Raw genomic sequence first — 72,089 nt, forward strand, 5'->3', positions numbered from 1 at the left:
ATGGTGGTCAAAAGCTGAGCACTCAAGTAGTGTGTGGTACTCACTCTCTCGCACTTGACGAGGGCATAAGGTGCAAAGTCGATGACACTCCTCGCCAGTGCCCCAACATCCTGTTTCGCAGCGTAGAGAATGGGAGCTAAGACGAATGGAGGCAATGGTGCGGATCGCACTCAACGGGATGGGCTCAAGGATGTAGGGATAGGTTCGGTTACCTCGTTCAGAGAAGAAGAGAGATTTGTAGTTTGGGGGAACGTGTGTGGTGTAATGGCTGAAGCGAGAACCTTCGGATTCCTCCCAAGCCGTGATACATTGGTGTTGCAAGAAGGCCTCATTAACTTGGGATTCGATCGACGCATCCTTGACCAAGTGACATGCATCCCATCTTCCAAACCATTTCTTGATGTCAAGCATCCACCCCGAACTTAGTATTTTGCTCTTGCATGTATTTTGAACCTTTTGACTTGCTTCATATGCAATTCTAGGAGGTCAATGCAAAGGCCTACGTTGTGTCTTACGCATGTACTCCACAACCCTTTGCATTCCCAAGACCTCAATGGGAAGTGATCCCGACTCACGAAGTAAGATCATGTAGGGTGTTTGTGTCTTGACTTGGAGAAAGTTGGTGAGAAAACGCTTTTGGACATTCTCAAACTCTTTACAAGTAGACTTCCACACACACACAGAGAGAGAGAGAGAGAGAGAGAGAGAGAGAGAGAGAGAGAGAGAGAATGCATTGAGAGTTTGAAAATCCGCTTTTGTAGGAGGGGGAGGATTGAAAAGTTCTTCCTTTAATAACCTCAAAGAGAGAGAGAGAGAGAGAGAGAGAGAGAGAGAGAGAGAGAGAGAGTGGTTTCAATGTAAGAGAGAAAGGAGAGGGGTGGAAAAGAGAAATTTTAAAATTTTAAAATATTTATTCTAAAATTCAATTATCCACCTCTCTTTTTGGTGAAAATTGTTTATTTTCAAGCCTTAAGCCAAAAACACTTTAATTATTTATGCACAGCATGTTGAAAAGCAATAGCAAATAGCAAAGAAAAAACAATAATGTTGTTGTCATTAAAAATCCAGCATTGTTGGAAAACAATTAAAGCAAACAGCATTGAAAAGAGCCATAAGCATGTTCCTTTATAATCATCAAATCAACCAACTAAGAATTGATCTATACCTATTTTTGTCAAGCCGTCAAGTTGTCATCCTCACTACATGCTCCGCAAACCAACATATTTGTCTACAAACATGTTGTTTCACCTCGCTTTAGCTTCTCAACAAGCACCATGCAATAGCTCTCTCTCTCTCTCTCTCTCTCTCTCTCTCTCTCTCTCTCTCTCTCTCTCTCTCTCTCTCTCTCTCTCTCTCTCTCTCTCTCTCTCTCCCCGCATGGCTACTATCTCTTCTATATTCATCTTGAACTCATCGTCTCTTGTTTTTTGGCTCTCCTTGCTCTAGCTATTAGTACTGCTTGTACTGTGGCTATACTCGTCCATTTTCTCCTTCTTGCTCTTAGTTGTTGCAGGACAGTGTTGGTCCTAAATATTACTACTCTTGATGCATTGGCCCAATTCTAGGTGATCTTCTATAGCCTTTGCAAGGAATGCAAATCCTTATGTAGCTTAGTTGTGATTGCATGTAGGTTTGCTGACATCTTGGCTCCACCCTTCCAAAAAATCTATTGTTTGTGCAAACAGTCCCAATGCCCTCGTAGGCCCCTCCAGAAACACCATCATCTACCACCTCATATATCCAACACACCAAGGAAATAATTTCAACCCTTGGTGATAGAACTTGACGGCTTGCACTCAATGAAGGGGGAGGAATGAGAATGTTGTTGATGCCAATTGCAGTGTTGTTGTTGAAACCTTCCCTACATACATCCCTCCGGCCACATCAAATTGGTTTCTTTTTGTCCCTAATTATTAATTATGATACTTCAAGTATTTTTATCTAACATAAGTACTGACATTCATTTCCTAATTATCTCCAAAAGGAAAGGCCACTTCCTCAACAACAAAAAAAGATTTGCCCTTTTTTCCTTGTTGAAGCTGAGGGTACTTAAATGATCAAGGCTATAATTGTAATCACCCACAAGACAATATAACCTTCATATGCACCATCCATAGCATGGTCTAGATATTATGTCTCCACTCAAAGCTGACCATCACCAAAACTACCATGCTTAGTGTATTGTACAATTTTGCTTTGGTGTCAATTACACCTTTTCCATTGTGCTAATGATGGTGTCGTTGTAGGATAGTGTGGGTAGCACCACAACTAACGTGGGAAAGAACCAAGACTTTGTATCATAGCACAATAACAAACATCATGTTAGATAGCATAAGAGCACAATAACACCTATAAAAGAACTCGTATCATGCCATCAACAAATGTATTGTGGGTTGTGAAGGTAATGCAACTTGCACGAGGGAGTGTCAATACTTGAAGCTATCACCGGTGGCCATAGTAGCACACGATAACCATCTCACACCTAAGGATGTTTTGGTTGTACCTGGTAATGTTCTTTCCACTTTACTTTTTCTCAGCTGCATGCCATAAGGTTGCCAAACCCACTGTCAAACTCACTTGAGCTCCTGTATGTCTAGCATTGCCAATTGGCCTTGCTATCGGTTCCCTCTAGTACACCCATGGCATGCCTAATTTAGACAAGCCCAATAGTAGCGATCACCTCCTTGATAGTAGCTATGTTTTTAAAAGAAGATAGTTGCTAATGATCGAGATACATAAACTTTGCAATTTATCATGATTCATGGCAGTGACGTTTTGCTCTTTTTCTCTTGCCAAATCTAAGGGCACTTAATTAATCAAGGCTATAACCGTAATCACCCACAAGACAATACAACCTTCAAGTGCACCATCCATAGCATGGTCTAGATATTATGTCTTCAATCAAAGATAACCATCACCGAAAACTACTATGCCCAATGGATTGGGGAATTTTTATTTTGTTTTGACTACACCTTTGCAATTGTGCTAATGATGGTGTCACCGCAAGATATTGTGGGTAGCACACAACCAATGTGAGATAGCAGCAAGACTTTGTACCACAAAATCAAGAACAAACATCAGGGTAGGTAGCATAAGAGCACAATAACACCTATAAAATAGCCCTTAATAGGCCATCAACAAACGTCTTGTGGATTTTGAAGGTAATGCAAACCAACAACAAGGGATGCCAACGCTTGCAACTATCATCGGTGGCCATAGCAGTGAGAGATAACCATCTCACACCAAAGGGTGGGGTAGTTGTACCTGGCAGTGTTCTTGCCACTTGGCTTTTTCTTGGCTACACACCATAAGGTTTCCAACCCCACCGTCAAACTCACTTAAACTCCTCTACAGCTGGCATTGTCTAGTTGGTGTTGCTATTGGCTCCCTCCGTTGCACCCATGGCCCACCTAATTTACACAAGCATAACACCCATCACCTCCTTCATAGTAGCTATGTTTTCAATAGAAGATAGTTGCTAATGATCGAGATATTTGAATTTTGCATTTTATAACATGTTTCATTGCACTGATGTGCTTCATTAGGTTCCAGTGGGGCTTTCAAACTAAAAACTCATCACTCCGATAAAATCTACACCATTTATAAGTAGAACATAAAGTTACTTCTACTTCTCTTTAAGGTTAATCTATCTTTTGTATTTGTGTTAAGTCTTGTTTTGTGTGTCAAAGAAAGGAAATATATTCAAAATAGTGGACGTTTCAACTACACAACCACAACTTTAGCTCAAAAACACTACAAGGTCGTTATCTACATACAATTCCCCATGCCTATGCATTTTCTTGGTCCACACAAAACATAAAGCCTACAAGATAGGCATTTGTTTCTTATTATTTTGGATAGACCACAGTACCAACTTTCCACCATACTTTTGTATGGCACTTCTGCATGACGAGCACTGTATATCTAGCGGTTTCACTTTGCGTCTAGCTGCAAGACAAAATGTTTTGACTATTCATGTTGTTTTTTAATAGCTTGACATAAATATTGGCATGTAGTTGGACAATCAAAAATAACCTATATAAGATTTCCAGGTCAGTAAAGCGCTTCATTTCTTATTAGAGTCCATTAGTATTTTCTTGTTTCAGAATCTCAGAGTGCTTCCTTTAGTTTACTTTACCTGCATGTTATTTCACTAGTATACACTCAATGTCGATTAATGACTATACATATATATTAGACACATACTTCTTTGCACATGGTTAATAGCCAATGCATGTTATGTATTATAGTATTCAATGCACCTTGTGCACGTTTACTTTATTGCTAAATACTTGATGCCATTATATATATGCCATTATATATATATATATATATATATATCCTTTTTTGTCCCATACTAGGTCTAAGTATGAGGATCTCAAGATCTACAAGACTACAGTCCAAGCATCAAAATGCTAGGGAGCAAGTTGCAACCAAATTGAAACTATCTCACCATCCATATGCTAAGTCATGGTTTTCAATTACTGCACCGTATAGAGATTGGACCATGCTTTGTGACATTATTTCTCACAATCTAGAAATATGTCTCTCTTGCGCGATGACAGACTTCACATATAACGATAAATATAATTATCAGACATGAAATAGATAGTCATGTTGCCCTCATTTTAGTGTCATTGCTTCGATCTTTGTAACATGCAAAAGTCAAATAATCATAGACGTCTTGCACTTCTTATAAAACATCTATTTCCCATCCAAGATATGTTGTCATCCATGCCCCTGACTACATAGACCAAATTCTCTTTGCACATCAACTACATACACAATTGCTCAACATTATAACATCTTACTTAGTGTGACAAAAACTACAACACAAAAACTAATCTGGTTTGGTAAGCCCCGTACAATGTAATGAACAATGTCCATATGGAATTAAGAAGTGAAAAACAATCAACTCTATTGTGATGTTGTGTCTTTCATGTACAATGGCAACACAGAGAAGGACAAGCAACGACGCGGAGGCTTCTTCTTCTTTGCGTGCACACGGAGTCCCTCGACGGAAACACTGTAGGAGGTGAGTGACACATTGCCCTGTAGACGTAGAGCATGTTTGCATCTGTTAGGTTGTGTGTTTGTAGACCTACGGCTCGCACACGGTGCATAGCAAGTCCCTAGTAGTAGACATTTTTGGCGCCGTTGCCGGGGAAATTCTATTCCCCAAGCTCCACCTATAGCCTGCATACTGCATTACTGAGGTTAATATTTCCTTTGTTTACAGAGAAAGGTTGGGAAGATTGTATGTGTGTGTGTGTGTGTGTGTTTGTTTGTTTTTGCAAATCTATGTTTTGCAATTTCCTTGTTAATTTTCTGTCAAAACAGTTTTTTGCTTTAGATCTAAGTGTCTAGAAAATTTATTTTTGCAAATTTGAATTTCGATTGCATTTGTGTGAATTTGCATCTTTGCAATTCTGAAATTCCATAATTCTTGCAATCTTTGAATAAAAGAACCAAATTAAAAAATGAAAAAAAAAACACCGAGAGAGTTTTTGAAGTTATAAAAAAATCGTTCACTAAAAGAATGATCAGGATCGGGATCATACCCCCAACCCTAACCCCAGCTCCGACCCCGGTCTTCGATATAGATATATAGGAAGAGGAGACCCCTAAATCTTCCTTTCAAGTGAAGGAATAGAGTACCTCATTCTATATATATACCCCAAGTCTAAAGGTCAAAAGGAAGTAAGTGGGATTTAGGCTTCACCCTTTCCTTCCACTAACTTCCTCAGACTTTTCCCTTTTCTCCACGCCCAACTAGAATTCGATCATTTTGGGGGGTCACAAGAGTTTTTGGTAGTAGCCGAATTGTGCGATGTAAAGCATGCCAAATTTCTCTAAAAGGTACACTTGTTTCGAGCTATCATAGGACCTATTCCATCTCACGCACATAAAAAGGGGTTTAAAATGAAAAAATTTACAAAACAAACAAAACAAAGTAAAACAACCAAAATCTCTAGTGGCAAGACCTCTTAGAGTACTCATCACTCAACACTTTTGGGATACGCGCATCACATGTATTTGCGCTTTGGACAAGTGATAGAGTCCGATCCTCTAGAGAGTTCCTTGAATTGCACGGTAACCCATTATCCACCACATTAGGTTTCGGGCCTTCGACTAGAACCAAAGGTTGTGCAACTCAAGACCCCCATATCACATCTAGTGACTCTTCCTTTGACTACGACATCATGGAGGGATATCCTACACAAAACCCTAAAATGTCAAGTCAAGACATGCATGCCTTTGTCCCATGGCACGAGTCTAGCATGTTTAGCCTCTTAAAAGAGACCTTTAGTCGAGCCACCCCTTCGGAGCCCACAACTAGCGTACAGGGACTACATGAAGAGCAAGAAGCGTATTCGTTTTTTCTATGGTTAAGCTGAGCGAAACAGGCATTTCTCGCTTGGGAACCAATACTAGCTCCGGATCCGGTGTATAATATTTTTGGATTTTGTCTTTCCCACGATCTTCCATCGGCCTTGTCGTCACAGGATGTTGGAGCCCCATTGGTCCAACTGTTGTAATGAGCCCATCTTGTAAAGCATATCAAATTCCCATTTTATGTCAAAGACGTCTTATCATTTTGATCCATTCGTTTGGGTTATGTAAAGATTAATCAGTTAGTCAGGACTCAGATTTGTTCCCACTTTGTAATAATGAGTAAGAGAACCCCATGTACATTTTTGAGCTAAGGTGACTAAAGTATAAAAGTCACCTTAGAACCATTTTTGAATAACATTTGAATATTAATCCTGTGTCGTACGAGTCTGAGAGGGAGGGAGAGAGAGAGAGAGAGAGTGTGTCTTATCCTCTTTGCTATGCGCTTCTCGCTCACCGGATTCACGACGTGACCACACCATCGCGGTAGTCTCTCGGAGAGCTACGCGCCCACGCTACGCATTCACCGTTTCGAGTTGATCGCGATCGATCCTTCCTCGAGCTTGTTTTGCTTGTAAGTAGCACAAACGGTGTCTGTTTTCAATAATCAAGTGCTTTATGGAATGAAAAAGAGATTAGCTACACATAGATACTCATAAACTTAAGTTTCGCCCACTTTTGGATTACGACCTATTAGTCTATCGCGACTGTATTCGAGATAACTAGGGTTCAAATCTGGTGAGATTAGACTTATAGGTAAGTATATCCTAGTGAGAGGATGGTCCCTAGTAAGTTTGATGGGATTCCGAGTTCATTGGACGTGTAAACTGTGTTGTGAGCGTTTAGGGATAGAGTGGGTTGCATTCTACTAGGGTTAGTGATTGATGCATCATAAAAGTGCGTATGTGTAGATTGGTCTCAGCCTGACAAGCTAACGAGATTGCCTACGTGCACCTACGGGTTAGTCATGTCATCGGATGAAAAGTATGTTGTCTGTGTCATGCTCGTGAGTATGAACAGGGGAGTAGTTTTGCCCTAAAACATTGGCGCCGCTGCCCGCGACACAAGACCTTAAGTAGGGAGATCTACGTCACTCGTATGATGGTTAGCTTACTTTAGTTTTGACTAGAGAGAGCTTAAACTTTTAGAACAAGATCCAGGATAGAGTATCCTGAGGTCTAGTGGATAGCCAGGAAGCCTGTGTCTTGCCGAGGGTCTGCGACTAGTTAGATTTAGTTAAGTAGGATAATGTGGAGTTATGGTTTTTGGTTTTGAGTGCTTGTTATACTTGTGAACAAATAGAGTAGAAAAACGTTGTAAAACCGTAAAAAAACAAACAAAAAGAAGAAACAATAAGGTAGTTGCTTGCCTTGAAAGCAAAACCCACCCCATATAGCCTTGAAAGGGGTGAAAAGAGTCGACATTGAAATTTATGATCCAACACTCGAGAAAACATAAAAACTGCGACCAAAACCAACAAAAAAAAAACAGGTGATTGTCATAAGGAAACACTAAGTGAACCTAAAGAGGCCAAGAAGAGATATAACCATTAGCCAAGGGTAAACTGACTGTGTCATGGGGTATGACTGATGTTCACAAGTTTAAGATGAAGTGTCATCAAATTTGCATCACTTCAAGTGCAATGGAGTTGTGAATTGTCAGAGAAAAGTGAAATTTGTGAAGTGCTTGAGTTTGAGGTCAAAATAAGTCCAAACTTCATAAAACTTGGGGAATAGACTTATATGGGCACAGGGAACAAGACTATGCAAAAACAGACAAAAAATTAAGTCCCCATTGCTCTCTGCCTGGTCTATCGCGATAGACTGATGAAGGTGGTGATTGACTAGCAACAAGCAAAAAACCTTTACACCACAGGTTTAACACATCAATACAAGGGTACTCACAAAAATTGAGTGAATTTGAACACCATTTTGACCACAAAACTTCAAAACTGGTGTTTAGAGTCTGAATTCAGAGACAAGGGCAAGAAGTCTTTGACCAAATGTACAAACAGTGCCAAAATTGGTCAATGCACTACAAGGGGAGGCTGAACCAACTGTGGTGAAAACTTGAGAAAAATGCTAAAATTGGAGAAAGTGCCTAGTCTATCGCGATAGACCAAGGAAATTGTTGCTGGGGAACTTTTCTTTCAAATTTTCCCTAGGGAGAGTTTTATCAGGGCCTAAATGGTAGACACACCAAAATTCAAGGCATTTAGAACACTGAAGGTCAATCTGAGGGTCAGATAGAGAATCAAGCTCTGACTGAAATACTAAAATGGGACCAAAACCCAACCCAAGTGTCCAAACTTCATAAAACTTGAGGGATAGGCTATAGAGGGTAACTAGAACTCAAGGGTAAAGTCACAATTTTGAATTGACTTGTGCTGAGCAAATTGTCAGTCTATCGCGATAGACTAAGAAAGTAGTGAATCAGACACTTTTTGCAATTTGTGACTATACTGCTAGGATATACTCTCTATATAGATCCCAGCCATCATTTCATATTTGAAATTGGGCCACCAGAAGACTGACTAAGGGGTTGTTGTATATACTTGAAAGATTTTTGGTAATTCAGGGAAAACCCTTGTGAACAGACTAACCATCCTTGTGTAGATCCCAGAAGGAGATCAACACAAAGCCATACAGGAAGAAGGAGTCCAGGTAAGCTTTAAGTTTGCAACCAAACTTTCATTCTTATGTATTTAAGGTTAGGAGCCTTTGTTAAGTCGGGAGCTAAAAGTGTCAAAAGTCAAATTAACGCCACGTCCACCGAAGAGAGTGTAACTCAGACGAGGCTAGACCCATTAGCACCAATCATTGAAGAGGATAGTGATACTGACACTTCGTCGGAAAAGTCCTTCTTCATGACGGGGAGTCAACAGCTAGAAGGTTTCAACGGTGAAGGACCAATGCCAGGGGGGAGCACCTCCTTACATCCTTTAAACGAAACCCAGTTCACTATAATCTTCTTGGAAGGAACTAACTCGAGGGGAGCCTTAGTTTATTCTGACTATCGAGGATGCAAGTGTATTTGTATTGAAGAAAGAGCGGCTCAGAGACTAGAGATAATTCGAGTCTATGATGATGGTGACAGATTCCGAGACGAAAAGGGGAACCACTATCTGATAGTGAGTAACCCTGAGGATTACAACAGATATGGGGATAACGTGGCAAAAGGGAAAATGGTTTCACAAACCCAAGAACCGCCTTCTAACATCGATCGACCTGGAGCGCTTTTTATGTATGATAAGACAACAACCAGGGTCCCAACCTATAATGGGAATGTAGGGACTTACAAGCATGAAAGCGAGAGAATAGTCCCTTACTTTCGATGCAAGGAACCCTACCCAAATGAATTAAGCAAAGACAAGGTTCTTTACTTATTTTCTTATGAAACTGCTATGGGGAAGGATATTGTTTTTGTTGACAGATACAGGCGAGAATACAAACGTATTCTCCTTGAAGAGGTTGAAAGGGCAACAGTTCCGGGAGCATCGACCTATGGCCCCGACGAAGTACCAAGAGCCACCTACACCCCTAGCAAGTTGACTAATCCCTTTTCAGAAGAGTATGACACTACCTCACATTCTACCCGACCACCGACGTCCAACTACCAGGACCAACCAGCTACTCAGCCATCATTGCAGGCATGGCTTCGACAGAGTGCTACATTAGAACAAGACCGAACCCGAGAGGGTTATCAAACCGCATGAGGATTAAGGGATCTACAAGAACCACCACTCTATGCACAGTATCAAGGAGAGAGTAAGCCAAAGACTCAGGGGTCAACTGAGCTTGGAAGAACACCCCGAGAACGAGTTCGAAGAGATGAACCATCTCTCACAAGAACTGTTAGAAATTATGGATTAGGAGCACCATTGGGAGAGGAACCTGGCCACTAAAGAAGACCAGAGGAGGTATATCGGCTAGGACGGGGAGATCCCATGATGAGATTTGTAGACCATCGTAGAATTAGACCTTCTCAAGTGCAAAAATGGGTAAACAAGAAATATACGAGAAGCAGGGATCCGAGAGATCATGTAGCAGCCTTTGTGCGTGTAATTAGAGCTGAAGAGGTGTTAGACTTTCCTACCCAATTTGCAGGATTCGGTTTAACCTTAAAGGATGATGCTGCTACATGGTTTGACTCGGTGGAGCGAAGAGACTTTGAGTCTATGGAGGAAGTGTTTGATGAGTTTATCGAGGAATTCTCACAAAGGGGGATAGCTCATAATACAGTCTCGCAAATCCATAAATTCAAACAAAAAGATGGAGAGTCTGTGCGAAAGGCGGCCCTCCGATTAAAAAGATATGTTAAGTTCTGCCCTGTGGAAGACTGCCGACTCAGTCCAGACTTATGCTTATATTTATCCAAGGACTAAGGAATGCAGATCTTCAAAAGGACTTACATATGAAAAGGAGCACTACGTTGAATGATTTAACCAAGGAAGCTCTATACCTTGTGGACAATTGTGCGGTCTAAAAAGAGGATGAGTTCAAGGATCTTGACGATGATTCTTCCTCACAACAAAGCGGAAGCAAGTCTGTTAAGACAACACTGAAAGGAGAAGTAGCAGTAAGCCAAGAGTAGCTTGTAGAGGAGGTGCTTAAAAAGATTAACTTGTATTCCAAACCACAAGCTAAACAACCAAAATGGTGTGCGATTGAACAAAAATGGACAAACCATGGGACGGAGGAGTGTTATTATAACAAGGGATATGTGAGAGAACGACCATATGCTCTGCAAGCTCAGGCGACATCTCCTCAAATCCCACCGATGCCTAGATATCAGACTGGCAATCTACCAGGACCTGGAGGTGCAGAAAGACCACAACCAGTGTTGGGACAACAACCACCCCTACCAGGATTAAGACCAGTTAGCATAAGATACACACCCACAGTAACTGAGTCGGATGAGAAGGCTTTGGTACCTATGCATGCATACTACGACGAGCCCAATGGATATGCGGAGAACTCTGTCTATTATCCACCGGACGAACCCTCTACACCAAAACCATGGAGCATGATAGGAAATACAGGACCACCAACTGCTGCACAGGCAGCGGGGGAAGGACGATATAGCCTGGATGAAAGAACATTGTTGTTCATAGCCAACGGAGGCATGAGCGGGCAAAGAATTGCACACCAACAAAGAGGAGCTCTAGGAGCACCTCAACAGCCTAAAGAACCATACTACAAGTGTGGTGGAGACCATTGGCTGAGGGACTGCCCTCATGACGAAATCATTAGGGTCAACGCATATTGCACGGAGTGTGGAATTACTCACTTGATCCCTGATTTCCCTAAAAACCCAAGCAAAGGAGCAAAAACTACCTTGAATATGCTAGGAGCGCTACCTTCCAGTGGAGGGTCAGAAAACGAAACTCCGATTCCTGTTAAGGTCTTGACGAGAGCCCAAGCAAGGAAAAATGACAATCATCCCAAGAGTAACGATGAAAATCAAGAAGAAATCAAGACTGACAAGTCTAGCGTTAGTCGTGATAATCCTTGGAAAGAACGAAGAGCAAAAATGAAAGCTAGACGTGAGCAAAAACAAAAATATGTAGAAGCTGAGCTAACGATAGCTCGAGAGCAACTTAAACAGTAAAGAGAGTCCGGCTCTCTAAAATCAACGGAAGGACCAAGAAGTGCAAGCTCAGGAGGGTCGGTATTGGTAGATAAGATCAATGAACCCTTAGATGCAATCTTGCAAGCATCTGAAGCAAGATTGAAGAACAAACAGACTCTAGAGCAAAGATGGATGAAATATCCATATCCAGAGATAGAAAAATAGAGACTAGAGATGTGCAAACAGCTGATTGAAACTGCACAAGCTTTACTGGAGCCTCCACCTATTGAAGCAGGAGATAGAGTAATCAAACCACCAAACAATGAAACACCTCACAAAATCGAACAAAGGATATCTGACAAGATAGAAAACATTAAATCCTTACCGGATGTAGAGGATGCAAAAGACGTACCTAATAGCACTGATGAATCACTGAAAGATTTTCCACCATATTCCCCTATTGTGGAAGAAAATTGGCCCGAAGAGCTATGGGAAACGGTGCGAAAAGCTCAAGAAAAATATGAGACAAAAACAGTCGAGTCAGCGCCTTTCTCGGAGCTGAACTTGAATAAGCCTCCATGGGATTTAGACGTTAAATCATTTCAAGGGGATAATGGTTCAGTTGCATCCGAAGATAGCAGACCACAATCACTCAGAACTTTGCCATCATAAATGGGGGACTATGAGGCAAGGTCAGAAATTCGAAGAGTACCTTCTCACAGAATAGGCGGGTCAAATCAATTGGACACTAAAATCCTGACAGACTTGTTGACCACTCCGGTCAAGTGTACAATTACATTGGCAGAATTGTTAAAAATTAGGCCAATCATGTGGACGGAAGTGGGCAAATGTCTTGAAAATTTTGGCATAAGGACGCCTCTTAAGTTCTTCGAAACCGAGCTTAATGGCACAGAATCGAAGAAAGTCAACACTAGACCAGTGCCACTCAACAAGGTAGGAGAGTATTGTGAAGGTGAAGACGGCAACACAACCCCACCAGTTGAGTATAACGGCATAGAGACTAAGGCAATACTTGATAGTGGAGCTGGCATTGCCATTGCGACCAAAATGCTATGGGAAAAATGGAGAAAACCAGCAATACGAACAACTAGAATGAAATTGCAACTAGCGGATGGGCACATAGAAAGGCCTATAGGATTGCTTGAGGCAATTGTGGTATCTTCCTGTGGCATAGAGTACGAACATACCTTTGCCATAGTAGATTTCGGCAAGAAGAACAACTATGAAATTATCCTTGGTAGGCCGTTCATGAGGCAACTCAAAATGGTGCAGGACTGGGGGTATGATTATTTGTATCTAAGACATGCTGAAACTACTACACGCGTAAACATGAAAAATCATAGCTACCATGATGTCACGAGAACCCCTGTGGAAGAATTTGACTCAGCCACCATTAGTGGATCAGAAGTCCCAGCGTGGCTTTGTAAGAAAAAGGAGATATGGATGTGTAGGGCATCTCAATGTAGTGAATTTGACAACAATGAAAGGACACTGAAGAGGGTCTTGGAAGACGATGCCTATATACGAGAACCTTTTCCTGAAGAGAAGCTCGAACCCCTAGAATGGTCTCAAATTTTGCCTACATTGGATGTATGAGTCAATGAAGTCACTCCCACCAAATTTTGTGATGAGAATGGCTACGATATCATACCATACTACATGTTGAGCAAAATGGTGGAGGAGGACGAGAACAATGGAGATACTGAGAATATGAGGATCCATAAAACAGAAACAAAACTTGAGATTAAGATAGGGGGCTATGTGGACATCCCCACTACAGAAATCAAGCAAGAAGGAGAAGAATTTTATGATTCTTTTGATCAAAGTGAAAACAAGGATAACACGGATGACGAGAAGTCGGAAAATACGAAGGGAGACGACAATCAAGATCAAGACAATGACGTCTTCTACAATTTCCCAAACCAAAGTGAGAGATGCCAAAAAAGATACAAGAGTAAACGACACCATATCAATCCACCAACCAGGTTGAGACCCATGCCAGAGTTTAAGGGTAAGACACATTTCCTTATGAACATTCATGCTGTTGATTGTGCTAAGGATAAAGTGTCAGGAAGATTTCTTAAGGTTGTTGACTCAGGATTTAAATCCAGACTGTTGAAACCTAAGAAAACCAGCAAACCAAAAAGAAAAGTTGCAACAGAAAAACTGAATGTTTGTGGTAGCCCAATTATGACGAAAATTGAAAGGAAAACGAGATACAATGAGTTGAAACAAAAAATTAAAAATGTATGGACAACTGAAATGGAAAGTAGCGATGGAACGAACGAGAGTGATGGGAGTAAAAAGATAGATGTACCTCCTCACTATTGTAAGTACACCATTCAGGAAAGAAGATTGGTGGTTCAGCAACCAATGAGGGAGCCTAAATCAAACTAGTCCTACGATGGCCAGATAAAGCCAAGAAAATAGACTTAGTAGAGCCAGGAGAAAATCCGCGACCTGCTTACATTGCCACAGATCTAAGTTGAGAAGAAGAGGACTTACTGATCAAAACACTTAAGGAATTTCGATATGTATTTGCATGGTCGTACAAAGATTTGAAGGGAGTGGATCCTAACATTTGTGAACATTCAATCCCTCTGAAGTCTGATGCAAAGCCAAGCAAACAACGTCCATACACGTATAATGAGACATTACCCAAAAGGATAAAAGAGGAGATAGACAAACTTATGGAGGCTGAATTTATTTATGAGATAGAGCACACGGACTGGGTGTCCCCGATAGTGGTGGTACCCAAGAAAAATGGGAAATTACGAGTGTGTGTAAATCTCAAGAAGGTAAACGCAGCCACGATAAGGGACAACTACCCTCTTCCTATCACTGAACATGTCTTGGAACGAGTGGCAGGCAAGCAAGCCTATAGCTTTATGGACGGATTCTCTGGTTATAACCAATTGGGGGTCAAACTAGAAGATCAATACAAAATAGCATTTGCAACAGAATGGGGCATATATGCGTTTAGGGTACTGCCATTTGGCTTGACCAATGCTCCAGCCACATTTCAGAGATTAATGACACACGCTTTTAAAGAATACTTGCAAAAATTCTTGGATATTTACATGGACGACTTGTGTGTCTATTCTCTATTGAGAGAAGACCATATAGATCATCTGAGAAAGGTATTCAAAAAATGCAGAACGTATAGGATTTGCCTCAACCCAGAAAAATGTGTATTCATGGTACGACAAGGTAAAATCTTAGGCCACATAGTGTCGGCTAATGGAATTACCACTGATGAAGACAAGGTAAAGGTGATCATAGAATTGCCAAGACCAAACACTATACGAGAGGTACAATCATTTATGGGACATTGTGGATACTACTGACGTTTTATCTACATGTATGTTGTAATAGCAAAACCCTTGTATAGTTTAATCACGCTCTTCATTTGGACAAATGAATGTGAGGAGTCATTCCAGAAACTGAAAGATGCACTGGTATCTGCACCAATTCTAAAAGCACCAAATTGGTCAAAGATCTTCCATGTACATGTAGATGCTTCGGCATTTGCAATAGGCTGTATATTAGCACAACCAGATGAGGGTAAGACAGACTTTCCAATCAGTTATGCTAGTAGACAACTCAACAGTGCAGAAAAGAATTGTACTACCACTGAAAGAGAAGGATTGGGTATGATATATGCGGTAAAGAAATTTCGGCATTACTTACTCGCGAATAAATTCACATTCTTTGTGGATCATCAGGCACTCTTGTACTTAGTAAACAAACCTTGTAACACGGGACGAATTGTAAGATGGTTCATTGTGTTACTGGAGTTTGATTTTACGGTAGTAGTTAAGAAAGGAAAAACGCATCAAAGAGCAGACCACCTTTCTCGACTACTACATGGCGAAAAAGCTACCGGGGTAGATGATGATCTCCCAAACGCATACATGTTTAATATAGAGATGATACCGAAATGGTCAGATCAAATTATTCCGTTGCTGAAATATGGAATGAATCTTGACGACAAACACACGGTGGAAGACATTAGACAAGTACGAAATTACACAATGCTTGCGGGAAGAATGTACCATCATGGAAACGATATGATTCTAAGGTTGTGTATAGGCCCAGAGGAGTACGAAGCGTATCTAGAGGAAGCCCACACACAAACAGGGGGATTCCATAGAGGAAATCAAATGATGTATGAACAATTAAGAAGACTTGGAGTGTATTGGCCAGGAATGGTAGGCGATGTAGCAAATTACATCAAGAAATGCGCCTATTGCACATCCAATACCACTATGGATTATGCCACATTATACCAAGTGACAGTAGCACTCGCATGGAGTCATGCTATTGTGGAATATTTGACTAATAAGGAGCTGCCAGGAGATTGGTCTAAAGCCAGACAAAAGGCTCTACAAATCGAAGCGAATAGGTATACCCTCATTAGTGACCAATTGTATAAAAGAGGAACTGATGACCAGCTGAGGTTAGTTCCTCATGAAAATGACTACTTTCCATTATTTGAGTGCTCGAGCATTCGCTAAATGGGGATTGGACTTTGTTGGTCCTATCACTCCACCAGCGTATTGTTCACAAGCACAATATATCATAGTAGCCACGAACTACATGACCAAATGGGTGGAAGCAAAAGCCACAACGAAAGCAGACAGTAGAACCACGGCACAATTCTTATATGAATATGTGTTTACACGTTATGGCCTTCCAATCGAGCTGGTGAGTGATAGAGGGACACACTTTGTAAATGAAGTTATCCAACATCTCTTAAATGAGTTTATGGTAATTCATCGCAAATCGGCACCCTATCATCCACAAGCCAATGGCCAAGCGGAAGAGACCAACAAAATATTGTGCACGGTTCTTACGAAACTGGTTAGTGAAACAAGAACAGATTGGGATCAAATGCTCTATTCGGCATTGTGGGCTTATCGAGTTGCATATAAAACAAAACTCGATGCTACACCATTTAATATGGTATATGGGTTAAATGCAATATTTCCTATTGACTTTTTGATCCCCACACTAAGGGTAGCCAAAAAATTGGACTGTACGGGACATGAACTTTCAGAACGGTTAGAGGACCTTGAAAAATTAGATGAGTTACGACTCAATGCTGTAGCGGCCATATATGCAAAAAAAAGACAACAGAAAGAGTTTTTTGACAAACATGTCAAGAACAAGGACTTTAAAACGGGAGACTATGTCTTGGTATACACCCTTAAACAGCATGCCAAAAAGCTAAAGAAAAGGGGAATGGGGCCTTATTTGATCCAAGAAATATCGTCCAGCGGAGCAGTAAAACTGTCGACACTAGATGGAAAAGAAATGCCAAACTGGATTAGTGGGTGTCGTTTAAAAAAAATATCATCTACCTTTAACACCGGAAATGTTGTTTCAACTGCATTATGGAAAAACCTATAGACAGGAACAACAAAGAATTCAGGACCAGGCACAACAAAAAGCAAAAGAACGGATTGCTAAACGAAAGCAGTTTCTCAAGACAATAAACATGGTCACCCCAATGATGAATGACGAATATCCTCTTTCAACATCCCAAACGATCGAAGCGGATATACAAAGAGACGAATTAGAAAAGACCATGACAGACCTTAGGGCTCAGGACGATAGCATCCTGGACGACTTGGAAGATACATGGTGTAGTCCTTACATAAAAGCTTATGCAGGCACAAAACAAGTTGAAATCTATGCATTGCTTGACACTGGAGCAAAAATGAGTGTCATCAGCTTTGAGCTCTTTCAGAAACTTGGACCAATGAAGACGATCCCAGAGACACACCATTTGAAATTAGCATCGGGTGATGAGGTGACCACGTTGTGGTCTATTATAATACCAATCACAGTGCAGGCACACCCGTACACTACAAAATTCCATGTACTGCCACCAAGTAGATCAGCAACGCCGTGTATCTTAGCAGTGTCATGGATGAAAGCTAACAGGGTATTCATTGATTTGGATACTAATGAGGCACTGTTCAGAAAGGAAAACTTTTCAGAACCCTTCTTATCATATAACCAATTCATGTCAAGGAGGAAACAAAAGTCAATAAGACCGCAAAGATCTGCCCAACAACAAACAAAGTTTACAAGTCCAGCAACGTCTTATCAAAAATCAGCAACCATGCATGGAACCAGGCAAGTTTGGGTACGGCGTACAGAGATGATCGAGGCACAATTACATCAAAAGCGAAAATACAAAGTTTGGAAAAGGCACGATAGCCCAATTCCTATAAAAAAGGAGTCATAAGAACAGACAAAACACCGAAAGCCAGCAAAACTTCAAAGAAACATAATCAATCTGTCAAATACGCAACGGACTATATTGGTATGGCGGCCAAAATTGCCAATTCAAAACAAGCCAACAACACAAGAAGGGCGGCCAAAGATGACAAACGAGCAGTTATCTACAACTGTCAAGGTCATGCAACATCATGCAAACAGCATGAGGAAACAAACAGAATCAACAACAAAAACTACAAGGATTTCTAAGACCCAAGTCATCAAGGCAGAAAGAAAGAATGTTCCACCAGATACGACAATATCGACTTCAAAGGAACCACATATGCCAATTCAAAACCAGTCGAAAACAATCAAACAAAGAGCGGCAAATCTACAACTACTCCTTGCAAAGAAAATCTTCCAGCCAACTCAAGCTACCACAGGAAGCCTCAACGACAAATGCCAATAAGCGAATCGCTTATACCTTCCTCCTGCACCGCATAAATTCTTTTACATGCATTGACTGCACATGCATATAGGGCTATATTACAAGGCCTACATTAGCACGAGTTCAAACCCATGCATAGCACATACCCTTGACGATACCCTGTCGTCCGGGAGGACTCCAACTAGGAGGGGGGGAGGCATTCCAAATGCGGACTCATGTCATATATTAGAGGGCAATGTTTGTGAGCAATTTTTCAACCATTTTTGCGTTTTATTGTGTGATTTTTGGAAAAAGAATATGCCCTCGTAATTAATCAGAATTGGGGGACCAAATCATCATTCATGAGCCCCTAGGGATGCGTACAGACTATAAAGAGAGTCAAATCTGGCCAGAAAATGTTTAAAAAAAACAGCAAAAAATAGGCCAAGGATGACGATAATGAGCGAGTTTGTACATAGACGAGAGAAAAGTGAGCTACAAAGTGTTTTGCTTTTCATTGGTATTTTTCTAGGTTAGAATTGCTATTTTCGGGTTATTTTGGGATTTATTGCTTTATTTTAGCCATTTTCTAGCAAAAAATATTGAAAAAAATCTGTAATCCAGATGGAAACACAAAATAAGAGACACCTAATCAGAGCAAGGTAAAGAAGACACAGAAAAAATAGGGACTGCAAAGGTGACAGGGCAAAATGACCACCGTCATGAAGGGACCTCCAACAGGGGAAATCTACAAAACTGGCAAAACTAGAGCAACCGAAGTCCAAATCAGGAAATTTGTGAGCCTAAACCGCATCTCGCAAAAAGTTATAACCACAGGTAAAAGATTGGAAAATTTGGTGTCGGAGTCTCGATTACATATAGAGAGGCTAGGCTAGAAATCCCTCATTTGAGTCATTTTCCATAGTGAGAGAGAGAGAGCTCCCTACAGCAGTTGAGACTTCCAAGAGCTCATCCATTGCACACGGTCACCAGATAGACATCAGATATGAGAGGTATGCTCGTCAACACTGACTCTAAGTGTTGTTTACTTCAGTTAGTCGCAACACCTCGCCGGCATCACAATCACAACCTGTGCACACATACGGTAGACCGGTTGTTAGGGAGACCTAGAGGCCACCAAATGGAACCAAAATTGAAAGGCACAATGCCTATAGCTTAGGGATTGAGCCTATGACCTCGGAAAGCGTGAAGGAAGCCGCTCAGAAAACCCTAATTTCACAGGACCTACAAAAGGGCAACTAAACCAAGGTGATCAGAAATGAGTCAAAATTCATAGACAGCAAGCCAATAACCTCGACAAACCGACTGAAGGGTTAGACTATGAAAAAGTTCGTCAAAACAAAGCCTAAAGTCCCTATCTGACGAAAACCGCACAAAGCGTCACGATACTCTAAAGGGCCGACCAAGTGACAAAATGACACCAAATTCAACAAGGTACATCCAAAAGAGTTCAACTACAAGATGGAATGTGTCTACTCGGGAAAAAAGCTCTTCCACTAGGGAAAATGCCGGCAACAAACCAGAAGGATGTCCAAATGGTCGTTCTTGGTGTTGTAAACACCAAAACAACTGACTGCTTGGATGGAAGGTCAAAAGGAAATAAAAGACAGCTGGAATCATACAATGACCAAAAGGAACAGCGACCATCACCTAAGTGGTCTACTTCGACTCCAGGACCAGCTAAGTGCTGCAAACAGGGAGTACACTCTGCTAAATTGATTAAAACTTGATGTGTGTGTCTAGGAGGGCCTATTAAAACCATGGTGGTCAACTAACATCAAGAAAAAACTAGAAAAAATGACCAAGTGCTAGTCTATCGCGATAGACTTGAATTTACACTTAGACAAGTCAAATTTTGACTTTAGCTTCATGAGGGGTGCTAACAAGGATTATTAACCACCAATATCAAGTCAAAGTGCAAGAAGAATCTTTTCTGGCCAAAAAACTTAGTCTATCGCGATAGACTTGCTACACCAATTATTGGGGGAAAGACTTTTCAAAATTTTTACAAGCTAGACTTGGGGAAGCACATGAAGGCAGTACACCAAATTTGGTGACAAGATAGACTCATATGGCAAGCTGAGAAAGACATGCAGACAACTCAGAGTCAGAATAGGACATCTCAAGGGCAGACAGGTAAAATTCTCATGTGAGGGGTCAAGAAACCTTGCATCAACTGGGAGAAGGCAGATAGATGGTCACAGAGCCAAAAAATGACAAATTGGTACTAAGTACCAGTCTATCGTGATAGACTAAGCAGAGGAATACTGGACCATCTTATCAAAAATTTGAATTATCAGTTGTCTTCAACATGATGCAAGAGGACCACCCAGTAAGTTTGAGCCCAAAACAACACAAAATGAAGGAGATAGACCAACATCTCCTTGGCAGGAATCTGGAAAAGTGGGAGTTGATCTAAAAAGGGGTCACTTGACATTCATTTGAGGTGAAAATGAGATCAGATCATGTGCAAGGTATGGGAAACCAATTGGTGGAGGCACAACTACAAAATAGGACCTTGGTCAAAAAAAGGTTAGTCTATTGTGATAGACTGAGCAAAAGCTACAAATGAACAGATTTTGAGCCTGGGCTTATAGAGTGACCTTACATGCCTTGTGAGCATACACCACACCAAATTTCAAGGCATTTGGACTTGTTCTCCTTCACCAACAACATCAATTTGAAGCCGCCAAAGTCGCATAATGGAAGAGCTTGTCTATCTGCTAACATTTTACCTTAACTAATCTTGGGAAAAGAAGGCTCATCTAGATGCATGATTAAGTAATAATCAATTTAGGAGAGTAGTACTATGTTTGTGCATTAACTGTTAATTGTGAATACAGGATCTATGGAGGCTTCTCCGGGAAAAAGAAAAGGCAAGAACCTAGCAACGGAAGGTGCAGTACCCTATGCACTTCTACCCAATTCCTTAAAGCCAGCAGCCACCTGGATACCTGCAGATGTGCAATAGGCAACAGCCTTTCAGATCTATCAAGGTTCATATGTGGATGACAAAAGAAACTTAGTGGATACAGTGATGATTCCCAAGGAGGCAAAGAATTACTTGAAAAGATCACCGCAAAGGTCATGGTTCAAAAAAGTTGGCTTGTGGAACTTTGTATCACTACCACCAGTAGGGATAGATTTCAAGAGGATACAACATCTAATAGAGACTATCCAAGAAGATGGAACTTGCAGAGTGGCAAGCATGGATAACGAAGTGATGGAGATCCAGATCACCAAAGAGATCATCAAAGAGGCATTGAAATTGTCAGATCAAGGAGCCAACATGAGAGAAAGAAGGAAAAACCTCACAGTCTACTTGCAAAAGTCCAAACTACCTTCTTTCGAACTCATAGCAAACCCGGAAGTAAGAGAACTGACACAGATCTATAGTCAATGTTTGTTGAGCTACAGCAAAAGACCGCCAAGATACACTACACCACACGGGAGCATCTCAACCACACTGACATGGGCTATGGGAATGACCCATGAGTTCTATATAGATCATGCGTCATATCTGTTTGAAGAAATGACAAAGCTAAGGCAGGACAAACCAAATTACATTGCAGGAGGAGAAGTCCTAACCAGAGTAATATACCATGCCATAGGCGCGGCAGATCAGTTGCCACCTACCCCTCATCAGAACGGCTGACTGGTATTAAGGGAGAATATTGAAGACAGATCACAAACAAAAGTACCGGCCTCTATTAACACCATTGGAGGATGCAAGCTGGAAAGAGTAACAAGAAGTACACAAGAAAATATGGAAGAAGAAAGAAGAACCCAAGAGGAAGATGCCCGACTAAAGAAGCGGAAAGCGGAAATGGAAAACAACACCAGGTTGCAGAAGATAGCAAAAATGGAAAGGATGCTAGAAGGATTTTCTCTAGAAAGATCTCTACGAGGCGATGTAGGCGCCACTTGGAAACCTTCTAGTAGCACTTACACACTGAGAACGAAGAATAGAAACAACCCAGCTTTTGAGTTGGACTGGTTCGAGAGGTACATCCAAGAAAGAAATGCTAGGGACGAACCAGAATTTCTACTAGAAGAGGAGGATCTCCAAACTTTGAGAGATTAGTTGAGGCCAACTTCACGTGATCAGGAAACACCGCCGCCATCTCCAAGGCCAAATACAAGTGAGAGGCAATCTAGCCCACCTGCTGACTCTACTTCGCATTCAGAAAGTTCACATCGTGATGACAGAGTTCACACACCTCCAAGTGAAGAAGAAGAGGAAGAAGAATAAGAAAGAACAGATGGACACCCAAACACTGGAACCATATCACAAAGTGATAAGGAGGTGGATCAGACTAAAGATAAAGCTTCCTCCTCTCAAGAAATTGAGCTGGAAGCTACTATAGATGAAGATTTGCAGTCAATGGCGACAATACTAAACAGAACAAGACTGCACAGTCAATGGTTAGCTGATCAGAACTGGTCCAACAAGATGAAGTTACAAAAAACCCATGAGGAAGTTCTGAGACTGCAAGAGCAAAGGGAGGACACTCTAAAGCTGATCAGCATCAGAGATGCTAAGATCTTGGGGCTCAAAGGCACAGTAAATCTCCTCAAAGACAATTTACAGGAGTCGGAAGACTTCAATGCTATATGTGAGGATACAATAAACGTATTCCTTGAAGATGTCAGTGACAAAGATGAACACATCCAAAAGTTGAAAAAAGAAAAGCAAGATGCGCTGGAGACCATCAAAAGTTTGCAAGTCGTCATCGAGGACTTACAAATTGAAGTCAAATATTTGAGAGCAGTAACAGATATACAAGCAAGAGAAATCGAACGAGCTAAGAAGCAAAAAACGTCGCTACCAACACCATCGGTAGTCCACCCAGAAGAAGAAGTGGCTGCACTGAAAAGGGAGCTGGAGTTGGAAAGAAAACAGCGTTTAATGATTGTTGAAAGTGCGCTTAGAGCAGAAGATCAACTACAAAGACAAATTTCAGACTTACAAAGTGAACAACAACAAGGACCAGCTCCTGACAGTGAAATGGAAAGCATTGTTTCCAAATCACTCAGGGAAGAAAATGAAAACTTGCACATCATGTTAAAACAGTTAGAGGAGTCTGCCGCTCAAAAAGAAATGGAATTTCAAGCTCTACAAATCAATAGTAGAACAATGGCCGCGCAAATCGCAAGTCTACAAACTGCAGGGCAACACCAAGGACAGGTACGAGTGCACCTGGAGCAAGAAACAACGAATTTGGTTGGACTCGCCGAAGTATATGGGGGTCAAGATGAGTACGAGGAAGATTCAGATGAACAAGAGGCACCAGATACACAGACTGATCAAACCGGCTCCAAAGACCAAGAGATAGAAGAAGATTCAGTCATGAAATTGGAAGAGCAGAGGCTGGCCGAGCAGATGGAAAAACAAACAGAAATGATATGGTACAAGGCAATGCAACTCGAAAAGGAGTTGCTACAAGGGCTTTCCATATCGGGCAAAACAGCAGCAGAGCTACGAAAGGAATGAAATGCACCTATGTTACCCTATGCTCTGCTGAAGTACGAAACTCTAACACATCAACGGCAGCTCGAAAAAGAAGAACAAGTGCCAGTGTTTGAAGGAGAAGTACAGGATCGGGAACAGCAAAACAGAATAGTAGACAGCCAGCCAAAGTGGAGGCGTCAATGGCTCTTGGATCATCCTAATAACCTGATCCACTTAGTCAACGCACCGCCTGAGCTGAGGAATGACAGAACTTTTTGCCCAACTCCCCGAACATACACCTACAGCCAACATAAAGCACTACAGAGCAGAAATCCGACATAGCTAAATTATCCAGTAATGCCACGGCTAGCAGAGGGAGAGAGAATATCCGGTTCTTACATGGTGAAAACCCTACAGGGCGCCATCGAAGAATTCGGAGGCTCTCCCGACCTATCCTGCAAGATGCTATGTAAAATAGCTCGAACATTTTTGGCCTGTCTCACAGTCTTCTCAGAAAGCTGGACATCAGAGTATATGACTACTGAAAGAAGCATCTCAGAGTTGTCATACGATCTAAGTGGGCCACCGACAGAACCAGTATTGTATGCTTACTTCAAACGGCTAATATTTCTGCCAAGCTACCATCTCCAAACCTTTGAAGAAGCATTTTACACAGGCTTCTTCATGTACAAGTAAAAAAAATTTGGCCCATTAATGGCAAGCGAGTCTATACGATATGATGCGTTTCTACATCAAATCAACCAAGAAAGACGACAACGACAATGAAGACAAAGACAATCATGTCGTGGTAGACATGAATTAGGAGGGGGGGAGTGTTGGAGCCCCATTGGTCCAACTATTGTAATGAGCCCATCTTGTAAAGCATATCAAATTCCCATTTTATGTCAAAGACGTCTTATCATTTTGATCCATTCGTCTAGGTTATGTAAAGATTAATCAGTTAGTCAGGACTCAGATTTGTTCCCACTTTGTAATAATGAGTAAGAGAACCCCATGTACATTTTTGAGCTAAGGTGACTAAAGTATAAAAGTCACCTTAGAACCATTTTTGAATAACATTTGAATATTAATCCTGTGTCGTACGAGTCTGAGAGGGAGGGAGAGAGAGAGAGAGAGTGTGTGTGTCTTATCCTCTTCGCTGCGCGCTTCTCCCTCACCGGATTCACGACGTGACCACACCATCGCGGTAGTCTCTCCGAGAGCTACGCGCCCACGCTACGCATTCACCGTTTCGAGTTGATCGCGATCGATCCTTCCTCGAGCTTGTTTTGCTTGTAAGTAGCACAAACGGTGTCTGTTTTCAATAATCAAGTGCTTTATGGAATGAGAAAGATATTAGCTACACATAGATACTCATAAACTTAAGTTTTGCCCACTTTTGGATTATGACCTGTTAGTCTATCGCGACTGTATTCGAGATAACTAGGGTTCAAATCTTGTGAGATTAGACTTATAGGTAAGTATATCCTAGTGAGAGGATGGTGCCTAGTAATTTTAATGCGATTCCGAGTTCATTGGACGTGTAAACTGTGTTGTGAGCGTTTAGGGATAGAGTGGGTTGCATTCTACCAGGGTTAGTGATTGATGCATCATAAAAGTGCGTATGTGTAGATTGGTCTCAGCCTGACAAGCTAACGAGATTGCCTACGTGCACCTACGGGTTAGTCGTGTCATCGGATGATAAGTATGTTGTCTGTGTCGTGCTCGTGAGTATGAACAGGGGAGTAGTTTTCCCCTAAAACACAGGATTTGACTCACATGGATCAGGTGACAGGTAAGGTAAGAACTCAAATCACGTTTTGGCACCCAGATTTGATCATTTTCTTGATAGTAGCTTTGAGTTTCCAATAGTCGTTTAGGAATCCAACACCACGTTTTCTTACATGTTTGGGAGCGAGTGGGGCATTTCTTAAAAGGCTCCTGTTTTTTAGCATGAGCCATGTTCGCTAAAGAAGCTTTAGGGACCCACTTGTATGTTTTCTTTGTTATATTAGGATGCGTCTTGTGTGTCTCAAGCTTTGTTTAAACTACAGAAGTTGAATCTTTAGAGAGTTGGGCCATAGGGACATGTAGTTCAACCTCCTGGACATGCATTGTTTTGGGTTTTATTTCCTCGGGGGGTAATATTTCAAGGACTATGGCTTGAGTGATAGGGCTAAGAGTTGGTTTCTATGTTGTAACCCTCTCTGCTCCTCAATCAATAGTGCATTTGGTCGCTATCATCCACGTACGTCCTAAGTTTATATTATCTTCTATAGTTCCAACAGGCATGACCAAAAAGTATTGAGCTACAACCCCGTTGTCATAACTGATAGAAGTGTGCCAAATACCAAAAATTGTAGTTTTCTTCTTGTTAACACCCTTGACTTGGATAGTACTCTTAGATAGGGATAGATTTCCCAAGTGACACCACACTTCGTATGAAAAAAGATTATATTTAGCACCTGTGTCTAACAAGGCATATATAGCACTTTCCCATAGGTGCTATTTAGTTCAACGGGGTATCTTAGAGGTGTGTCAGATTCCAACCAATCATCCTCTGTTTCAACGTAGAATACATGTGTAACTCCAAGGTTGGCCTCTCGTTGGCGTCTTATGCATTGTTTTTGCTCCTTATCCTCATCTTAAGCTTATATCTTCTTCAACTTTGTCTGTGTCTTGGCTGTCTTTTGTTTATGGATGCACGTAGCTCCTCTTGGCTTAAAGAATCATAGTATCTTTTAAATTTTCTCCCATTGAGGAATCCAATGGTTTCAACTCCATCAAGAGTCTCCACACGAATGGTATCTTGTGGAGTGATTTCACATACTCTATATAGTCCTTTTCTTGCATATTTCAACTTTTTCTTGTCGTTTCGTACTCCATGCATGAGGACTTTATCACCAACATTGATATCTTTGTTCTTTAGATGACGGTCAAACCATTTCTTCCTCCCATCTTTCTCCACAAGTGCATTTTACACAACCAATTTTCTTCCTTATCTAATCTCTCAAAGATATATAAGCGCTCAACTAAAGGGTTACCATCCCAACCTTCTTGTGAAGCTATACGCAGACTAGGAATTACAAACTCCCAGGGCATAACTGCTTCTTGGTCATATACCATTTTGAATGGTGTACAATTAATAGCAACTTTGTAAGAAGTACGGTAAGCCCATAGAGCTAATATCAACTTCAAATCCCAATCCATGCGATGAGCTTCGACTGTTTTGTGGTCAAGATAGAAATTAAGGTCTTGTTAGTGCTCTCGGCTTGGCCATTTGCTTGTGGATAATAAGGCGTGGACTTATGGTGGGCTATTATGAAGTTTGTCGTGAGTTCCTTTATCACTCCATTTATAAAATGAGTACATTGTCAGTCACACAATCTCAAAGGGACAACCAAATCTTGTAATAATGTTCTCAAAGAGAAACTTGGCAATTGACCTTGCATCAGTCTTATGTGTCACCCTGGCTTCCGTCCACTTTGTCACATAGTCAATGGAAACAATAATATATCGAGATTGAGTGCTACGAGATGTCGGACTAATTGGGCCTACAAAGTCTAAACCCCATTTTTCAAATGGTTGAGTCACTTTAATAGAATGTAAGGACATCTTATTCTTTTGTTGTGTGATCTTGTAGCATTGGCATTCATCACATCCTTTTGCAAAAAGTGATGCATCCTTGAATAAGATAGGGCACCAATAGCCTGATTACAACACCTTTCTAACAGTTAGTTCCCCTGAGAAATGTCCTCCGACTATATCATGTGGGCTTCTTGCAGTATGTATTGCACTTCGGCAAGGCTTCTACCATCAGGTAATATAACCTCTGGGGAAAATAGCTTTGAAGAGTCAAGGGATGCAGTGAATGGAGTATTCACGTGTACACTCTCCAGGAGCATGGGATCTACGTTTGTCTAGAGGTGTTGGTGAGTGCCCGTGAAGGCCGCTCACCTAGTTTTTTAGGTATTTACAACCCTTTTTTTTTTTTTTTGGTCCCTTTTTTAACCGAGCCACGGATATGACGTGTGATAGCTCAAAACAACCATTTTGACTAAGGGGACATGCCGTCCTTTACAGCCCCCAATTCGGTTACATACAACCCTCAGAATCCTAAAACTAATCTTTTCCTAGGTGAGGAGAGAGATAGAGGTAGTAAGTCGAAAGGGTGATTGTGAAGGGGATGGTGGAGGACTTGAGGAACTTGTCCCGCATGCCCTCCCTTCACTTGAGGTCCTAGTCTTTGTATATAAAGTAGTGTGTATAGTATATCATAAGACTGAGGACTGAGGCTTGTTGGGCCTGGGCTTGGGCTTGGGATTGGCTTGGGTTTGGGCAACGATCCCGATCCCGATCCTTCCTTTCAGAATAAGGTTTTTTTTTTAAAAAAAATTATAACTTTATCTGAGGATAATGTGACTGCGTGGACGTCGAGCTTCCACATGCACACAGCAGCTCCTAGGAGCTCTTTCTAACCTCCTTGCTGCTAATTAACAACTAATTAATTGTCTAACACAGAATTGCACACTCACAGCAGACAGTCAACTCTACTGCTCACTGTCTACTCTACTTTTCACTGTATACACTCACTAACAGATCTACTAACACCTACACATTGCAGATCTTGCAAAACTAACAAAAAACCATTACAAAATGCAGCACTAACATAGCTTACAGTCACTAACAGAATCTGGAAAAAACCTGCTAAACTGCACATTACAATTACTTAACAGAATCTAATAGAAAGCTGCTAATCTGCCCATTGTAGCCACTTAACAGTTCTCACAGAAACAGCAAAAAACAAAAACCAGATGGAAGAAAGCCTTTTAGAGGTAGCACTGAATGATACTCAAGCTTAATGCAAGGATGTCCCCGACAACGGCGCCAAAAATGTACGTTTTGTTGTACGTGTAGAAGCTGGGAACTTGCCTGTGTACTGTGTGCAAGCCCTGAAAGGCTATAAACACACAACTAGAAGAGCCTAGCAAGCTCAAATGGGTAGGGGTGTGTCACTCACCGCTCAATGCTTCCGTCGTGAAGGATCTTGTGTTGCGAAGAAGAAGGAGCCGCCGTGGATGCCACGCTCAACCGCCGATGCCGCCGCAATGATCTCTCTCTCTCTCTCTCTCTCTCTCTCTCTCTCTCTCTCTCTCTCTCTCTCTCTCTCTCTCTCTCTCTCAAGCATACACACACACACGCACACATCTGTGAGCACACGAGAAGGAGAAGGAGATAGAGATGGAGCAAGAACACTTCTTAGCTTACACCTCAGAGAATGAGGATTTTTAAGTCAAATGGATCTTTTATAAGAGTTTGTCCTAATATCCACAGTTGGCGGTCGTTGCAAAACTACTGTAAAAATAAGATAAGTGGTGCGCCTCTCATCTGAGATCACCTACACACCTATTGGACCAACAAGCCCGGTCCATGACTCAATCAAATAAATAATATGTGTCCATCGAAGGTGATAGGGTGTCCGTGAGGGTTAACAGGTATCCTGCATCTTTAATCCCACCTTTAGTGTTGATAATCTTCTAACTCAGCACATCGGTCTCTTAAAGCCTAAAAGAGAGAGGTTTGATTTGGAGGTGCAAAAGGTAGGGTCATCCTTTATTACATGGTGGTGGTCCACTTATAAGACTGTGATACCAAAGGATGTTCGTACAAGAAATATCATTAGTTTCCACTATCATACAGACCATTGTGGTGCTCCATGCCACATAATGCACAAAAAAGGGTGCAAGCTAGTCTAAGAAACGTTTGTCTTTTTTTAATATTTGAATTACATATTTTCTAATCTTATAGAGAAACCCAAGAAAATTATGGAGGAATAAGATCTACCACCAAATGAACAAGAGGACGAAGAGAAGGACTACAATGAAGTGGATGAGATTGAGCAGGCTATTACCTTGATGCACAAGCAAAGGAGATTGAATAAAGAAAAATGGTATCTATGAAAATATCAAAAATCAAGCTACCATTGGATGTGTCTGGATTCCATGAGAAACAAGCTAAGCTAATGTTTCCTAGTGTGCCAGAAGACTTCGCACTGGACACCATCTCGAAATTCCACGAGGAGAGAAGTGGCTTTGTTTCTAAAGACAGACGTGATGACAAGGCAATAGAAACCTCCTTTAACCCATTGGAGTGCCCCAAACTCTATTTTCAAAAGGCAAAAAAATATGAGGAGACACTTCCTGATGAGGCCACTTTTTAAGCAATCAAAAATAGCATGAAGCCCTCAACCAACAATGAAGAAGTAGATGATTGGTATAAGCTCCTAGCACAGAGGTCGAATAGTTCGATGGACCTATGGAAGAATGAAATTTATATGCAAGATGAGAGCTTCATTGTAAGCCCCAAATCTCTCTCTCTCTCTCTCTCTCTCTCTCTCTCTCTCTCTCTCTCTCTCTCTCTCTCTCTCTGGCACTTCTTTCTGGCTATAGTTCTAGATTGCTGAAAAGGATGAATTTTTCCATCATCGAGCCCGGGAGAATCGTGAAAGAGATAAAGCTCTTCTCATAATACCTTGAAAAACTTTGCAAGACACCAATCATGGTCTTGCACAACAAAATGTCGCAAGAGGAGAATACGGTAATGTTGGCCTTGAAGAAACTCCACACTTCCTAGGTCGGCCGATGTAAGCCCCCTTCCCCCCCAACTCTCTCTCTCTCTCTCTCTCTCTCTCTCTCTCTCTCTCTCTCTCTCTCTCTCTCTCTGATACTTCTTTTTGGCTATAGTTCTAGATTGCTGAAAAGGATGACTTTATCCATCATCAAACCAAAGGGTACCGTAGAAGAGATACAGCTCTCTCACAAAATCTTGAAAAACTCTGTGAGACACCAATCCTAGTCTTTCACAATGGAATGTCGCAAGAGAAGAATACGGTAACGTTGGCCTTGAAGACACTCTCATGCTTCCTAGGTGGACTAATGTAAGCCCCCTTCCCCCCAACTCTCTCTCTCTCTCTCTCTCTCTCTCTCTCTCTCTCTCTCTCTCTCTCTCTCACAGATACTTCATTTTAGCTGCAGTTCTAGATTGCTGAAAAGGATGACTTTCTCCGTCGTCAAACCAGAGAGTATTGTGGAATAGATACATCTCTCTCACATTATCTTGAAAAACTCTATGGAACACCAATCCTGGTCTTTCACAACGGAATGTCACAAGACGAGAGGAGATTCCGGTAACATTGACCTTAAAGACACTCTCACACTTCCTGGTCTTTCACAACGAAATGTCCCAAGAGGAGATTACGGTAACATTGGCCTTGAAGACACTCTCACACTTCCTAGGTGAACCAACACTGACACAAAACATCGTCAAAGTCATTCTTGTCGATAAAGGTTTTGCAAGAATGTTTCAGATATAGTCCTGGGTATACACACGACGTGTTGCATATTACTACACATACACAACAATGATGCTATCATTAGGAAAACAAAACCCAAATGAACTCTTAGATTATGGCAAACTTAATGATAAGATACAAGGATAATGTGCTAGAAAATATATCCAAATCTTCAACAAGTTGAAACACAACTTGTGACTTATACGTGTTGTGTTAAACACAATAGGCATTTGTGCACTTCCACTCTTGTATATGTTGTGGTTAAACACAATACCATTTGTGTAAAATGTATCCAAACTCTCAACAAGTTGAACTACAACTTGTGACTTTTACATGTATTAAATACTGAGAGTCTCTTATTTCACCTATGGTTCACATATTCCATTGTCTTTCTCCACTTTCTTTGGCCTTCACAAGCACTATAGTTGTCAAAAGCCTCTTAGTGTCCAAATTTTTTTCATTGAAAATACATCATTACATGTGCTATTGTTGAAGACGTTAATACTTGCTTTTGCTACATGCAATGAAGGATTCTATAATAGAACCATTGGAATAGCTCTTTCAACATTTTTACCTTGTTTCGAGAGCCATCATGCTGAATGTGTCTGAAGTAGGCATTCCTCGCTATGTAATGAAACTTTTCCAAACCCTAGGATTTTCGTACTTTTGGATAAAGTATGATAAATGGTTGAAACGTTATGCAAACAAAACACTGATATAGTTGTTTCTAATCATAAGAATGATTGAAGAACACCATGTAACGAGTAATCTAAGTGTCGGTCCAAGCTGTTATTGAATGATTTCTTTAGTAGCCGAAGGTTCTCTTGAAACTTGTTGAGATCCTCTTGTGACCAATCATCTTTGTCACGCTGTCGGGGGATAAGTGTTCGCTACGTGAGCCGAGCAGGCGCCGGGCCTCTGGCTGTGGGAGGTGTGAAAGAGAGAGAACAAGAGACAATGACAGCTCTGCCAATCACTACAATCATCAATTAATCAAATATTACTTTGAGTACAATTTATCCTTAGCCAAGGCGGGCTGTTAACAGCGCCGTCACTTGGATCAGCTGCTAACTAGGAGTTTAAGCTCCCGTTTATAGGATTAGCCGGGCCGTTAACGACACCGGACTTAATAAAATGCTAATTCAATCTTTAACGGATGACGATGATGGAATTTTTCCTCTGCCGCTTTAAACTGTCTTTGAATTATCTGCTTCAAGTTCCATTAGATTTTTCAAGCTTTAAGTCAGCTTCCTTGCCGAGCTCCGACTCCGAGCTCCGACTCGCTGCTTTGCCGAGCTTCAACTCTCTTCTTGCCTTTGCCCTTCGGACTTCATTCTTCCCTTCAAGTCCCTTCTTTAGATCAAGAACGAGAGAGAGATTCCCTTATCCAAGCTCGGAAGAGAGAGAGAGAGAGAGAGAGAGAGAGAGAGAGAGAGAGAGAGAGAGAGAGAGATTTCCCCTCCTTGACCTCGACTCGAGCTTCTCGCTGCTTGCTTGCCTCGACCTCCTCGACAAAGCCTTTCTTGCTTTGGCTTGTTCAAGCCTCACTTGGAATCCCCTTTTTAAAGCACCTTCCTCGCATGCAATTGCCTTGATCAAGCTCCGAGCCTTGGCTTCTTCTTGTTCAAGCTCGAAAGAGAGAGAGAGAGAGAGAGAGAGAGATCTTTGCCCTTCCTTATTTACCCTCAAGGGAGAGAAATACCCCCTTTTCCCTTCATATGAGAGAGAGAGAGCTTTGCCTCCTTTGTCTTGCCGCGCATGAGCGATAACGAGAGAGAGAGAGAGAGAGAGAGAGAGAGAGAGAGAGAGAGAGAGTCCTCCGTGCTAAGCAAAGAGAGAGAAAGAGAGAAGGTTTGCCTCCTGCACCTTGCCGAGCATGAGAGCGAGAGAGAGGGATCTTTGCTCCTTGCTCCGACTCCTCCCCGCCTTCCTCATCTCCTGCTCATGCTCGTCATCCCTTTGTTGATGCCCTCCTAAAAAAAAGTCTCCCTTGCTATAATTGCCTAAGCCCATCAGTCACGGTGCCGTGACTGATGTGGCACATGAATAGGCTTTAATGACATGGCAGCTTGACTTCAGAGCTTGACGAAATTCGCAGAAGTGATGCCGAAGGGGGTCGCCTTGCCATGGTGGCCAATTCTCGCTTCATGCTCTCCGGCGTTTGAGCTCTCTACAAGCCATCTCTACACCTGTGCTCCTCGTCCTCGCTGCTTCTCTTGCCATGCCTTCCTTTTTTATTTTATCCCCTTCACACACTTTATTATTGGGGTGCCCCTTTGATCAAATGGACGGCCCTGTTTAATGGTCCTTGGGCTCCTTGGTTGGCTTGGGCGGCTTCGCTTAGTGGCCTAGCTTGGGCGGTCGGCCTTCGAGCTCCACATTAGGCATACATATTGGCCAAGGCACCACCAAGCTTATCCATTGGGCGGCCACGGCATTTCAAAAGACAACATTTTTGAGAACTCAACAAGGACTTTCTGTGCCTTCGTAACAGCACCACATTTCGCATGCACTTGTCGAACAAAGCACATTGCCAAGCACAACAACTTCCTTGACTAGTCCCGCAGTCAATGCATTCCAAGAGACCACATTCCGTACACAAAGCTCTTCAAGCACTTTTTGTACTTTACGAGAAGTACACCACATTTGGCGTACAAGTACCGTTGTTGGCAATATACCCTACTATCAATGCACTGCATAAGATAACATTTTGGACAAATTCTCCTTGAGCACTTACTCTTTTGCATTCCAAAATCCCAGCTGCAGCTCATTGGCTGAGCTGACCGGAGTGGTACGGAACCGACCCGTGGTGAATATTTACCGACCAATATCTTGGCAACCAGAACTCCGATCACTGATCTGAAAAGACCAACGCGCTCCAGAAATTGAGCACTTCAGCCCGACGCATTCACTTCAACTCTGTCACCTCAGCTACAGTTGCCCAATCCGGTGCGGATCTGCAATCGACTTAAACTTCAAACTGCGATAACTTCTTCACCGTAGCTCCAATCGACGAGACGTAAAGACAAGCCGGTAGAGCACTTCAGGCACTGCAATTTTACATCACAATCTTCCATCTGTGCTCACATCAAGCATAATCATTCTTGGCATCATTGAGGCATCTATTGGCCCTTTTAAGCCGCATCTGGCATACATTAATCATTAAACTTGACATGTTATCAAGCCCTGATCATTGCTCACTAAATGTGTAGCCTTCAAAAAAGCTTAGCTTGCATTTCTCTACTCTTTTCTCTTCATGGCAGCGGAGCTGCACGACAACAAATCGAAAAAACACACACCTATGGAACGTCACATATCAACCTTAGCATTGTGAATAGCTGGCTCCTAATCCTTCACTATCATATATAGTTTTTGCCATTGTAGATACTCAACTTTGCTAACATAGGTGGAGTGATATATCTTCCCATGCTTTGTCAGCTTCATATCTTTTATGCCTAATGGTTTATATAAAAAGATCTGTGCCTAGACCGTCAATGGATGGTTTAGAAGACACATTCTTCTCATTGCTTCATCTTTTTTCATCCTATCGGATTTTGACATTGTCCCCATGAAAACCATCTGACAGTACTAGTTCAAGGACCTTTAGAGCCATCTAACACTCATCTGATGTCTTGATTTTCCAAGCAAACCCAATGTAGAGATATAGTAACTTCTCCACAATTTTGCAAAGAGCATGCATTGTACAAATGTGGACATTAACAAGTGAAATAGCAAGAACTGCGCGAAAATTATGGTCTTCATTGTGACAAGTAGAAACCTTTCTCCACACTTTGGGTTCGTCACCTTTGCAGCGAGAACTGAGAGAAAATTATGGTGTTCATTGTGACGAGTAGAACCCTTTCTCCACACTTTGGGTCCATCAACTTTGCAAACTCCATGTAGAACAAGCATGGAGATCTTGCCATGGCACCCATTCCACAATTATACATATGGTTCATTGTTTTGAGGTCACTTGCAAGATGCCATTGGATTTCAAAGTCTCTCTTTCCATCCACAATCAGCACCTTTCGATTCAATTGTCAATCAATTATATCAAGAATAGGGGTTTGATAGAAGATCCAAAATAAAATATCATGGTCCTCTTTCTTTACCTGTAAGATTATTCCTAATCTAATGTGAAATAAAATGTATTATTTTTGTACAAAAGTTGAAAGAAAATGAACCATTTGAAAAGTATCAAGCCACCGTATGTTTGTTTTTCGTATGTTTGTTTTTATTAAACACTAAAGTATCAAAACTTATCGGTGGAACATTTCAAAAGTATGTTATTCATTAATGTGGTTGCCACTCGCTCTAGCTTCTTCTCTTTAAGAATCCCACACTCTTTTAGCATCAAGACAATATATAGTACCCTGTCAGTCTCTTCAAATGTGACATTGTAGAACTCTACTATTCTAATTTGCAACAAAGTAAGATCCATTAAGATATTGTTTTACTCATCATAAATTATAGCTATTCTTTGGCCTTTGTAAGTACCTTGAATATGAAAAGGAAATCCAAGGATGTCATTGAGATGAAGTCTCTCTTTCCAGACACTTACTGATGTCCATAGTAGCTTAAACTTTATTCACTTCTTCGCAAATATGAAAAAGATAGATTGTTGAATAGCTCAATACCCTCTTGCTCATTCCAAGGGAGTCAAGTGTACCATGTATCTCAATGTAAACACTACATTCTTTGAAATAAAATGGTTCTCCATATCTCGCTACAAACCTGTTTGTCATAGATTATATCTTCTGCAAGACTATTGTTAATCAAGAGCTTCAATTGCTTTCCTACATTGATTGTGGAATCAATGTTTTCTTTGCCTTGATAGACAGCATGTCTACAAAGGAAGCAATACACAAATCAAAGAAACCAATTTTTAGTTGAAATAGTTTAGAATGTTTCAAATCCTCACCTCAACGCTTGATTCTTTTGTTAAGACCACCAAATCCAACCTTCAAGATTTTAAAATTATGTAATTTCTTTTCCCACACACGAGCACCTAAGCTCATATCTTCTTTCGTAAGCTTTGTACCTTCTCTCGCAAGAGCTATAAATCATGTGTGTGTTACAATATAGTTCTTTGGTCATTACAATGCAGATTAGAAAAAGTTGTAAAATCTCATTCTCTTGAGCATGAAGCATGCATTTGTGAATTTCACCTTGGCCAATTAGAGCTTTGCAATAGCCAAGCGCACTTGTCGATAGGGCCCCAAGGGACACTAACCATAATAAAAGGATGACGGACAAACTATACGGACGTCGCAATTTACATTGATTTCTGACATGGCATTTTGTGTGGAGCCTCCATGTTTTGTGCTGACAGAGTGGACATGGCACAGCGTATAGACTTCCACGTTTCGTGCTGGGAGCTTTTGGAACCAAAAGCTTTTAAGTTTTGAAGCTTTTCATGTAACTGCTTTTGAGAGCCCTCAAGGCCTTTAAATATGACCCCATGGCCACTCTCTTGATCAGATTTCTGACGAGCTTTCGAGCAGAGGATCCACAAACATTGTGACTTTGCTCAAGATTTAATACAAAATAAATACTGAAAGGGACACCAGTCTTTGGGGCCAATCTCTTTGGGCATGGAACTACATCGAGCTGTATCGACTCAATTGAACTGTGATTAAAGTGTGAAATTTTTTTAAGTGTTTCCTCTCGTGTGACGCGCCAGATTTCCGAATTGGGGTGCCCAAGTTTGTTACAGTACTTCAGCAATGACACCTAGATCCCAATTTCAACAAGGTGAACTCAATCGCAATTGGTGGTCGTTGCATGATCACTAAAAATATCAACTTGACAATCAGTGCAACAAACAATACAACATACATTGTTGATGGGATAACATAGAACACAAAAGATGGAGTTACATGTATCATTGTCCTCATTCATTACATTGAAAAAAAGATGCTTTGTCGAATGAATCATAAGTGAACTTCAATGAATGAAACATGGCACCGTAAATCTACATTCCCCTTGACACTTGCATACGCCTTGACCGCACACAAGGTGCAACAATTGCCAACAAAGTTCTAACCTTTAGAGACGCATTTACACCAAGCGTTATCTATGTCATGTTGTCACAAGTTAAATCGTTGAAACCTCACAATTCTCAACATACCAACTCTTGATATATTCCGTGCTATTCAACTTGAGATTGTCCACAAAATTCATTAGTAACATTTCAACAACTAAATATATATTTACATAAATCTTTCAATTCGTCCATGGCTTTGTTTTGCAATGACAATATTATTTTATGAATGGAACAAATATGCACAAACAATTATTATGTAACTCAATAATGTTTTGAAAGTTCTTTCTTTATATTGATTTTGCAACATTGTTAGCATACACTTAACTCTCTAGCCTTACGATGCTTTGATCTCTCTATTATTGTGATCACATTCTCTACTTTTTCACACCCTTCTACTAATTTTTCACTAAAAATCTAATTACATAACCATTGCAAGTGACATGCACACTAAAATAATCTTTTTTATTCTTTTCAGATCTAATAGAAGAGATCATCAACATACTAAATATAAAAACTGATGTACACAAAGATCTCACGACTATTCAGGACGCCAATCGTTTACTTCAAACCAAAATACCAATAAAATCCTATGTTCTCAAGATGCTCTACTATACCGACGATGTCACCCTCAAGGATCTATTAGATACAACAAATAGTGATGCAAGGAGATCCTAGCAAACTTCAACAAACAATGCACATCCATCACGAACAAAACACTCACATGGCAGCACAACAAAGATGTTTATAACACACGATTCAAAAGTTTTGATCCATACGCCTTCATCGACATCGACAACCAACTTATAGCTCGAATCAACTTTAAAGAATTTTTATCAAATATTTCAAAGATATACTCCACAGTTTTTATATTTCAACATTCAATCTAACACTATCCATGATCTTATAAGCGTGTCATTCCTAACAAATTTTTGTATCATCGACCACCAAGGAATAGAACTCTCATACACATGATCAACTATTTCTAAATTATATAGATTATTCAAATTACTAATGGTCACTTTAAATATCTTTAATATCATGTTTGTTTACTCATTCATTTTGCTACAACATTGTATAGCAAAGCCCACCAAGCAAGATTAGTTTCTTTTTGGAGATGCAAATGCCCGCCTCAAATACCCAATGCCCTCCCGACTCAAATACCCAATGCCTAGAAGGTGAAGGCAAATTAGGCCCATCCATCTATATAAGACAAGGAGAAAGTGGAGAGATCGACAACGCGACAAGGAGAAAGTGGAGAGATCGACAACGGAGAGGCTAGTGTGCAAATCCCCGAGAGGTCTTGTACAATTGTAATTGGCACATTCCAAGCTCACAACTTCTATCACCCTCGAATTGCAATGCCTCTAACTCTAACCATATGCTTTGACAACACGTTGATTATAGCCGTTGGATAACATGGCCACATCATCCAACGATGGGAATCCTTTAATGACCTTCCACCCTCTAGTCTCTCCTGTTTTAAATATAGACCAAGCCGGAGAAGGGTAAACCCCACAATATAAGAGCACGTTCGCACGTTGGAGTAGCACCCCCGCCGGCTAAACCTTGCTCCGACTCCAACCATGAACGTGTCCTACACACTATATGACATTCGCACCCTCCACGTGGAGCCATGTGAAGCGGACGTCCAAAAAAAAAAAACTAGGTAAATACTCTTGGCGGTGCACGTTTACCAACGCCAAGGCCCACTCGCTTCCTTCAGCGCCGCCGGTTAACGAGGCCATGGAATGCCATCTCTGCCATTTTTGGCTGAGTTGAGCTAAGGTAGTCTTCGTTTAACACAACCCTACCCCCGCCCTGACTCCGGCCATGTGGCGTTGAGAGACATTCGCACGGAGCGAAGTGGCCCACAAGCATCCAAGTACTCTTGGATCTAGAGGCTTTGGTGAAATCGTTTTTGTTTGTTAACTCGTGTCACGTGTGTGGCATGAGAGAGAGAGAGAGAGAGAGAGAGAGTTATAATATTGCAAAGAGCCTTTGTACTAGCATGTCATGAGAAGGGGCTAATCAGTACTACCTAGTGCTAGTGCTGCTTGGATGAGTGAATGGAGACCTGGATCGCATGAAAGATGCAGCACACCCCAAGACGCAGAGGAAGTTGACGAATCCAAGCCCCCCCAGTAGCCAAAAGAAGTAGTCCAGGTGCCCATCATTCAGCTCCGCTCGTAACCACCCAGCCTTGTCCCCCTCTACTGCTCACCTCTGTCACAGCCCACACCAGAAATGAGCTCACATAGCTACCCAGCGCCACACCTGTCAAACCGAATGCGCTCCCCAAACTGCGCTGCGAGAGAGGCGCATATGAATAGAAGAACTCTAGAAACCCAATGCCACAAAGGAACTGAGCAAGCCCCAGCAGCGCAAACTCCGGCACCTGCCAGAAAATAGAAGGTGGAGATAACCCTTGCTTGACGCAGTGCAAACGGTAAGCCTCCACCGCTGCCGCAATCAACACCGCCACAATGGATGCAATGTAGCCCATGCCCGTCTCATGAAGTGGTGCGAATCCACGCGCAAGCCCCGTCATCCGCCGCGCTAGCGGTACCACCACCGAATTGTAGAGGGGCACCACCAGCACTACTACCGCAATGTTGAACAGATTCATGGTGGCAGGTTTCATGGTGAGATGCCCTCCTGCAATGCTGGCGTTCATGAGTGCCCCTTCTTCCACCAGCAAGGTAGCCGTCTGAGAGTTCAGTGTATTAAAGAAAACGAGGGTTGCTGTTATGGGAATCAGCCTAGCCACAGCCTTCATTTCCTCCACCTCTGTCACACTACTCAGCTTCCATTTATTTCTTGTGCTACCATCAGCATAATCTGATGGCATAACTGTAGCCCCCTTATCGAGCCACCTACTCATTATACGATCGACGCACAATTATGCCACCACACAATAAGAACATACCACACATGAATTCATAAGTATTCATCACTTGTACCTTAAGCTGTCTGTGTGATTCATCTGTGGCTTGCCTCCTTTGCCATGATTGCCCTCCTTATAGAGATCGTCAGAGTCGGTGGGCAACACAATTCTCCATTTCCTGGAAGCTGCCACCAGAACCTGCAATGCCCTTCAATAAGGATTACCTTCGTGTCTATACAGCCTACATAGGGGTGCGCCCCACAAAAACAAAACCAAACCCATTGCCCCAACCACTGTTGCCACTCCAAAGCCAAAGAGCCAACCCTTCACTGATGCCAAATACACCACCAACGTATCGGCCACAGCCATACCCACATTGTCAAAGATGACATAACGACTAAAGAAAACGGCCCTGTCTGCATCGGCATCAAATTGATCTGCCCCTAGAGAACGTAGTGCTGGCACAAATGAGCCATAGCCCATGGATAGAAGATAAATGGAGATGTAAAAGAAAGCCCGCACGAAAGCTGTTGTAGTTTCTGCTGAGAGTATCATCTTTGTTGCTACCATCATCAAAACCATGCCCTTTTCAAAATCCAGAAGCAAGAATCAGATCTCCTCATGTGGTGCTGTAATGGGAATGCATAATCATGGTGTACCAAAACACCCACCACCAGTGCAATGGTTTGGCACAAAGCACACGCCCACAGACGCCCAACGGAGGATTCTGCTATAAAAGCTCCCAGCAAGGAGGCCAAGAACATAGAGCCCATCCAATTGTTCGCATCCCTAGCCGCAACGCCACTCCCCTCCTGAAGCACGTATTTGAAGAAGAGGACTAGGTTGAAGAAGACTCCAAAGAACGCAATGTGCCAAAAGCAGATAGTGCCTTCAACCAAGCACCCAGTTCATTGTTAGAGAAAAAGGGGCATATCAATGAGCTCTTGGAATGAGCATGTGTGAGAGTGCTTGGTATGAACAGGTGTGCCGCCACACATGCAGCACAGTGCACACAAACATGATGCCCTACAACGGCACATGTGCACGCAACTACGACAATGACAACAACACGTTCAGCTATGAAGATTTGAAACCTATGGTGAAGAGCAATGTCCTCTTGCCGCCCAAGGCCCCGGGATGAAATGCTGCTGATCTGCCAAGCCAATCGAACGTACAGACTTTGAGGTGAAGGATCCTGTGTGTCAACGTTGGTATGCTCTTGGAGAAGAAGCGAGTGCTGGTGGTCTCCTTCTCCCATGTCACCGGCTCCACAGAGAGAGGGGTAGTCTGGAGACTCTCTGGTTCTCTCAGCAACCAATGTCCCCAACCACTAGGTCCATGCTCATTGCTGTATAAAGTTCACTTCTGGAAAGTTCAAGGACACGTAGAGCACGACATTTAAATGTTGCTCAGCTAGTTTAAGTGTGCACGACGTGAGCCAGCGTCAAAAGAGGGAAGTAGATTATAGAGGCACTGCAGTGACGGTGACCCAGCCAGCCTCGTTGATATATAACACGGGCCCTTCTCGAGGGATCTCCGGTGGATGTTCAATCCACCGTCGATCCCAATTTTGCATAGCAAAAAAAGCTACGTCCCCAGCCTCCCCGCCTCGGTTTCGACCTCGCGACCTTCCGCTGGCCACCCGCGCTCCTTATCCAGCCCGCCTGTCGCGTCTGCTTGCAATGCAAGTGAGTCCAATGCTATAAAACCCTACCCCCGCCCCCCCCCCCCCCCGGGCCCCCTGCTGTGCGGATCCGGCGGCCTCAAGCCCTCTCGCCCTGTCGATCGTGTTCCCCGCCGTCGATACTTTGAGTTGGACCCCGTGTTATATATAAACGAGGGTGACCCGGGGCTAGAAAAATACATTTTTCCTAACCGAACAAAATAAGGGAAACTTGAAATTCTCCCGGTTTATAGGTCAAAATTTGAAGCTTTTGCCGGTAATCTACTAACATAATATGGCGGAAGGGCTCCCCTTTACACGTGTCGCAATCTGCGACTTGAAGGCTAAAGTCCAAAACGAAAAAAAGCCCAGTTGCACGCGATAAAGAGGGAGAGAGGGGGAGAGAGAGAGGCCGCCGAAGGCGAAGGCGGACGGCTGTACTAGTTACACTAAAACTTGTGTAATTTTGCCGGTTTTCTTAAAGGCAAGCTCAAAATCTAACCGGGATTTTATAATTTCAACCGGTTAAAATACACTAGACCTCGGTTTTTTTCTAGCACTGCTGCAGTCTGCCACATACACCAACTAGATAAGGCCCCTGTCACACAAGATGAGGTGGCAAAACCTGGTTGGCTTAACACCTCGTTCGTTGCTCTCAATATGAGCTGGGGCAGACCCTCAAAAGCTGCGCACATGAGGGCTTCGCTACATGAAGTTCTGCGGATCCGCAACTTTATTTAATGCTCACTTGACGTTTTTTAATCTTTGTTTAGTTTATGAATGGGTCTCTTCATTTAAGGATCTAATTACTTTCTTATCAGCTTTTTTATTTAAACATACTTTTTTCTTGTAATTTTTTTTCATTTACAGACAATTTCTAACTAAAAATTTATAAATTGTCCTTAAATGAAAAAAAAAATTACCACCAAGATTTTTTTTTCAGTTTTTGGTTTTGATATGCAAATGTCTCTTTATTACTTTAGTGCATGTATATTATTAGAGATTAGCATTTTTTTTAATCACAACTAAGATTTTTTTTTCAACTTTTTGTTTTGATATATAAATGTCACCTTGTTACTTTAGTGCATGTATTATTATTAGGGATTAGGTTTAGACATTTTCAATATTCATTTCTATCTTAAGATATTATGTATTTATTTCATTTAATAGCATGCATCATTTTATTGTGTAATTTGTTTTATTGATATATTTATACAAGAATTAGATCAATTCCTAAACTCTCACTAATATTTTATATGCTTTATGTTTTCATGAGGTCAATTAATATAACACTCATATATAAGGGCATAAAGAAAAGCGAAGATTTTTGGTGCAATTCCTCTATCATTGAATTGAATTGTTGAATGTTCTCCATGTGGCATTTGAACGTTTTTGGATTTTATTGTGTGCATATGGGAGTGCCCCCCCACTCTCTCACTTTGTTGAAGTCGAGGTCTCTCTCTCTCTCTCTCTCTCTCTCTCTCTCTCTCTCTCTTCTTTAGGCCGTCGTAAATCTTTACCTTGTTTGAATTCTATTTCTATGCCTACCTTTTAGGACTTTTCAATTGTAGAGAAACTCCCCCCATTCTTCTTGGGTGCGACTTGGCCCTAAGCTTTGTCTGTCAAAGGCTGCGCATGTATGAAGTTTTGCGCATCCGCAAATTAGCGAGTTGCCGCCCAGCCTTCTTCGCGCACATAACAAAGCTTGAGCCACAGAAATCGCTCTCTCTTCCTTACTTCGAAGCTAGCCGCAGCGTCCAACTGTGTCGCAAGTCCTACTTTCAAGGCTTGGATGCAGCGGCATCTGAAAGACTCTCGCCACGTCAGATGGTCTTGCCGCTGCAGGTAATTGTAGGTCTCATGTATGTAGCGCTTCATGTGTGACTAGACGAGCGCCCAAAAATGGGTCATTTACGAGCTTGTCCGTTGTTTGCATGTGACAGGGGCCTTATCAAGGCTTACAACTTCACTTCACTCTCATCGACTAGTAATGTAGCCCCATAGACCATAACAATTTTCAGGTGGAATTGGGAGATGTTGAGAGAAAAGGCGCAGTGGAGCATGGCGAAACTTGGCAGGTAGTGAAATTAAAGAATCCACGGGGTACACCTTGAGCTTGGAGGGTGGTTCAACCACCCCCTAGTTTATCTGCAATTCGAAGGTGCAAGATGTGCCAGCAAGCAGTTCTTTGTTGTATGAGAACGTAAATCCCCCCCCCCCTCCCCCCTAACCCGATAGGTTGTGCTAAAGGGCTCTCTGGACTCTACCACATCTTCAGTGTTGCACAGGCTATAGGAGGTAAATTGTGCCGCATGCTCAGAAGAAACCGCCTCCAATAGGTCATAAATACATTTCCAAAATGTAGGGGGGGGTTGAAGCACCCCCCAACTAAAAAGTCGCAATCATCTTCTAGTTTTTCATGTACGCATTGTAATGGAAATGGCCTATGACTTTGAGAGTAGCGAAAATAGGAAAATTAGAGAAAGCATTTTGGTGATGTTACTTTGTGAGCATAGAGGGTGAACTTAATTGATGGTAGCAACATAAACATAGTACTTAATTAACTTGGCATGAACAATACTTTTGCAAGAGAGAGAGTTTAGAGAACTTGACAATAGTTGAGGACCAGATTTATGTGAGCCGGTCCCCCTTCCAATAGGCATTTGTATTATAGTTTCTCCCATCAAGAGAGACTTGGTACAATACAATCTTTGTGTTCTTTGTGACTTAGGTGATGCAATGAAGATGGAAAGCTTCATGCATCACAAGCATAACATAAACTTTTTTCAAAAGCATTAACTATCCCAAGCCTCAGTCCCAAGGCCTCAAACACCTTCGAAGGTGGAGAGAGCTAGCGGGGAATGAGGATAGGGAAGAGGAAGAAGAAACATTTCATAGGAGAAAGAATTAGTTCTTCACTTATCATCACTCTTCTTGCAAGCATACATAATAGCATAGTAATGAAAATGGAGAAGATGGCAAGCTTAAGCATTGAAGGATAGTTCTTGGTTGGATTTGTATTCCATAGCCAAGAGAGTTAGTGTAGGCTCTCAACTTCTCTACTAGCTTGGAGAAGGAGATGGAGCTCTTGCACTTTGCACTTCACACAATGAGAGTGTGTGTGAGTGTGTGTGGGAGAGTATTCCCCCCAAGCTATCCCCCTTCTTGCTTTGGTTGAACCCCCCTTGTAGCTCAAGCTTGAAGCTCATTGGACCCCTGCAAGACTGGCCAATCACATGCAGGATGCATTACAAGCAACAAGGGTAGTCTTGGGACAAGTGTCCCCCTTTCCCCTTTGAGAGAGAGGACTTGATAAATGCAAAAACAATTAATTAAATCTACTAAATTATCATTGGACCCCTTGGGAGGCCAACCAATAGGCTTTAGGCACACCATGAGGGCAACATGAGGAGGAGCTTGACAAGTGTCCTATTTGTTTTCTTTGTACCAATCTTGCCTTGTGTGAGGGTGTGTGTGTGTTCTCTCTCTAGACCCCTCTTGTAGGGTTCGCTCCCTCCTTGTATGGATAGATGTTGACTTTGTGGAACACCTTACCCTCAAGCACCTTAGTCAGCAAGCATGACAAAGCACCTCAAGCTTGGGTAATGTCCCCACAAGCATCTCAAGCTCCCTAGTCGGCAAGCACGACAAGCACCTCAAGCACCTTAGTCTCATCAAGCACGACAAGCACCTCAAAGCTTGGGCCGGGTTCCCACCTCAAGCTCGGCCCTAGCTTACCTAAGGTCAAAGGACTTTTAACACTAACCTTTGGAGATCTTCAATAAAGCTAACCCTAAGGTCTTTTAAGCTCCATTAGCATTGCTCTTTGATAGACCATCTCCCGTTTGGACCCATTACCTTTGCTCCTGTGCTGAGATGCATCTAGGGGGCTTCTTATCACCGAGCAAAAAAAAACCAAGCGAAGGTAAATCCGAGCAAATTGATGCAAGAGCAACAATAGTGAAAGAAAAACATTATGCCATGCACATTACTTTCACTACCACAAATCTGACACTTAATTAGCAAAAAATGAGATTTTAGAACCATATGAAAATTGAATACTCGAGACACAAGCAATCTCTTCATACTCGAAACATATATAGTTCAATTCCATGTGGCATGCCTCCTCTCAAAATAGCCCACCAAAAATTCGGCACCTAGATTTTGCAAAAAAAGTCAACATACAACCTTCTAAGCCTACAATGCTATCCGAGAACCTCCTTAAGCCTAGAACAACTCCACTTTTGTAAGCAAGAGAAAACAAGTTCCTAAAGAGAGCAGAAACAAGCGCACTCTCTCTCTCTCGTCTTAGCTTCACAGTGCAACACCCTTGAGCTACCTTCCCTTTCCCCTTACCAGCTTGGCACTAAAATAGTGGAGGAAATGAGAGCAGCAAGATGTGGATGCACCCACTACAACTACATCGATGGCGTATGTAGTGGCAATGATGAAGTGATGTGCCCAATGCATGATGAGCTCAAGTATACCCAACTGCCTCATGACCAACTCAACGAGATTCTTGAGGTATGATTTGTCTATTGCTTTTTCCCAGACTTGACTAATAGTTAATCCATGTTAAGATCTTCTTAGAACACAAGAGAAGGGCCCATTTTATGAGGCTCATGTGAAACATGTAGATGTTTAGTTGTTGCTTTGCCCAATTGTGACAAAAGTTGATTCCTAAAACCTCCTTTACCGTTTAAACAGATTTACAGACATCGATATTCTTTATTAGAAGCTTCCAAGTGAAATTTTGGGCTTGTTTGGATGTACAAGACCATGAAAAGGGTTAATGGATAGCTCCAGCCTATAGAATCAAAAAAATCAATCAAGGAAGCATAGGAGGTTGTCATCTCTTCTCAAAATGGTTGCATCACATTGAGAGTGGTCCTTTGAAAGTTAATACTTTTAAAGAGAACTAGATATTTTTCTTGAGAGAGAAATTGATAGAGTCACAGTTATAGTGGACAATGTGTGCAACATTGGCTTCTAAGCTACCGCTTAATTCTTTGAGACCTCCTAATTGCAAATTTAAGGATAAAATAAGGCTTGAAGAGGTACCTTGCCGCGCATGGACCTCTAAAAGGATGCTTGATGTTATCATTTTTCTTTTGAAACCACTTTTCGTGAGGACTATTTCTTGCCTAGCGAGTCTATTATGATCATTAAATAGAAGCAATCTGACCTAGAGTCAAATGCAAGTTCTTCTGCACATAGAAGGCCCAAGTCTCAGGTGCATTTTCTAGCTGGATGGAGAGGTGAATTCATGAAGCAACAATTTCTTATAATCTTCTATGTTGTGAGTGCTCTCACCAGTGTCCGAGAAAAATGTGTCTCAAATCAATATCGTGCCGTTTTGAATTTCCAAAATGTCGATTGAGGGCAAGGGAAAAAGGAGAAACCCTGCCTCGAAAAAGAGAAAAATAGTATGAAACCCCAAGAAAATAAACCTAATTTTTTTAATTTCCTCTTGGAAAATTCAAGGAAAGAAATTTTGTATGTTTGGAAAAAGGATTTTTCCCGAACACTGGCTCTCACTGCTCAAAACACCCAACTTGTGACCGAAGTTTCTAGGATATACCAGGCAAAGATTGGAATAATTTTTTAGTCCTAACTCACATAAATGCGATTTAAAGCTTCAAAGCTTGTCGAATCCTTTGCAGTCACATAATGGCGATGAAAAGCTTAAAAACCTTGTCGAATCCTTTGCAGCAGCACGTAGACAAGAGCATTAACCATCACATGAGTAGAGTAGAGAGAGAGAGAGAGAGAGGGAGAGAGAAGAAGAAGAAGAAAAAGAAGAAGAGAATTTTAACGTCATAGGAAGCTATCCCAAGTGACGTCAAAGATTTATCCATAATCCGACCAGATATGAACTCACGACTTGTTATTCAAGAGGGAAATGCATAAACAATCTACCAAACGAGACCTTTTTTACATCAAAGAAGCAATATCACAAGAGCCACACCCTGCAAATGCAAATTCAGTCTTGCGCAACCGGAGGGTCAGCGTCACCGTCTAGTGCCTGTGATTCATCCCTACTTCCTTCTTCTCTTGATCGGCTTCTGAAGGTAGGGGTCCATGTTTAGCAGCGGCTTGTAGGACTCTGTTTTGCACGACTGAAGTTGATGGTGAGGTTGCTAGCTGCAATTTGCTCGGCTCCAATATTGCCCTTGCTGCCCAAACAATCCCTAATTGTGTTGCAAGAGCAAAGGGACGTAACAGTAACCTTCCAAACAATTCAGACAAGCTGCTCTTAGACACACAAGAGCATTAACCATCACCAACTCTATGGCTACAATCCAATGCCCCAATCCCTTCATTCACGAAAAAAAAAGCCCTCGCATTCATTGCATTCTCGCTATACTGTCGTCCGCCCTCAACACAACAGCATGTCGCTTCGCCATCTTTTCCCAAGAACTCAGCTGAATGATCTTGATTCTCCTACAGTCCTACTGCAAACCAATATCACATGCGCCGTGCGCCACTTTCTCTGACTGTGGTGCCGCCTATTACAATAGCTCCTTCATGTTTTTTATTTAGAAAAGGGACCCTACCCAAGTGACCCTACCCATCCTTGGTTTGCTGCTGCAACCAGTCCGAAAAAAAAAACATCATGCCAGCTTGTAGTCACCATTTTGAAGGTTGTTTTATGAGTGAAATCTTCTGCAAATTCCATACACTTGCTTGCAATGGTTTGAGAAGTAGAAGCAAGGCCTACGAGTAGCCGAGATGGAGAAGGAGGTGTGTTGTGTTGAGAGGCAAACGTTGCAGGTTGTGCCACCCTCAGACGTTGGAGGTTGTGCCACCTTGAGTTGGGGGGAGAGAGAGAGAGAGAGAGAGAGAGAGAGAGAGAGCACAAGCGTCAACTTGGATGTAGGCCTCACAAGAACCAACTTCCTATTACCTCTTTAAAATGTCAATCGTATGAAGATTGCTCCTTCACCAGGCATGTCCTATGTTGCTCTGGTGACCTTGGCCTCACTGCCATGCAACCCCTCCACTAGGTAGCGTACTCTTCTACCCCAGCTTGCGACCCTCCTCCACGTGCGGTTGGAGAAAACTCCTCCCACCTGTAAGGTAGCAAGGTTGCTTGCCGCCTTTCGCAGTAACAGCCCTTCAACCTCTTGTCCCTGTTTGCTCTATGGTGCTACAACACAGATAGAGAGGCAATCGCCACCAGAGAGAGAGACAGAGAGAGAGAGAGAGAGAGAGAGAGAGAGAGAGAGAGAGAAGAAGAAGAAGAAGAAGAAGAAGAAGAGAATTTTAACGTCATAGGAAGCTATCCCAAGAGATCTCAAAGATCTATCCGTGAAGGTTGAACTCAAGACTTGTTATTCAAGAGGGAAATGGCATAACCAATCTACCACACTTGGGTGATAGAAAGGTTATACCATTTTCCTCTTCTTATTTGTATGTGAACTAGAGTGGCTATGGTTTAGATTACTTTGGTCTTCAAGACATCCCAATGTTCGAGAAAAAGATTTAGCCTTGAGCCAATTGAAAAATCAAAACAATCGGTTAAAAGAATCCACTAGAAAATGTCTTTGATGCTATAATAATGCAGCTTCATCTTTGGTATCTTCTCGGGATATGCTATTATTTTGTTATCATGGTTTGCTCATAGCTAGACTTTACCTCATGCTTGGTTTTCAACATAGAATGAGTGTGTTGATTACAATGAGTGTATTGATTACATGATAAATGTGTAAATACAATTGTTAGTAGTGATTGTGTTGTGGTTTAAGGGGTTGTTTATTTTTTTGAAGGGTGTAGTATAAAAATGGAGAGTCTCTCAAAGAAAAAGAACAGGGTCTAGGGCTCACGATCCTCTATGCACTGATCAAGTGTGCTCGTGTCAGTCACACAGGACTTTGATGACAATGATCTTCGTGGTGATGAGAGTGAAAGCACAGACATTGGCTTGGGGTCATTGAATGAAGTAGATGCTCACATAGCTAGGAGGGATGCAACCTTGAAATTGGCTGCAATTTTGGTTCCATGAGATATATTAGTCATCATGGGATTTGAGTTTGATTGTGAGATTAGTTTTCAACAATGGAAAACCCGCTTGCACTTTTGCAATTTGCTCTAAGTAATAAAGAATGTTTGATGGGACTTGCTCGATTATTTTGTTGCTCGAAAATACTCGCTCGCAAATTTATTTGACCCTGCATCTAAAGCACATACTTATATTCTAACCCTTGTTCCTGTTTATTCTCCCACATTAAATGATCGGTTTAATATGAGAAAATCATTTGGGTTGGTTAGATATTAGATTTTATGACATTACCTCTCTCTTGAAATCATAGTCGTCCTCGACTATGAGGTAGAAGAGATAAAGCTTTAGCTATTAGTCAATCTTTCTTAGTGGGTAGAGGATCCCTTTTTTCCCTACGATATCATTCCAAGATGGATGACCAATCCATTTGGTGCTTGGGAGACATAGTTGCCACAAGCATGTCTGCTCTTTAGTCCATTTCATTCTCCCAAGTAGAGTGACAAATTCTACTTGGTGTTTGAGAGACGGCGTCATTACAAACATGATTCTAAGCATGCATACTATTTAAATTTGTGCACGATAAAAAGAGAATTAGTCTTATAAGACAAAAACATTGGTCATTTAAAAGAAATTTGTACATTTGCTTACTCTAATGTAGCATTGTAAGCATTGACAAAGTTTATACTATCCTTAAGCTGTATTCCTTGCATCCATCTAGTATCTTCAAAAGGATAATATTTGAGCTTAATAAGATACCATCGAATAATCTTAGCATGTCCTAGTACCTTGTCTTCATGCCAGAGGATAGCTTTGGGTTGTAGTACCTCTTCTTGGTCTTCAATTTCGGGAGGATCTTCGATAACAGGTTCATGATGAATGGCTAGATGGAATAGACCTTCGCATCAAAGTATAGCTCAACAATCATAGCACAAATGCATTGGTCGATACAGGAGCTCGAGTAAATGCAATGAGTTGTTCCACATACAAGAAAGAAACAAATCAGTCTTTGATAGCAAGAATAGCGACTATCAAAGGATGCAACAAGAACCCAAGACCAACATTGGGAGTAGTCAACTTAAATGTGATAGTACACGGATGTTCATGTCCTCATCAGTTTGTATGTTTACCAAATGAACACATGAATGAAACAATGATTCTTGGAATCTCATGGATGCGGACGTACAAGGCAGTACTAGATTGGGATACAAATAAGCTCAAACTATCACCTAAAGGCGGATAACTCATTGTTCCAATTGCACCAAGCAAGGAGGAATGGAAAGGGAGTGAGGAGGAATGGAAAGGGAGTGCCCAACAGAGCAAACCATAAAGCAATCAAAATTCTCCATCCTATCGACAAGTAAATGCTCTAAGTAGCATGCAAGGAGTTAGGAAAATTTAGGTACCAAAAGCACAGCTTAAGGACAAGTTGATTCAAATTTGGGTACCCAAAACATCATTGACAATACCAAAAACAGTTCCAAAGATCACAAAACAAAGATGATCATCTCCGAGTAAAGAACCTAACACGAAATGGATCTGGAAGAAAAAGGATTACTTATCTTCTCCGCAAACCGATCAAACAATGGAGAGTTAAGTCTCAGAAGACTCAACCACACCATTTTGACCAAGACAAACCAAGATATCAATGGCGGCTAAAAGCTCAACAATAGTCAAATGTGATACCAACAGCTCAGGAAATTAGCGTGCTAAAGCATCATGATGGTACAATCAAGCAGAGAGCACACAAGCTACAAGATTTTCTCTTTGGAAGACAGCATCAAAAAGCCTCGATATCAAAAACCCTTGAGTTAATTACTTAAGACCCAACTCTTGCACAACATAATGGTTTGAACCGCATTGATCTTCAAAGCACGATAGAGCCAACCAAGGCTATGCATAGACACATTGTTCAATCCATGCACATAGTCGTCCCGGAGTACGCCATCTAGGATGGGTGGAAGGGCACTAAGTAATTAAGGGCAATGTTTGAAGAGAGAGGAAAAAGTTTGATGTTAACGTGTGATTTTTTGTAAAATTATCTAATAATGCCCTTATAAATCATCAACAAGAAATAATATCTCCCCGATGAGTGTAAATAGTGTATATACTATCAGAAAATCATTAAAAAAAAGTCATTTTTTGTTATTTTTAAAATCATTTTTCTTGATATTGAGACTTAAAAAATGGAGAAATTCAACAAAAAACAATAAAGCTGTGTTTTTCGATGGATTTTCTTAATTATTGGATTTTCACTTTGCTTTTTTAGCGCATTTTGTTATTTTCTTTGATTTTTCTAATAAACAGGTCAAAAATTAATAATAAATAGCAAGGGAGCTCAGATGGAAAAATTGAAGATACATTGATGATTAGAAAGACAAGGCGGACAGACACAAAAAATTTCAATCAAATTGGCAAATGAAAGCCGGAAGCCTAAATTAGACGGCAATACCTACTTTTGTAGAATTCTTGCAGAATGAGCTACAGGAATGTGATTGGGGAAATTTTTAAGTCTAACATAGATTTCACGGCCTAGTAGGACTAAAAGAGGAGTTTGGGGAAAAATGGTCTTGGAAGTCCGAGTATAGATACCCAAGGTTGGCTAAAATCACCTCATTTCCACTTGTTGCCTTTGGAGAGAGAGCTTTTCGACCTTCTTCGCGTGCATTTTTTGGAGTCCACAGTTGGCTGTTTTCAGTACCGTCTCACACGAGACATGAGAGGTAAGTTCTATACTTATCAATGATCCATTATGTACGGCCTGTAGCTAGTCTAAACCCATGGAAAAAACCCTAGAATCCGAGCAGTGCACAAAGACCTACGACCAAAAATCAACCATAGTGGCCTTCACAGCTCAACCAAATCATATGAGACTTGAACTGTAGCATGCCCCAACATAATAGAACACTTCTATATCAATAGTTCACCATTCGACAAGGGTCGAGGGGGTCCCAAGTAAAAAAGCTAGGTTTTTGACAGATGCCAGAATTGGATTCTGACTCCATAGACAACTTATATACGAGGTCTATACACAATGTATATGCTTGGTTTCATAAAATCAATCAATCCAAGACCTCGAAAAGTAGAAAACGGCTCGAAGGCTACAAAGCATCAAATTTGACGTACAAGGTCAAACCGACTCCGAATGGGCCAAAATTGGATGAGTTGCTTCAGGACTATGTAGCGGACAAGTCCATAGCTTCAAAAGTTACTATCCAACTCTACAGGCCATGTAGTCACAAAAATCGATTTCAGAGTCAACAAAGCACGAAGTGATGCCGACAAGACCAAATTTTACCAAATTCAATTAGGACTTGTTTTAGGTGTATAGAATGTGTTTAGGTCAAAATTTTCAAGTTTTGCAAGAAAAAGTTGACTGCTGTAAATAATCGCGATTATTTACTTTTGCAATATTTTGGCCTAAAAATGGTATCATCACCTCACCTATCACTTGTACACACCTATTACATGCCAAATTTCAAGTATGAGCCAAAATGATCATTATAACTTGGAAAATTGCCAAAAAACGCAAAGAAGTCCTTGCAAACCAATTTCTGAGTTATGACTCACATTTTTTGATTTAAATCACCTCATATCACATACACAGGGTCTACACGATGCCGAGAACCAAGTTGCACCAAAAAATGTTCATTTTGATGAAAAAGTTAATAATCGCGATTATTTACTTTTTTGCCAAGATGGGGGAAAATTGCAACTTTGCCATCATGGGACCAGATTACATGATGTCCTAAGGCCACTAACCAAGTTTGAACAAATTTGGAGCTCAAAATCTCAAAATTCCTTTACATCTACTGTTTCAAAGACCTAAAGCCTAAATTTGGCACTGTTTTCATCTGCACCCAAATGAGCCCACACTTCACTCAGAGTATCTAATTGATACATACTTCAAGCCTATGGTGCCAAATTTGCAAAAAAGTTGAGAAAATTGCTCAGCTCTGTAAATAATCGTGATTATTTACTTTTGTTGCATTTTTTGATTGGACTTCATGATTTTGATCTTTACATGTCTTTATGCATCTATGCATGTTCAAAAATTGATTTGAAGCAAATTGGACTCAATTTGTCAGCAATTCAGACTGAAGGACAATTCATGGCGGAATCTGCCAAATTTTCTAACTTTGAGACTCTATTCACTTAGCAGGAGCCATGCAAGCTGCAGAGAAGGCCAAGAAGAGGGTCTCCCAAAAGGAGAAGGTGTAAGAGCTACCACCACACCAATTGGACCCCAGTTCCCCCAGTTCAATAAAGATGGCCAAAGTAACCTATCTGTCTAAAGGACAGCTTGAGGAGAATAACATAACGATTTTCACAAGTAGATTCAAAAGTGAAGAAGGACATCAGGTAGAACTACAACTTCTGCCAAAGGAGGTCTATGATGTCGCAACAAAACCCGAGACAAAAGAAGCTAACAGAAGGCTTGGGCTCAGATAATTCTACGACCAAGAGCCATGAGGAATGGATTTTCAGAAAGCTTATAAGCTCCTATCCACCATCAAGGAAGATGGAACAGCCCAGATCTCTGACCAGCAACAAGGGAACAAGGTCGAAGTGGTAATTACAAAATAGATAGTGGCCGAAGCCCTCAAATTGCCAACAAAAGGGATGACCATAAGAGCTAGAGATAGAAAGACGGCAGGTACCTTCACCAAGGAAACTGCTGCTGCAACATTTGCCGATCTTATACAAAAGCAAGTGGAGAACCAGCAAGATTATATCATCAACACTTCCACTTTCTCGCGAAGAGACCGCCAAGATACACAACACCCAATCATGCAGTTGCAAAGTGTTAAAGTCGACAACTAGGCAACCCATCGACCACACACAATATGTGTTATCTACACTGGAGGGTACAAAAAAGAGGGCAAGATAACATATCTAGGAGCACCCGAGGTACTCACAAGAATTTCCTACCATGCTATTGGCACAGTAGACAATTTGCCATCTGCCCCGGATCAGAACACATGGATCGTTTTTGCACAACCATCCCCTCGATCCACAAGGTCCACCAAAAGAACTTACAAATCTGATGAAGTTTCTCCCGTGAGCTCTCCAGAAAGACATAGTAGCGAAAGCTCAGAGAATGAGGAAAGAAGAGCCCGCATTGAAGAGATGAAAAGAAAAGCAGTGGCAGCACATCAAGAGGAGCCTCAAAAGAAGCAAGCAAGGTTTGAGAGAGAGAAGCACTCTTATGAACGAAGCTGCCAAGCTCAAGGCAAGGACCCTGCAAAGTGGGTACCTATAGAAGTAAAAGGACCAAGAACAAAGCACCCTGCACGGAGAGAAACAGAAGATCCAAAGGATATATTGGAAAGAATGTATCCGGAGACGGAGGCATTGAAATTGAAAGAAGCTCAAGATGGAGAAAGAAAAGCTAAAGATACGGCAGAGTAGCAAAAACAAGCAGAAGAAGCAACCGCACAAGGAGAGACCTAGTACGAACAAAGTGATATGTCTCCCCGACCATTTTCACATGCTACTACAGAACATCACGACCACCCCATGCCACGTCCACCAACATCACCAATAGTTAGAACCACACAAGGTGAGCCCACTAAAAAAAAGAGCTTCAACAGAAAGAAGCAGTATAATATGTGCAACTAGAAACTAATCTGGAGCAAGCCAAAGCAAAAGAACCAAAACCACAAAGTGAAGAAAATCCCGCACCAGGGGAGTCAACAACGCCTCATTGCAATATTCAAAGCAGAGGATCATGAACGATGAGGAAACCTTTTTGCAACATATAAGAGAAAATCCCATAGTTGCCTCGATCAAAGTTACAGATGAAGTGTACAAATCACTAGAGAAAAAGAATAAAGATCTTGAGCTAGAGCTAAAGCTGGAGCAGTCACAACATAGAGCCTGGCATTAATGCGGGTACAATGAGAAGAAGAGATACTCAAGAAAATAGCTGAGCTGAAAAGAGTCAACTAGCCACTGCGAGACAGAGAACAAGAGATGCAGGAAGAAGCAGGTACGTCGGAGCAGCCACATATTGATATTTCCTCAATCTCTTTCGCTGAGATGGAAACACAGCCATCAGAAGGGCTAGGTGGTTAAGAAGATTTCCAAGTACCATTAACAGCAGCAGCAGCTGATGAAGTGCCAATGGTCTAGCTGTCAAAAGCTGAGGAAGATGCACTTAAAGAAAAGGTTACCCAGGAGACAGATGAGCAATGGAAAGCAGCGATGGATTGGGAGTTGAGAGTTCTTCACTCTGTCAATGTTACTCAACTCACTCCCAACCAAATCAATGCACAATGGCATCAGCAATCCCGGCCATATCCCTTGATAAAGGTAGAGTTGCTCCAGGTCAAGGAAAGACTTTATAAAGACATGCAAATAGAAGACATAGATGAAGTCCACCCCAAGTGGAGAAAGAAATGGCTGAACAAGAATCCTAGATACCTGATTCTGTTCACAAGAGCACCTGCGTCACTTCAAAAGGATCCAACTTTTTGTCCTGTACCAAGAGTAAGGACATGGCAAGCACATGAGGCAATATCAAAGAAGCGGCCTACATGGCTGAATTACCCAAGATTTCAAGTTCCAAAAAAGGGAACACCGACAGAGGAATACATGGTAAAATCCCTAACAGGCGCCATGTCATTCTTTAAAAGTCTATTTGATCTTTCATGTGCTATGCTTTACAAAATTTGTCGAATGCTTCTCACCTGCATTGAAGTTTTTAATGAGCTAGAGCAAGCAATAACCCCGTGGATGTCTTTCCTCGAGGGCAATAAGGGTTTATGCTACGGTCTTAGTGGCCAACCTTTTGAAGAAGTCCTCTATGGATTCTATGCCCGTTGCATGTTCTAACCTTCTCATAATATACTAGCATTTGAGGAAGCGTTCTACACAGGGTTTTTCACTTGGCGAACGAAGATATTTTGGCCAGTGATTAGCAACCTGACTTTAAGATTCGTTGGCTACTCTGTAGTTGAGCTTAAAAACAGAGTCACTATGCAGTTTTTACAGGGACCAGAAAAAGAGAGAAAGATCAAATTTGAGACCATAAGCATGTGTGCTTAGGTCTTATAAACTTGTCCTAGAAGTTTCATTACATTTAGATGTCATTTGATGCTATAACAAATGTGATTTGTTTGCCGATGAGCGATTGGCTTTTGGTGATTTCAGTCACTTGAGTGTAGCTTGAGTTAGATGCGAGTTGTTTGTTGTTTTCCGAGAGATTGACAACCTCTTGTAGCATCTATGCATTAGTTGAGTCAGCTTCGTCCCATGGATTGACAATTTAATCATGGTTGTCGCTAAATTTGTAATAAGATAGGAGTGAGGTTAGACACCCGTCCCACACATTCTCTGATCACAAAATAAGACAAAAATATCGTGTTAATATGAGAGTATTACATTGCAATGACAGTTGCTTGCTTCTCATAGATATATTTAGGGAAAGGGATAGATTTTCCATATTCCAATCAGCATTGATGGCCACATTCCACACTTCCTCCTGCTTGCACACATGTACTTCAACTTGCTCCATATCAATGATGTCCAAATCAAGTGCTTCCCATTCACCTCGTGTCTACTTCACCGCCGATAAGGGTATATAATGGAGATTTGCTGCTTCGCAATGTGGTATTGGATGTCATTTTCTTTGTTACAACCATATACTTTATGGTATCCCCATTGTGCTGAACAATCTTTGAGTCCCATGCAGATGGAAGGAAGGCATTCATTGCTGTTCCACCCTTTGCAATCCACATGGTAGGCATGCAATGAACATCATCTACCTTGAACAACAAAACAAAAAGATGCAGAGGCATAAAAGATGTTATTGCTGCTCGATGTGACCCATACGTGCATTTCATTGCATTGAAGATTTTATTTTCAATCCACCACCTGGTTAATACAATAGAGGTACTCTCAAGAGTTGGCCAATCATCATCCCTCAAAGTTGGTGGACTAAGTGTTTTCAAGGTCCCATAGCCATTACTTGTCATTGGACTACATACTCTGCATCAAAGAAGAAGATGGACCGTATTGCAAGCTCCCATTCGTTGCATCTAGAATATAGCAATGAGCCGAACTCAAAGTGGTGAGCCTCAAAAGTTCCGGAGAGCACCTCCAGAGGCTCCCATTCCATAAATATTGATGGGAAAATATCTGCACAAGCCAAACACCATGCCCACAGAGTTTCCTCATTAGAGACTTCATGGGAAAGCATAGCATTTGCTACAAAAAACACTAGTAATACTTAAAATTAGCAAGAAATTTCTTACGATAGACGTCGTTGATTCATAGTTGAGAAGCTTTGTAGACGTGTTGTATCTTCACTTGCTTGCTTCCACTAGCCTTCAAATGATGGAACTTCAGTCTGATGAATCCACGCAAGACTTTGTGGGATCTCTTTGTGCTTGGCTGCATTGTCACCCACATGCATGTCACAAAGGTTGTAGTTACCCAATGGCCATTGTTGTCTTGCTTGTTGCTGCAGCAACATGAGTACCCCCTTGAACGAGGTCTATAAGTCATGCTATCTAAACTTCTTGCATTGTGCAAGATGAAGCTCCCTAACCCTAAAGCCTAAAGCATAAATCCTTTTAAGATGAAGCTTTTTAACCCTAAATATTTGCAAACTCAAGGTCCCTAAACCCTAAGCTTGGGTAGCTGAAGCTACTAAGCTCTACAAGATGTATGTGAGCCCCCAAGATGAGAGTGGAGAATGGGTGCAAGCATGAGAGGAAGACCTCCAGGAAGGGGAAAATGGATTGTATTACAAGATCTCCATATCCAAAAAGGAGCCAAAACTTAGAACTAGTCTTGGGAGAGAAGAGGAAGGTAGATTGGAGAGAGAGGAGCCCAAAAAGGTACTCTTTCAATAGGAGAGAGAGTGAAAATCAAGATTTTGGTTTCTAGAGAGAGGAGGGATTAGATCTGGTATGTAGTGAGAGAAGGAGTGAGTGGAGGGAGGAAAAAGTAGACTTAAATGTCAAATTAATGATGAGGGACCATTTTTGGGGCTAGCCCACTTTTTGAGGATGGCCCATTTACTTGAGCCAATAGTATTTAGAATAAAAAATAGGCCCAAATCTTTTATTTTTGAAGATTTTGCAATTTTCATGTCCATTTACAAAAAAGAAAAGCCTACACTCCAAGTTTGACCCCTAGAAATTAGGGGCTGACAAACCCAACATTTTTGTTCACATGGCTTCCTCCTATTGCTCCACTACTTAAACACTATCATTAGGCTTGGGGCAGATCAAAGGGCCAAAGAAGACCCCAAACAAGTCCTAATGCAAAAGGGTCATTGACATAGGGCTTTGGTGGATCGAGCGTGTTGCCTAGGTCTTCTTTTTTGTTAGGCTCATCTATACAGTTAGTGCATCGGGGGTTGAATGACCTACACGGCTAACGCATCAAGAAGCTTGCCTTGGCTTTGTCTAAACACCCAATGTTGGGCGTTGAAGAGGCGTTGTACCTAAACTGGTATGGTTGGTGTTGATACCTTACCACCTGTTGATATTTGGGATCATTTCAAAGCCCCCGTTCATGAAGGGAGGCAAAGCGGCCTCAGTCTATGTCTAGCTCAGGTAGGTAGGAGGTTGCACTCTATTTCACCCTCCACTATCAAGTATCATAAGATTGGCTATCTCACTTTGGCCATCTGTTTGTGGGTGATAGGCCAAAGAGAAATTCAATCTTGTACCTAGATTTTTAAAGAGAGCTTTCTAGAAACTACTGGTTATTCTAGGATCTCTATCTGACATGATGGATGTTGGCAATCCATGGTGTTTGAAAATCTGTGATATGAAGAGAGTTGCCATTTGGTGTGCCTAAGTAGTCTTTTTGATAGGAATGAAGTGTGCTTGCTTGCTAAACCTGTCAACTATTGTCCATATTCCAGTATTTCCATGGATAAACTTGGGTTCTCCAAAGATTTCAACATGGATATACTCTCCCATGGTGAATTTGGGATAGGAAATGGCTGGAGTAATTCAGGTTGCTTCCCTCTGTCATACTTAGTCTTTTGGCATACCACAATTTTTGAAACATACTCTTGTATGTCCACTTTCATGGCCAATAGAAATACATCTCTACTCCTCGGTTGAATGCCTCTATTCCCCGCATAGGGAGGAGCATGGGATTCATACATGAATTTCTCACAAAGGGAGTGGGTAACACATAGCCTATTTCCATGGAGAAGATAACCATCCTACAAAGTGAATGGTTCCTCTTTCATCCCCAAAGCAAGGTCTGACAATACATCTTTAAAGTCAGGGTCAGTAGCATACTCATCTACCATAGAAGATAGATCATTGTGAGTTGCTATAGACACCGCATTAACTTTTGGTCGTCGTGAAAGTGCATCGACCACTTGATTGTGATTACCAACAAAATGTGATCAATATGAAAATTAAATTGCGAAAGAAAATTTTCCCACCTCATTTGTTTGTCAGAAAGCTTAGTTTGCGTCATGAAGTACTTGAGACTTTGGTAGCTTGTTCATAGAATAAATGGATTCCCCAATAGATAGTGCTTCCATGTGTCTAGGGCATGTAGAATAGCTAAAAGCTCTTTCTAAAAAATATACAAGACCCGTTCATCCGTATTGAGCCTTCGACTCTCATATGCTATGGAATGTCCTTCTTGAAGCAAGACTGCTCCAAGGCAATCACCACAAGCATCACATTGGATGAGTCAAATGGCTTTGAGACATCCGGAAGCATGAGAACTAGTTGGGAGGGAAGCTTCTCATTGAGCTTGTCAAAAGCATTTTTCTCCTTAGAGTCCATGAATATTTAACGTTCTTCTTGGTTAAGTCATGTAATGGTCCTGCTATTTGAGAGAGTTTTGCTACAAGAAGTGTCTATAGTATGCACACATACCAATAAAGCTTCTTAGCTCATGTAGATTCCTTGGATTAGGCCATGCTTTTACTACCTCCAACTTTGATGGATCCATACGGATACTATCTTGAGAGATAATATGACCTAAGTATTGAATCTCCCTCAATGCTCAAAAAATCACTTGGAGATATTGCTTGTGTTCCTCCAAGGACTTGGAGATGCTGCTTGTGTTCCTCCAAGGACTTGGAGTAGAAGATGATATCATCAAAGAACACTCTAGTGATTTTGCGGTAGGGTTAAAGATTTTATCCATTAAACGATTGAACATGGCTGGTGCATCAGTCAAGCCAAAAGGCATGACTAGATATTCATAAAGGCCAAATGTTGTACGAAACACGGTCTTTAGGATATCTTCATCCACTGTCCATATTTGATGATAGCCACTTTTAAGGTCAATCCTACTGAAGTAGGTAGAGCCTTGTAGCTTATCAAACAGATCTTCTATCAGAGACACAGGAAATCTATTTTTGATATGGTGATATTGTTTAGTGCTCGATAGTCCACACACGTATGGTATGTACCATCTTTCTTTTGCACTAAAAGTATTGGAGAGCAAAAGGGAGAGGAGCTAGGCCTCACCATCCCTTTGTCTACCAATTCTTGTACTTGTTGTAGACATGTAGTAGTGTTAGTGTGTATACCCGCTTCACCAGGGGTACTTTTCTCCCACTGGGTTTTTCCCCCTGGACATCTGGTGTGAAAGGACACCTTATCTCTTAGGGTCACACATATAAGCTTTGTAGCTCTGAGTTTGTAAATACTCTATTATTCTAATATAGAGAGATAGACTACAGAGATCTCGTACGCAAGCTCTGTGTCTTCTCCTTCTCCATCTTCTTCCTACTATGAGTTTCTATCTTCCTTCTATTTCCTGTTTCAACATCTTCAACATTTGGTATCAGAGCAAGGTTATTTCCAGAGCCTCTACTTGCGTTTTCGCGTTCGCGTGTGCAATTGCAGTTTTCAAGCAGTTTTCGGAAAATTTGCTCGTGGGAGCATCCTCGACGTTCCGAGAGTATTCTTAGTTGGTGACCTGGGGTTTTACCCCCCTTTTGAAGTTGTTCCAGCCCTCAGAATTTTGTTCTGAGCAACGTAGCAGAAGTTACTTTTCGGAGGCGTTTCGATTAAGAGGGTGTGCTTTTTGACAGATTTTCTTCAGGTCAACAGTTCTTTTGGGAAGCAGCTTGTCTTAGCTTTGTGCTGAGATTTTGTGTAGAGTTTTCTTGCATTGGAGAGGAGATTTGTGAATCTCTTGGAGGTTCTTTTGCTCTCTTGTGCGCATCCACAGTATGGCTCAATCTACGGAGAAAGAGATTTTTGGTGCGTTTACATCCGAAGACAAATTGGATGGTACCAACTATTCTCTTTGGTCTTTTATGGCCAAAAATGTTTTGGTTGGTAAAGGATTGTGGGATTATGTACCTGGAGATGAAGTTCGTCGAGGTAGCATTGCACCTGCCATGCCTAGTCGTGATGCAGCTGTTGGTGCAGGACCCTCACAAGTCACTCCAGAGAAAAAGAAATAGGATACTAAAGATGCACAAGCTATGGCTGTGATTTCCTTAACCATAAAGAGGACAATCACACCACATATCAGATCTTGCAGAAGTTCTGAGGATGCTTGGGACACTCTGCAAGCTATGTTTGGAGGAAGAAACGCTGCCAGAATAGAGTTTTTGAAGAAACAACTTGACAAAATACAGATGGACGAAGGTGACGATATCGTCGAGCATCTTACAAAAATCAGGGATCTTAAAGAGCAATTGCTTAGCATTGATGAAGTGATTCCAGAGAAGGACTTGGTTTCCAAAACACTCAATTCACTACCACCATCTTATTTGACTTTTCAGACTTCTTTGACTCTGTCTTTGCGAGCTAATCCTTGGCCTCTTCGTTTTGAAGAGTTAGTGGCTTTGCTATTGCAGGAGGATCAATCACATAAGAACAAGGCTTTACAGGTGGATGGTATGGATCATGATCTTGTTGTACAAAACAAAAACAAGGGTAAAGAGAATGCTCATCACTCCAAGTCTGGTGCAGGACAGTCTTCAGAGAAGTCTAAAGGTGATTCCGACAAGTCCAAGAAGAAAGGTAAATGTCACTACTGCAAGAAACCTGGTCACTACATTAGTGAGTGTAAAAAGCGAATTGCTAAAGGAAAGAAGAAAGAGTCAAGTTTGGTTGTTTTAGCTTCTGGTGATTCTTCTACAGCTAAAGAAGAGTCTGCAAACTTTGTGCAGGATTCTTATGCTTTCTTAGTATGTTCAGATTTTTCTGCTTACAATGTTGACAAGACACAAATGATTTGGTACTTTGATAGTGGTGCATCTAGGCATATTACTTCAAGGAAGGATTTGTTTTGTTCATTGGATGCAACTCCAACAGGAAAGAAGGTGACATGTGCAAATAATGCTTCTTATCCAATCAAAGGCATTGGTAATATTTTGATTACCATTTGAGATGGTTCAGATTTATGCTTGCCAGATGTCTTATATGTTCCAGGGATCAATAAGAATTTGTTGTCTGTATCCTCTCTTGCAAAAAATGGTCTTCGGGTCATTTTTTAGGATGGCAGATGTGTTGTACGAGACGAGAGAATGGTTATTCTCTTATCACTACAGGTACGTTGGAAAATGGACTATTTGTGCTAGATCGTTATGAAAAGCAGATTCAGGTATGTATTGCAGAAACAAAGACTCAGGCCATGCACGATGCTGAGTTGTGTCATGCTAGATTTGGGCATGTTGGTTATGGCAGTTTGATGACTTACAACGTCATAATATGGTGCATGATTTGTCTTTATTGGAGATGCCACCAAGACATGTATGTGAAGGTTGCGTTCTTGGAAAGATGCACATATTTTCATTTTCGCAGGATGGTTCAGTTAGAGGGACACGAAAGTTGCAGCTTGTACACAGTGATGTATGTGGTCCTATGAGGACGCCATCTATGGGAAACAGCCTTTATTTTGTGACCTTCATTGATGACTTTTCCAGGTTTTGTTGGGTGTATCCACCCAAAGCAAAGTCAGATGTGTTTGCAATTTTTCAACATTATGTCGCCATGGTTGAAAATGAAACAGGTTGCAAAGTACAGACTCTTCGTACCGATCGAGGAGGTGAATACATGTCAGGTGCATTTAAGGATTTTTTGGGAAAGAAAGGCATTAAACACCAATGCACTATGCCATACACACCACAATAGAATGGTGTTGCAGAAAGGAAGAACAGGTCTTTAATGGAGACGGCTAGATGTATGCTCAAGGCTAAGAGTTTGCCTCATAAGCTATGGATGGAGGCAGTTGCTTGTGCAGCACATGTTTTGAACAGGTGTCCTACTCGTGCCTTGAAGACCATTACTCCATATGAAGCTTGGTGTGACAGAAAACCTTCAGTCAGTTATCTTCGTGTTTTTGGTTTTCTTGCTTATGCTCACATCCCTCAGTAGTTACGTGGGAAGCTTGATGATAAGGCAATCAAATGTATATTTGTGGGGTACAATAGTAGAAGTAAAGGTTATAGACTTTACAATCCTACTACAAACAAGATTTTTGAAAGTCGTGATGTAATTTTTGCAGAAACTACTGCTCAACCTATGGTTGCTTTTGATGTACCTCATATGCAGACACATGATGTATTTGAAGGTTTGCTTCCTTCTTTTGTGGAGAATCAAGAATCACAACAGGTTGATAATCTTGATCAATCTTTTGATCAGCATGTGACACCTCATGATGTAGATGAAATTGTGCGTGAAGAGAAAGAAGTTCTCAGGGAAGAAAGAACCTTGCCTAAATGGGTTCAAAAAACTTTGCAGGATATCAAGTTGGATGCACCATTGCCACGAAAAACACGTGCTGGTACTACTTTTGGCAGAGAGCAAGTAGATTTAGCTTGCTTCAGCACTCTTTATGATGCAGATGAGCTTGATTCATTTGAACAAGCTTTAGAGTGTGTTGCCGATTCATTTGAACAAGCTTTAGAGTGTGTTGAGCATGGTATAAGAAGATACATACTTATTTGATTGGCCTCGGATTTCAGAATAGTCCAACAGAAAGTACTTTGTATGTCAAAAAGAGAGATAGAGTTCTCATTATGCTAACACTTTATGTGGATGATATGCTTCTTACAGGCAATACTGCAGATGAAATTGAAGCGTTTAAAGATGCTTTGAGAAAAACCTTTGAGATGTTTGATCTTGGTTTGCTACATTATTACTTGGGTATTCAGATTGTGCAATCAGAGGATGGCATATACATGTTGCAAGCAAAATATTTGCATAAAATTTTGGACAAGTTTGGTATGCAAAATTGTAAACCAATCTCTAGACCCATAGAAACTGGATCAAAGTTGAGCATGCACGATGCTGGAGAACCTTGTGATGTACATACTTATGCAGCAGCGGTTGGTTGCTTGATATATTTGGCAGGCAACACTCGTCCAGACATTCAATTTGGGGTTTCACAAGCAAGAAGATTTATGCACAGCCCATGTATGCATCATTGGAAAGCTGTGAAGCGCATACTTTGTTACCTTTCAGGTACCCCTAATCTTTCCATGTTCTTTCCAAGGGGGGATATGTATGGAAAGCACAGTTCTATGCAGCTTCTTGGTTACTGCGATTCAGATTGGGCTGGTGATTTTGACACACGACATTCCACAAGTGGGAATTGTTTTTTCTTGGGAAATGCATGTATATCTTGGATAAGCAAGAAGCAACCCACAATGGCTACATCAACTTGTGAATCTGAGTACAGGGCAGCTTTCATGGAAACAGTTGATTGTGTATGGATACGCAGGTTATTGGCAGATCTTTGTGAGTGTCAACAGGCACCCACTACCATTTTCACTGACAGTCAAAGTGCTATGGAAGTTGCAAGGAATCCAGTATTTCATGCAAAAACAAAGCACATAGAGGTTCACTACCACTATTTCAGGGAAAGACTACATGCAGGGGAGATCACACTAACTTACTGTCCTACACAGGATAACATTGCAGATCTATTTACGAAGGCGTTATCACGAGAAAAGTTTGAAGCTTTCCGAAAAGCTTTGGGCTTACTCTCATACACATGATGATCTGCTACCTTGTACGGATTCACACTATCACTATAGGGGGGATTTGTAGACATGTAGTAGTGTTAGTGTGTATACGCGCTTCACCAGGGGCACTTTTCTCCCACTGGGTTTTCCCCCTGGACATCTGGTGTGAAAGGACACCTTATCTCTTAGGGTCTCATATAAGCTTTGTAGCTCCGAGTTTGTAAATACTGTATTATTCTAATACAGAGAGATAGACTACAGAGATCTCGTACGCAAGCTCTGTGTCTTCTCCTTCTCCATGTTCTTCCTACTCTGAGTTGCTATCTTCCTTCTGTTTCCTGTTTTATCATCTTCAACACTTGCCTCATGATCTCCTCTTATTGAGCTTGGAAAACTTATAAAAGGAGGCTTGTTATGCGGTGAGCTTCCTGGTAGGAGCTCAATTCGATGGTCGTCATCCCCTCGTTTTGGAGGAAAGTCCATAGGGATATCATCGATGAGCACATCTTGGAATCCTTTTAGAAAATTAGACAATTCTAACTCTTCTTGATTTCTACCATTTACATTTGATAAAGCATTAGGATCTTTTAGAGACTCTTTGACAAAAATTATTTATGCAAAAACTGAGCTCTTCATTGATTTATCAAAAGCAGGAGGATTTACAAGTGGTATAGTATGACCAGACCCACTAGCATCTATATACATGCTCTTTTCTTTGTAGGTGAAGTAGATTCTCTTTCAAGGAACTTCATGCTGACAGCCATACGGTTGAACCATGGTGCCCCTAGGATAGCATCCTCATGTTGGAGAGGAGAGATGAAAAATTCTTATTTGTCAACATAGCTTTGGACATGAAGCCTCAACTTCCCAATCAAGGGAGTAACGGAGGCTTGCTGTCCCTTGAAAGTGGTGTCAACCATTACTGTATCTCCCATCTTGAAAGCTTGAATGTCCAACTTGGTGGCCAACTCCATTGATATGAAGTTGTGAGTAGAGCTAGGGTCAAACAAGATGAAGGCATCATGCTCCCTTACCTTTCCCCAAGCATAGGAGACATGTGATCCTTTACAATGATCATCCTCTTTTGGAGCTTCGATGGTGGAAGCTCTAGGAGTCTCATTGCGGGTATTTCTCTTGGGGCAAGACCAATATCCATGTCCTTGCTCCCCACACTTAAAACATTTATGGTCCTTGCAAAAAGCTTCAAGATCTTTAGGAGAGAGTTTGTTTTTACCTTTGTAAACTCCCTTCTCCTTGGAGCGATTTGTTGTTGTTGGAATTTTCTTGGAAATAATTTTGGGCATTGGTTTTTCCCTTTGCATCACTCTTGTCTTTGTTTTCCATGGGCTTGACATTCCGTCCAGCCCCTTGTTGGAAATTGATGCGCAAAGCAACCATGGTGTGGTGGATTACTTTAGTGATAGAACCAGGCCGTTGGGAGTTGATGTACTCGGCCATCTCTTCGGGTAATCCCCCAAAAAATTATTGCTTTTGCTCGGCAAAGTCTATCTTTTGGAAGACAGAAGCCTTGAGATGTAAATCCCAAAACTTGTCCACATATTTGTGAATAGACTCATGGGAGAGAATCTTCAAACTATGCCATTCGGTAAGAACTTTGTCCTTTGCATCACTTGCAAGGAATTGCTTCATGATGGAAACTCATAGAGATTTCCATGTCTTTGGGGCTTTGCTGTTGCCACAAAGGCTAGCCCACCATTGAAGAGCCAATTTTTGGAAGTGCATAGCTACATGGCGTAGCTTGGAGGACTCCATGAAGCCCTCGTCTCCAAAGGCCACATCAAATTGCTGGATGAAGGCCAATATTTTGTTGGTGGCACCAAAGGTGCCATCATAGATAAGAAAAGAGATACTCTTTCCTCCTTCTTTGAACTTCCTGAGATTTTGTGAACTTCTCCATGCAGGGTATGATTTGCGATGTCCTTACCTCTTGTATTCTCTAGGAGAATAGCCATAGCTTTCGTCGAAAGAGGAGGAAGGTGAAGAAGAAGGAGAAGAGGGTGACCTCTTTCTTGCCCTTATCTTCCTTTCTTTCCTCTCTTCCCTTTCAGAGTGACGAGGAGAAGGACTATGGGCTAATCATTTCCTCTTGGGACGAGTTGGCGACCGTTTAGACTGCCGTCTTCATGGAGCCATAGTATCATTCCACTGAACCCGCTTTCTCTTGCCCTTCTTCTGTGTTGGTGCCTCAGAAGTCCCAGTGCCAACATTGTTCTTCTGGATAAGTCTCTAAATGGCCTCCTGCTCAAGCTGATCCTGCCTTTTAGTAGACATCTCAAATTCAAAAGGTGTGAGTGGGTTGTAGGTTTTGGTGTCGGGATCATACAAATTGCGTTTGCCCTTTGTCAGATGAGTTCTGGTCAATTTATGACAATGCTAGGCTGTGTGGATCCATCCCAGTTGAAGAGGCTGATTTTTCTTCATTCTAGCTTCAAAGAGAATCTCAACCATCTCTTTAAATTGTGGCCCCAATCCTAGCTTTGTAGTGATATCCTTTTTAGGAATTTTAGAAGACTCCACAGTTAGTTGAAGTAATGGATTTGTGATGTTTGTCAATCCACGGAGCTGGATCTTTCACTATCCCATACATAGTTTGACCTTCTACATTTCGCCTTTCAGATCCATGACATTATCCATTTTGAGGGCGTTGTTGATCAGTGATTGCCAGGCTTTCCATTCCATAGTGGCTCGTTCATACCAGTCTTGAAGTTCATTAGTGATGTTGAAGTAAGTGAGTCGATCCACTGGTTCTGGATGTTGAGGATATAAAGCTGGGAAAAATCTAGGTAGTTCAGCTTCTTTAGCAGGCAATGAATACAGGAGAACTGGAGAATCAGACACAAACTCCAGAAAATTGAGGACAAGTTGGTTCTCCTGCTGCATCATCTTCCTAGTAACTCGGACGAACTGAAAGAGTCTTTGGAGAGAAGTTGCCCGTTCTCCTATTGTCATTTGTGTTCGAGGTCCCTTACTTCTAGAAGTCTGATATTTGATGATAGCTTGCACCCTCTGATCCAAAACTCCTATGGCAATTTTCATTTGAAGCAAGACTTCGTTTAGCTGAGTTCTGACCTCCTTCATACACTTGTATGTAGGCATGTTTCCTAGCAGTAGATCCAATTCAAGAGCTAAAGAATGTCAATCTATAGTGGACTTTTGCTGCCAATGTGGATTGACTGTCATATCATCAGAAGTCAGCGTCCACTCAGGTCTTTCCAGTAGCTGGATTCTGCTAGGATGCTTAGGTAATTGACACAACTCTTGATCATGAAAGGTAGCTGATTTCCAGTACTGAATCATTTTCCCTCCACCTACATACAGACTTTGAAAGACTTCTAGGTCAAAGATAAGAGTATCATCCTCTAAATACTTCCTAATAATAGGAGCTTGCTGATGTCTTAATCTCTTATTCAGTGTGATGAGTTGTAAGGAGTGTTGCTCATCAACCTTTAAGGATTCTGCCACAGCTTTGCCTTTTTCCTTGCAAATCTGGACTGTGCCATGATTGGTGTATTGGAGAACCTCCAATGTTGCCCTTCTTTCCACTGCATTGCTGTTGATCATCAGACCACTGGTCCTTGACTGCTGGTCTGATTGGTCCTTTTGTTGATCTGGCTGGTCTTTGTTGGGTTCACTGCCTCCTGTGGCAGCTGATCCTCCAGCTCTAGAGCCTGAAGGTGGGTAGGAGGAGTATTATCATCATCATTAGGTTTATCTACTGGGTTGTTCTCCCCTTCCTCATCCTTCTCTTCTTTCCTTTTTAGAATTCTCATCAGGATCATTTTGCTTATCAATATAATCCATGATGACTTGATTTGCTAAAGCGGTGTTGTACTCAGAGATCTTGTCTTGCAAATCACTTTGCATGGTCTCCATAAGTGCCTTCAAATTGTCCATATTCAGAGTGACATTGCCTTCTGGAGTCAAAATATCAGCAAGGTTATTATATATATACCTCTCTATAAGAGATCCTTCAATGCAGTGTGGGTAGTCAACAACGCAGTATAGTTTGAAATCTGTCAGCATTTATTATAGCTTCCGCCTTGTCCTCATTTAAATGCCTATTCTCTATTTTGATCTTTCATAGCTTCACTTGTAGCTCCTTAATTTTCCGGGTTGACTAGTTTTCAGCAAAACTATGCCTCAGAGATTGGGCTTTGATATCTTGCTGGGGTTTTTGAACTTGCTGCTTGCTGCTTCCTTGTTCATCTTTTAGCTTAGAAACTTCATCATCAGTGGAAATTGATGCATCCATCATTTGTCCCAAAGCATTGACAATTGTGTTCCATGATGAATGGATAAGCACTGAGCAGCCATCAACTACTGTTGCTGGGTTAGAGTGGACTGGCTCATAAACCGTAACAGGAGCCATGTATGATAATGTAGCAAAATTAGGTTTTTGAAGGATTAGTTGGCTTTTGAGAGGGTGATGGTGTAACTGCTGCAGTCTATCCTTCTTAGCTATGGATAAAGCCAATTCACTGAAAGGAATTTTGTTGGTTGGACTAAGGTTTTGAATCCTTTTCCTTGTCAGTATTAACTGTCATCTGTTCAGCACTAGACGTTTCTTGCTGATGTGTTCTAGCACTGGTGTCTATTGGAGTCTGTTTTTCAAGTATGGCCAAAGTCTGGCTTGCTGAGGAGTTTTCAGTAGGCAATGGATTGGCCTGGCTCTCCAGTTGCTTTAGTAAAGCATTGCTTTTGTCCAACGTAATCTTTGATTTCTTTGAACCACTGGCCACCACCTGTGTGGCCTTCTTTTGTCGGTCCAGCTAGAGCCAAAGCTAGAGCCAACTAATTGCCTGAAGTCTCTTCATCTGAAGAAAGCTCAACATTGTTAGTCTCTGGGATGGGCCTCAGACTCCAAGCCATCTGCACCTGGTAATTAGCTTCTGGAGCAGTTGCCCAGTATAGAAATTGCCAGACATACCAAGCTTTGAATACATTCTGAGGTTTTAGCTTGGCAGTCTGCTGGAGCACATTATGGGATAAGATCTGGCATAAGTTGATTTTAGTTGTAGCGTCTAATCTTTTTGCAAGTAGCATAGCAAACAGCTTTTCTGACTCATATGTAGGGTTGATCTTCAGGCTAACAGCCTCAACAACAAACCTCTAGGCTAAGGGGACGTCCAATCCTGCTACTGGGACCCCTTGTGCACTAGCCTTTCATTTCTTCTTGGCTGCTTCATCCTCTTTCAGAGCCGAAATTATCTGTTGTGTAGACACTATGGTCGGTTTTGGCTCATTGGGCATTTTGAAAGCAAAAGATGGCGTCAGGAGTTGCTTTGACTGTTACACCATTGACAATAGCACTGCCATCCTTGGCACTAAAAGAATCAAGAACTTGCTTGATTATGACCATGTCAAAGTCTATTCTTGTAGATTGCACCACCACATGAAGATCCCATAGCTACAACAACACTTCCACTAGTATATTCCAGTCCACAACAAGGTGTGCCAAGTAGGGATAAAGAGTGATTGACAGACTCTTCGGACGAGGAGGTTTGTGGTTATAGTGAAGAAGCCTTAGAGCTTAGCGATGGCGAGTGTGTAACAGTAGGTAAGCATCACACAGGATATTTTTGAGGAAGAATGCCTACTCGCCTTACTGTTATACGTGTTCGTGCCATAAAAGATCCACTACTTACCGTTCCTAGAGTTTTGTGCATCGTCGACGATGTGGCACACATGTATTGGCTAATACTTTCCATATTTCCTTTAATGATTATCACATGCATTCCCACTGGCACTTTTCCCCATAAAAACTGGTACTGGCTCTGATACTTTACTGACTTTGCCCGATTGGCATTGTTTTATCACGCTGAGACTTTTCTGGCACCGTCACTGATTCTGGTATTGTTTGTACATGGAAGAGGTTTAAAATAGCTGGTTCTGACAGTTCTTGGTCATCAGTACCCAGAATGCTCATATTTTCTCCTCTGGAAGTCTCTTTTTATTAGAATAATATAGCTTAATTTTGGCCCCATTATAAACACCTAGCAATAGTAATCCAGATAAGTCTTTCAACCTTATTGTGCCATTGGAAAATACCCAATCAACTTCATATGGACCAGCCCATGCTCTCTTCAA

At 41.5% G+C, this 72,089-nt stretch overlaps 1 protein-coding gene across 1 annotated transcript; it reads right to left on the bottom strand.

The window, feature by feature from the left end:
* Positions 1 to 38,308: 38,308 nt before the first annotated feature.
* LOC147453408 (protein NRT1/ PTR FAMILY 8.1-like) lies at positions 38,309 to 58,535 on the bottom strand. Its single transcript, XM_086516919.1, has 8 exons — positions 58,388 to 58,535; positions 58,048 to 58,267; positions 57,611 to 57,934; positions 41,489 to 41,742; positions 41,066 to 41,283; positions 40,686 to 40,979; positions 40,471 to 40,592; positions 38,309 to 40,383 (listed from the first exon to the last, which is right to left on the bottom strand). Exons 1-8 carry the CDS (start codon positions 58,533 to 58,535, stop codon positions 39,681 to 39,683), a joined length of 2,283 nt encoding a protein of 760 aa, XP_086373045.1. The 3' UTR covers positions 38,309 to 39,680.
* Between the last annotated feature and the right edge of the window lie 13,554 nt (positions 58,536 to 72,089).

Source organism: Adiantum capillus-veneris, chromosome 7 (genome assembly GCF_014529385.1).
Source record: "Adiantum capillus-veneris isolate H3 chromosome 7, ASM1452938v2, whole genome shotgun sequence".
Taxonomy (NCBI): domain Eukaryota; kingdom Viridiplantae; phylum Streptophyta; class Polypodiopsida; order Polypodiales; family Pteridaceae; genus Adiantum; species Adiantum capillus-veneris.

Excerpts from the sequence above, each read along its gene's own strand:
- LOC147453408 (XM_086516919.1), bottom strand. The coding sequence starts at position 58,535 with ATGTTGCTGCAGCAACAAGCAAGACAACAATGGCCATTGGGTAACTAC. Across the intron at positions 41,743-57,610 it reads GGCGGTGAAGTAGACACGAG|CAATGAGCATGGACCTAGTG; the intron begins GTGAATGGGAAG and ends AACTTTATACAG. Across the intron at positions 40,593-40,685 it reads GCTTTGGAGTGGCAACAGTG|GTTCTGGTGGCAGCTTCCAG; the intron begins GTTGGGGCAATG and ends AGGGCATTGCAG.